The sequence below is a fragment of the Paramormyrops kingsleyae genome, chromosome 11, assembly GCF_048594095.1.
Source record: "Paramormyrops kingsleyae isolate MSU_618 chromosome 11, PKINGS_0.4, whole genome shotgun sequence".
Classification (NCBI taxonomy): Eukaryota; Metazoa; Chordata; class Actinopteri; order Osteoglossiformes; family Mormyridae; genus Paramormyrops; species Paramormyrops kingsleyae.
The window spans coordinates 1,287,757-1,359,845 of NC_132807.1; the positions used below are offsets into that span (position 1 = coordinate 1,287,757).

The window sequence follows — 72,089 nt, forward strand, 5'->3', positions numbered from 1 at the left end:
TCAATGCAAGCATAACCTTCACAAGTAAGACGAAGCATGGCGGCGGAAAAGAACAACATTTTTATTTTACAATTACTTCAAAATTAGGAACAAAAATACGACCAAAAATTCTTTAGTTTGACGTGATCAAAATACAGAGTAAACTAATACATGATAGCATGCATGCAAAAGATCAACGGCAGAACAGGGACTTTTAACGCAGTCTGCATTAAAATGGAATTAACCATCCCTCTCAATATAAAATTGGGATAATTTTTTCTCTTCAGAGGCCTCCATAGAATAGTGCATCCATCCCCTCACTCATCTGTATGAAGACGTATCCTAAGGCTCCGTCAGCAACATTCAGATCAACAACAGCATCAACAATTTCACAGCTAGTTTTAAAACTTGCTTTAACGCACAGTGATTGCAGAAAATGATAAACAAATTAGGTAATATTAATTAAATTATTAAAATGTGCAGATTAATAGTCAGAAATGGTTTTTGAATTTTACATCATGATAAATGAGAACTATACGTGATTACTAATTATTGTTAACTAATTTACTGTATGAATTTTTCCCCCTCGTTGTCACGGTGCCAGTCAGTGGAAGCACACAGACACGTTGGCCAGCTGTCCTATTCATTCAGCACCAGCCCATCTAGTAGAGAATTCAGCACCACGGACAGTGACCTGTGTTACTATGACATCAGGTTCCTTCATTGGCTCTATATGTTTTTCTAGAAATAACTAAATGGCTCTGTTGCAGAAATTTCCAGCCATAGACTTGGTTCCTGTATGAAGAGGATATTTTATTTTTACTCAGACCTACAGAAAACCAGCTCTGCACGCGATCTCCCCTTTACTGCTGGAGCAGGGCACACGCAGATCAACAAGTGACAATGCAGCAAATACAGATGAACAATTTCTCACAGCTTCAGAAGGAGTCAGATTACTTTGTAATTCAGAGTTTGTCTAAGACTTCTGCTAGAACATTTTGTGCACTTGAGCCTACTTTCAAAATGTATGGCACCTGGGTCTACTAAAACAAGGTGATGCTGCCTGAACCACCAACCAAGGCTGGGGAGGAAAGGGAGGAATACTAACCAAAGCAAGGAAGAAAAGCAGCCCACCCTATCTCATGGTCATGAATACAAGAGTTAGGGAGTGTTATGAAGAAGACACCACACTTAAGACCACACAGTGAATTACACCAGAGAGAGATATTGCATTCTAGCTGTGTTACGTAACATTCCTCAGCCTTCGGTTTTTTCCACACTATGAAGGACATAATTCAGGGTGACAAACAAAACAGCGGAACTGTAGGGCAGCCATTTATTTGTTTCAGTAGTTTTAAGAAAACTTGAACATAAAATGTTTGTTTTGCTTAGATATAAGTCCAGTTGTAGCAGACTTATATTGGCTTTAAGTGATGGATGTTGCTTGTGTTAATACTGCTTTGATTTTGAGGATGAAGTCTGAAGTGTAGGTGACATAGAAGCATGTAGTTTGATGTTTGGAGGTTGTAGTTTTTCATGGGACAATTTGAATATGGAGTACTGGTGTTGTACTTTTTAAGAGGACAGCTCACGAAAACTGATACAGAGTATTATAAGTACCTCTCTTTAAAGGAACTGAGCTCTCTTAGTGTATTTTACATCACATACACTCTTGGTTCGCTGGGCGGTCCATCCCACTGTAGTTGGAGAAAGCTGCCATCAGTCGTTCGGTGTAGCACTCGCAGGATTTACTAGGCTCCTGCTTAAACTGATGCATCATCATCCAGTCCATGCGCGGGGCGACCTGTATCAGAAGGGCTGCCACATAGCGAGGTCTGTTCTGCCTGGGATCCAGCAGGTCACTGACAATGTCCTTCAACTCCTTCATCTACAGTGTCAGATGACCAAAGTTATCTCCCTCTTGAGGATTTGTAAATAACAACATAGGGGCAAGAATTTTTTCTGCCTCGTCCTACTGCCTGAGTTTTTGACCGCGGCACGTCGTCACTGATAAGGAGGTGGAGTCGGGCGCTGAATGGTTATGATCCTCATCTGCAGGGGGGAGAGGGGAAGGGGCAGGGGAACCAGTTGCTACTCCTCCCTCGGCGGCATAAGGAGGAGACTGCTGTTTGGGCAGCAATGCTTGGGCAGGGGCCACACAGTTTATTCCTGGGTATCTAATTAGCAGACACCTTTTGGTTCCTTCAGGGGCTCCACAGACAAACTCATTGACAAAATAGAGTCGTCACAGACAAATGCTTTGTCACATGCTCAGCCGACATGGACTGTGTGCTGTTTACATATTTTTGGCAGAAACGGAAAGCTCATATGCATATCAGCATATTTTTGGCACAAGTGGAACTCCATCATTTTAAAGAGGGTAAGCTCTTCAGGAAATTTACAATGTCAGAATAAACGGATTTTTTAACAGGAGTAACTAATGTGCCCTAATAAGGAAATACATACAATCAGAATAAAATACCTGTGGTTTTTAACAGTGGTAACAATCTGATACGGAAAGGTATCAGATCAACATATCTATAGCATGTAACGGAGCTTGCTCCCCTCCAGAACTCATTGTTCCAGTAGTTATCTGAAATTGTCGTTATTTGGAATATTAAAGACTATGAACAAAAATGGACAATGCAAGAAAATAAAACAATGAGTATGACAGAAAACTAGAGTATTGTTGCAACGGTTGGTACTAGCTGGGTTATGTACTAGCTCACATTAGAGAAACATCATAAATGCTACTAATACACAACTGGGGGGGGGGGTGTGGCTCAGTACATGGGCTAAGTCCTTGTGCCTGTAATCAGAAGGTCACCGGTCCAAACCCAACCTCAGCATGTCCTTTAGCAAGGCCCTTAACACCCAGCTTCCTGGGGGCCCACACAGGTGACTGTCTTTCACATAGAGCTTGATTTATAAAGAGCAAATTGAGGGAGGTGTAAAGAAGACAATTTCCCCACAGGGATCAATAAAAGTATCAATTATTATTATAACTGTAACTGCACGTAATAACCGGAAAGCATAATTGCTTACTTTCTGTCGAAAATTCTTGCAGCAATATGCTACATTTATGAGCTAGCGGACATGTAATTCTGTTCTACGCATGCGCTTTAACTGAGAGTGTGCTATTCTGATAGGTATGCTACAATGTCAAAACACCTGTACTAATGAAATGTAATACACAACAGCTTTCAAAAATGCGGTAGCATGGTACCTTTTCAATGGCGGTATAACATGCAGCTAGTCTGCAAAAACTCTTTGGTAAATGTCAATAAATAAAAATCGCTGCATTGCATAGTCAATTAATCTATGTGTGACATCGTGCTGAAAACGACTCCAGATAAGCCGTAAAATAAAGTCATTAATCATGAATTTCAGTCAGTTATGCCACAGCACTTCCCTTCGCTCGTTTTCTTCAACACAAAAAATCGCTCAGGCCAGGATCATTAAGTGCAATGTGGAGAGTGCAGACCAGCCGGGGATAATCGTGCTCGGTTACAGTATAAGGCACACGGGTAAATTGTGAATACGGCCTTAATCTAGCTACAGCTTCTTGAATTGTTGGGCGGTGTGTGTAACATAACGTTTTGACATACCGATATCACTTTATATTTCACGTGTATTTATCACTTCATTTCACGTGTCTCTTTAAGTCATTGTTTGATATTATCCAGAGCTGATCGTGTGATTAATCAAACTTTCAGTGTCATCATTTTTATGCTGTTGTATACTAATCTTTAAAATTCATCTTATAGAATTCTGTTCTTATTATTACATAACAACGCGAATTATTGGTATGTTATTATTTAATCACATTATGGCCGCTTTGCTTGGTTACAGTACGTATTAGGCATCATATGGCATGTGGGACGTACGCTGCCAGTTTGAAACACGCAGCCTCACTTCCATTTCTGGACCAAGATGGCGAGGTACGTTAAGTTTCTGCTCCCATATTATCGTATAAATGATCTTATTATTTAGTATCTGTCAAACTTGCATGTATATTAAAATATGTTTACTGTTTCGGGCTACTGCGTTAATTCTATCAAAATTTTATGTGTAAGTTAGCTATAGTTTCGTATTGATATTTAAGTTTTCTGCATGTGCTTTCCTGCGCTTTCATGTTACATTCAGATGCGGATGGTTCCGGTGTTCTGTCGAGTTGAGCTACAGTACTTTGTCGAGTTAGGCTACCTTAACCTCCTGAGACCCTACGTCCTCATATAAGAACATCATTTTTGTTTAAAACTATTAATTGTTCAAAAAAATGTTTGGTTTTTATGATTATGAGGTCCTACTAATCCTAAATGGCTAAAGGAAATAACACATGCACACCAAACAAAAGCCCGAGAGTCAGGAGGATAGTGCTAATAGATAGCCCTAACGCTAGCCCCAAAAAAACCCCTAAAATCCTTACCCTAACCCCTAAAACAGGGGTGACCAATCTTATCCACAAAGGGCCGGTGTGTATGCAGGTTTTTGGGATAACCTGTAGGTCAGCTGTTCAAACCCAGGTGTGAGGACTCTTCAGCCAATCAGTCCTGACCTGTATTCCATGTGTCAGGAATGACTGACAGCTCCATTGCATTACCTGTATGTTGTTTTTCCTCATTCAGAATCAGACGAATGGCGAAAGCTGTCAGCTGGAGTGATGACCAGTACTGGGCAACATGGGACAAGTGGGGAGAGGTGATTGACCGGGGAGATGAGGAAGAGCTGTGCTCCCCAGCAGAATCACCCTCTGACCAGGCTGACAGTTTGAACGTGTGACACAACCGAAAGACAATTGCCAAGGCTGTTAGCTAGACGGATGATGTGTATTGGGCAGCCTGGGACAAATGGGATGAAATCATCTGCTGGGGTGAAGCAAAAGAGTGCTCCCCAGCAACTCCACCCACCAACCAGCCTGGGGAGGATAAGGGGTTAGACGTGCATGGGTTAGAGGTCTTTGTGTTAAATGAAAGGACAGTCTCCATAAAGCCTGCAGACGACCACCAAGACAGGCTGAAAATAGAAGCCGTATTGGTCGACCTCTGCCAGTTTGAGCTTGATGATGTAAATCAAAGTAATGGTAAATTTGAAATTGTAGGAATAGAAATTGGTGAATTCCAGCTGAATGCTGTTAATTGGGACATTGCTGAAACTAAAGTGGACAAATTATTAGTGGAACACCTCAACATAAATGATCTCGAAGCAGGCAGTGTGAAGGTGTCCACATCAAATGGCAATGTGGTGAAGGTGCCCCTGCAGACAACGCATGGGAAACAGAAGAAAGGCAAAAAATGGCAAAATTAGACCCCACGAGAGCCGATAGCTGAAGCTGAACATCCTTCTCAGCCTCTTACAGTATTTGAATTTGTCAAATTGTTTTAAATCATTGTGGGATTAGCCCCATTGTACCCTTCACATACATACTTACAACATCTCTAAAACACTTTAAATTGTAAACATGTTTCTTCCCTACATCCATTTATGTCTTTCCTATTAGCAATGTAAGGGGAATCTTATTAATGCTAATAATAATGAATAATAATAATAATAATAATGTAACTCTGTTTTGCTTATGTTTGGAAGTCCTGGGTTAAGGACACCTAGCTTAGAACCAGAGTTTTTGTAGAGTTTTTGTGTGCGTGCGTGCCTGTGTGTGTGTGTGTGTGTGCCTCAGTGCGTGCATGCATTCATGCCTGTGTGTGTGCCTGTGTGAGTGCCTGTGGCCGTACCTGCATGCCTGCCTGTGTGCGTGCATACCTGGCTGTCTGCGTGTGTGCCTGCGTTCGCGCCTGTGTCGCTTGTGTGCCTGCCTGTGTGCCTGCATGCCTGCTTGCGTGTGTACGTGCCTGAGTGCATGTGTACGTTCGTGCCCGTGTGTGTGCCTGCATGCGTTCTTGTGTGCATTCATACCCGTGTGTGCCTGTAAATGCCTGTGTGCTTGCCTGTCTGCTTGAAGCATGTCTGTGTGCATGCATGCATGCCTTTGTGCTTGGGTGTCGCTGTGCGCACATGTGTGCATGCCTGCCTGTGTGCGTGCGTGTGTGCCTGTGTGTAAGCGCCTTTCTGTGTGCATGCATGCCTGTGTGAATGCCTTTGTGCTTGAGTGCATTCGTGCCTGTGTGTGTGTGGCTCTGTCGGCGTGCGTGCCTGTGCACATGCTATTGTACGTGCCTGTGTGCTTGCCTTCATGCGTGAGTGCATGTCTGTGCATGCGTGCCTGTGTGCATACCTGCCTGTGAGCTTGCGTGCCTGTGGCGTGCTTGCATGCGTGCGTACCTGTGTGCATGCCTGCCTGCCAGCATGTGTGCATGCGTGTATGCCTGTGTAAGTGCCTACCTGTGTGCGTGCGTGCCTGTGTGTCTGCGTGCCTTTGTGCTTGAGTGCCTTTGTGCCTGTGTATGAGCCTGCATGCGTGCCTGTGTGTTTACATGCATGTGTCCCTATGTGCATGCCTGTGAGCCTGCGTGCATGCCTGTGTGTGTGCCTGCATGCGTGCCTGTGTATGTGCCAATGTGCGTGCGTGCCTGTGTGCATTCCTGCCTGTGAGCTTGTGTGCATGCATGCATGCCTGTGTATGTGCCAATGTGCGTGCATGCCTGTGTGCATTCCTGCCTGTGAGCTTGTGTGCATGCATGCATGCCTGTGTACGTGCATGCGTGCCTGCATGTGTGTGTGCGTGACTGCCTGCATGCGTGCCTGTGTGTTCGTGCCTACGTGCAAGCGTGTGTGCCTTTGTGCATGTGTGCCTTTGTTCGTGCTTGCCTGTGTGCCTGCCTTCGTGCTTGTGTGTGTGCGTGTCTCTGTGCCTGTGTGCTTGCATGCGTGTGTGCGTGCCTGTGTGTGCGCGTGTCTGTGTGCTTGCATGCCTATATGCATAACTGCCTGTGTGTGCGAGTTTGTGGTTTCACGTGTATGTGTGGGCGTCCCTGTATGTGTGCGTGCTTATGTGCATTCGTGTCTGTGCGTGCCTGTGTGAATTCATGCCAGTGTGCATGCCTGCATGAGTGCGTGCCTTTGTGCTTGAGTGCTTTCGTGCCTGTGTATGTGCCTTCACGTGTGCGTGCCTGTGTGTGTGTGACTGCCTGCGTGCCTGCCTGCCTGTGTGCTTATGTGTGTGCGTGTCTCTGTGCCTGTGTGCTGGCATGCGTGCCTGCCTGTGTGCTTGCGTACCTGTGTGCTTGCGTGCATGTGTGCGGGAGTGCCTGTGTGCGTGCGTGCATACCTGTGTGCTTGCGTGGCTACGTGCGTGGCGCGTGCTTGCCTGTGTGCGTGCCTGAGTACGTGTGTGCGTTCGTGCCTGCTTATCTGCACGTGTGCGTGCACGTGTGCTTGCGTGCACGTGTGCTTGCGTGCACGTGTGCTTGCGTGCACGTGTGTGTGCCTCTGTGCTTCCATGCCTGTGTGCATGCATGCCAGTGTGCGTGCATGCGTCCCTGTGTGCTTGCTTGCCTGTGTCCGTCCATGTCTGTGTGCGTTAATGTGTGCGTGCATGCGTTTCTGCCTGCCTGCGCGCATTCATGCCTGTGTACGTGTTTGCATGTGTCTGTGCCTTTGTCTCAGCGTACCTGCCTGTGTGTGTGCCTGCCTATGTTCGTGCGTGCCTGTGTGCATGTCTGCGTGCGTTCGTGCCTTTGTCTCTGCATACCTGCCTGTGTGTGTGCCTGCCTGTGTGCTTGCCTGTGTTCGCACGTGCCTGTGTGTGTGCCTGTCTGTTTGCCTGCCTGCCTGCCTTTGTGCACCATTCACACCTATGGTCAACTTGGTAATTCCAGTTAACCTCAGTTTGTTCCCAGGGGTGGGTGGCACGGTGATGGTGGTTGGCACTGTCACCTCACACCTCTGGGATCTGGGTTTGAGTTTCTGCCAGGGTTCCATGTGTGGAGTTTGCATGTTCTCGCCGTGTCATCGTGGGGTTTCTCCCCCTAGTCCAAAAACATGCTGAGGCTATCTCAAGTTACCAAATTGCCTGTAGGTGTGAGTGAATGGTGAATGTGCTCTGTGATGGGTTGGCGCCCCATCCAGGGTTGTTTCCTGCTTTGTGTCCTGCTCCGGAGCCCCTGCAGCCCTGAACAGGAGAAGCGGTTTCAGAAAATGGATGTATGGATGGATGGATGGTCCCAGAGGCTAACCACTGCACCACTGTGCCATCCCCATGTATGGGATATGTAGAAGAAAACTGTAACAGGTTATCCAGTGTGTGACAGATGTCAAATCACATGAGCCAGTCTGTTCCCAAAGGTGAATCGAGAGATTCTGAGCTTAAGAGCCAGTAAGGCACAGTTTAAGTCTCTGTAGTGTTGTAAAGTATTAATGTATAATTCTTGTCAAATATATGGCCATCAAGGGGTGGAAATGAGCCAGTTTGAAGGCACAGAGAAGTGGATCATCACCATTAGAAGGGAAGTGCTGCAGCTCACATTTTTGCTCCTTTTACAACCGGGGTTATGAATCCCTGCACTAGAACTACTATCCTGCGCAGATTTCCGTAAATTCCATAGAACTCCCTACAGCTCCTCCTAAGCCCGTGCAGGCCTTCAGCCCCATTGTCCTCCTGCTTTTGTTGTGCAAACACGGCAATTACCTGTGAACCCTGGCACATTTGCATTTGTGTACTCAGACTGCTAGCTGAAATTCAAGGCAGCCTGAACCTGTGTGTGACATGGGAACCTTCACTGAAGCTTGTCATATCTATTGTTGGGTGAGTGTGTGTGGGCCTGTGTGTGTGCGCTTGCCTGTGTTCTTGTGCATGCCTATGTACATGCGTGTGTCTGTACCTGTCTGTGTGCCTGCCTGTGTGCGTACCTGTGGGCGTGCGTGCGTGTTTGTGGGCCTGTGTGTGTGCGCTTGCCTGTGTTCTTGTGCATGCCCATGTACATGCGTGTGTCTGTACCTGTCTGTGTGCCTGCGTGTGTGAACATAAGAACATAAGAAATTTACAAACGAGAGGAGGCCATTCGGCCCATCAAGCTCGTTTGGGGAGAACTTAGCTAATAGCTCAGAGTTGTTAAAATCTTATCTAGCTCTGATTTAAAGGAACCCATGGTTTTAGCTTCCACTACAATAGCAGGAAGACTATTCCATACTCTGACTACACGCTGTGTAAAGAAGTGCTTCCTCAAATTTGTTTTAAAATGTTCTCCCGCTAATTTCCACTTATGGCCACGAGTTCTATTATTTAGACTAATATTGAAATAGTCATTTGGCTGAACGGCATCCAGACCCATTAGAATCTTATAGACCTGAATCATATCCCCCCTTAGTCTCCTTTGCTCAAGGCTGAACAGATTCAGTTCCGCTAACCTCTCCTCGTAAGACATTCCTCTAAGACCAGGAATCATTCTCGTAGCTCTTCGTTGCACCTTTTCTAAGGCAGCAATGTCCTTCTTGAGGTATGGTGACCAAACCTGCACACAGTATTCTAGGTGGGGTCTTACCAAGGAATTATATAAGTGTAACATCACCTCCCTTGACTTAAACTCCACACATCTAGAGATATAACCCAACATTCTGTTCGCCTTTTTTATTGCTTCCCCACATTGGCGAGAGTGGGACATGGAAGCATCAACATACATACCGAGATCTTCCTCGTAATCAGCTACCTTTATTTCAGTGGAACCCATAAAATATCTGTACTGTATATTTCTGCTCCCTGCATGGATTACCTTACATTTATCTGTGTTAAATTTCATCTGCCAAGTATCAGCCCATTCGCTAATTAAATCCAGATCCCGTTGGAGCCTCTCTGCTGCTAGATTAGTATCTGCTACCCCGCCCACCTTAGTGTCGTCTGCAAATTTAACCAGTTTACTGTATGTATTCGTGTCAATATCATTAATGTAAATTAGGAACAATAGTGGTCCTAAAATTGAACCCTGTGGTACCCCACTATAAACGGAGGCCCACTGTGACATAGTGCCTCTAATAACTACTCGCTGCTTCCTATCAGTTAGCCAGTTTTTGATCCAAGCTGCCGCAGTTCCTAAAATTCCTGCAGCTTTAAGCTTTAACAAGAGCCGTTTGTGGGGGACAACATCAAAGGCTTTCTGGAAATCTAAGTAAATCACATCATAGGCCTTTTTGTGATCAATTTCACTTGTAGCTTCCTCAAAGAACTCAAGCAGATTCGTTAAGCAGGATCTACCTCTCCTAAATCCATGTTGGCTATCCTTTATAATGTTATTTGCATCTAGGTAATCTACCATTTTCACTTGAATTATAGCTTCCATTATTTTTCCAGTAATGCTAGTTAAACTGATTGGCCTATAGTTTGCCGGATTACTTCTATCCCCTTTTTTGAATATGGGTGTTATATTAGCATGCTTCCAATCTGATGGTACCACACCCGCAGATAACGATTTCTGGAATATTAAAGTCAAAGGTTGGCTAATAATATCCCTCATCTCTTTCAAGACTAAAGGTAAGATGCCATCAGGCCCCTGTGATTTATTTATTTTGAGTTTAGCTAGGCTTAGTATCACATCAACCTCAGTTATACATATATTGGTCATAGACGATGCTGTATTCGTATTAATTGGTGGTAAGTTACTTGTGTTCTCTATTGTGAACACCCTTGAAAAATAATCATTAAACTCATTTACCATATCAATTTCGTTATCAATTATAAGGCCCTTACTATCCTGTAAATTAGTGATTTCAGCTTTTAGTGCTCTCTTGGAGTTAAAATATTGGAAGAAACCTTTACTGTCATGCTTAGCCTCCAATGCAATTTTTCTTTCTACATCCCTCTTTGATAGCCTAGTGTCATTTTTTAACTCTGCCTGTAGACTTAGATACTCCTGCTTGATTTTGAAATCATTAGTTATTTTCCAGTTGTGGAACAGAGCCCTTTTCCTCCTGACTTTATTCTTAATTTCCTTAGTAAACCACCTTGGTTGTCGTTTCCTAGATTTAGTTTTGCTGGAAACAGGTATGAAGTCCTCTTGCACTTGCAACAATGTGCTTTTGAAAAATTCCCATGCCTCTTCTACTGTTTTGCTATTTAACTCTGTCCAGTTTACAGTTTCTAATTTCCGTCTCATACCATTAAAGTTAGCCTTCCTAACATTGTATACTTTTAATTTAGACTTTGCTCTTTGGACACTAAAATTAACCTCGAATTTAACCATGTTATGATCACTACCGTACAATGGGTCTAAAACCTCTAATTTTCCAATCCTATCCTGGTTATTACAAAAAACGAGATCAAGAAGGGCTTCTCCCCTGGTAGGAGTATTAACAAACTGAGTAAAAAAACAATCCTGTACTAATTCCACCATCTCAAGTTCATTTACAGAAGAGCCAGAGACTGTGTCCCACTGTATCCCAGGTAAATTAAAATCACCCATAACCACCACATCATTTTTATTACTCATAATCCTGATATCATCATATAATATTCTGCTTTCCTCTACAGCTACATTAGGTGCCCTATAACAAACCCCGACAATTAGGCCATTTGAATCTTTAGCATCAAGTTTGATCCATACAGCTTCTGAATTTTTATTTTTATCAGTGAGATCCCTTGCCTGCAAGTTTTCTTTTACGTATACTGCAACACCACCTCCCTTCTTGCCTATCCGGTCTCTACGGAACAACGTATAACCATCCATATTATATTCATCACCATCATTGTCACTCATCCATGTTTCAGTTATTCCTATAATGTCGTAATTGTCTGAAGAAATTAAAGCCTCTAAGTCATTAATTTTGTTTCTAATACTCCTAGCATTCAAATACAGACCACTAATGGTAGGCCTTTTACAGTGTCTACTTTAAATTTTTATTTGGGCTTTCCGTCTCTCACCACATAAATTCTTAACTGACCTCCCTGCCCCCCCAGTCCCTAGTTTAAACATTCCTCAACTATTCTGCACATACGCCTCCCCAATACACTGGTTCCCCTATGGTTCAGATGCAACCCGTCCGGCTTGAACAGGTCCCACCTGTTCCAGAAGGTCTTCCAGTGCCCCATAAACCTGAACCCCTCTTTCCTACACCACCATTTTAGCCAAGCAATTAAATCCCCTAATCTCAGCTAATTTTTTCTGACTTGCACGTGGCACGGGAAGTATTCCAGAGAATACCACCGTGGATGTTCTGCTTCTAAGCTTATCCGCGACTTCTATAAATTTATCTTGCCTGTAGGTGTGAGTGAATGGTGAATGTGCTCTGTGATTGCGTGCCTGCCTGCGTGCAATTGTGCGTGCGTGCGTGCCTGTATGTGTCTGCATGCGTGCCAGTATGTGTCTGCATGCGTGCCTGTGTATGCGTGCGTGCCTGTGTGTGTCTGCGTGCGTGCCTGTGTGTGTGTCCGTGCCTTTGTGCATGTGTGTGCATGCCTGTATGTATGCCTGTGTATGTGTGTGCAAGTGTAACTGTGCATGCCTGTGTGCTTGCGTGTGTGCGTCCCTGTCTGCGTGCAATTGTGCGTGCGTGCCTGTGTGTGTCTGTGTGTGTCTGCGTGCGTCCCTGACTGTGTATGTACCTGTATGCATGCCTGTGTGCGTGCATGCGTGCCTGTCGGTGTACCTGTCTGTGTGCCTGTGTGTGTCTTCTCCGGAGAGTCGCCACCTTGTCGTGGTGGGGAGGCTTGCGTGTGCCAAAGATCCCGAGAGCGATACCGTCTGGAGCCACGCTCCTGGTAGGGTCACCCTTGGCGGTAAGGTTGAGGGGGAGGTGCCAGACAAAGCGCGACTCAAGAAAGACCTCAACAGCGGAGCAGGCGGAGGATTGTGTCCAGGCATGCAGGTGGATCACAACAACGGCTGTGAAGGTGGAAGAAGGCTGCAGCAGAGATGGACCTTCAGCTGTCTTGGAGTCCATGCCGTTGATAATAGGTTTGTCTCTGTCAAGGACCGTGTGGTGGCTGTTTATGCCCCAGTCTCCCCACATTAAAAGAAGCCACGCACAGGCGTCCACCTGTTGGGATAAGGTTTGTGGTTTGAGAATTGGCCTCTTCAGCCATCTGAAGATCCACAATAAGGACCCCCCAGGTGGACCATCATACTCGATTGCGAGTGATCGCCGATGATGCCTGTGTGTCTCTGTGTGCATGCATGCCTGTATGCCTGCGTACGTGCGTGCCTGTGTGCATGAGTGCCTGCCTGTGTACATGCGTACCTGTGTGCACCATTCACACCTATGGTCAACTTGGTAACTCCAATTAACCTCAGTATGTTCCCAGAGGCGGGTGGCACGGTGCTGCAGTGCTTAGCACTGTCGCCTCATATCTCTGGGACCTTGATTTGAGTTTCTGCCAGGGTTCCATGTGTGGAGTTTGCATGTTCTCGCCGTGTCATCGTGGGGTTTCTCCCCCTAGTCCAAAAACATGCTGAGGCTATCTCAAGTTACCAAATTGCCTGTAGGTGTGAGTGAATGGTGAGTGTGCTCTGTGATGGGTTGGCGCCCCATCCAGGGTTGTTTCCTGCTTTGTGTCCTGCTCCGGAGCCCCTGCAGCCCTGAACAGGAGAAGCGGTTTCAGAAAATGGATGTATGGATGGATGGATGGTCCCAGAGGCTAACCACTGCACCACTGTGCCATCCCCATGTATGGGATATGTAGAAGAAAACTGTAACAGGTTATCCTGTGTGTGACAGATGTCAAATCACATGACCCAGTCTGTTCCCAAAGGTGAATCGAGAGATTCTGAGCTTAAGAGCCAGTAAGGCACAGTTTAATTCTCTATAGTGTTTTAAAGTATTAATGTATAATTCTTGTCAAATATATGGCCATCAAGGGGTGGAAATGAGCCAGTTTGAAGGCACAGAGAAGTGGATCATCACCAAGTGCTGCAGCTCACATTTTTGCTCCTTTTACAACCGGGGTTATGAATCCCTGCACTAGAACTACTATCCTGCGCAAATTTGCATAAATCCCCTAGAACTCCCTACAGCTCCTCCTAAGTCTGCGCAGACCTTCAGCCCCATTCTCCTCCTCCTTTTGTTGTGCAAACATGCCAATTACCTGTGAACCCTGGCACATTTGCATTTGTGTACTCAGACTGCTAGATGAAATTCAAGGCAGCCTGAACCTGTGTGTGTGACATGGGAACCTTCACTGAAGCTTGTCATATCTATTGTTGGGTGCGGGTGTGTGGGCCTGTGTGTGCGCGCTTGCCTGTGTTCCTGTGCATGCCTATGTACATGCGTGTGTCTGTACCTGTCTGTGTGCCTGCGTGTGTGCGTGCCTGCCTGCGTGCAATTGTGCATGCGTGCGTGTGTCTGCGCGCGTGCCTGTGTGTGTCTGCGTGCGTGCCTGTGTGGCGTGCCTGTATGTATGCGTGCCGGTGGGCGTGTGTGCCTGTGCGTGTGTGTGGGCCTGTGTGTGTGCGCGTGCCTGTGTTCTGTGCATGCCTGTGTACATGCGTGTGTCCGTACCTGTGTGTGTCTGCGTGTGTGCCTGTGTGTTCTCCGTGCCTTCGTGCATGTGTGTGTGTGCCTGTATGTATGCCTGTGTGTGTGTGTATGTGTGTGTGTGCAAGTGTAACTGTGCATGTCTGTGTGCTTGGGTGCGTGCATCCCTGTCTGCGTGCGTGCCTGCCTGTATGCGTACCTGTGGGCATGCGTGCCTGTGCGTGTGTGTGCAAGTGTAACTGTGCATGCCTGTGTGCTTGCGTGCGTGCCTGCCTGTCTGCGTACCTGTGAGCGTGCGTGGGCCTGTATGTGTGTGCCTGCCTGCGTGCAATTGTGCGTGCGTGCCTGTATGTGTCTGCATGCGTGCCTGTGTGTGCGTCTGTAAGTGCCTGTATGTATGCCTGTGTGCTTGCGTGCGTCCCTGTCTGTGTGCCTGTGCGTGTGTGTGGGCCTGTGTGTGTGCGTGCCTGTGTACATGCGTGTGTCCGTACCTGTGTGTGTGCGTGCCTGCCTGTGTGCAATTGTGCGGCCAGTATGTGTCTGCGTGCGTGTCTGTGTGTGTCTGCGTGCGTCCCTGACTGTGTATGTGCCTGTATGCATGCCTGTGTGCGCGCGCATGCGTGCCTGTCGGTGTACCTGTCTGTGTGCCTGTGTGTGTCTTCTCCGGAGAGTCGCCACCTTGTCGTGGTGGGGAGGCTTGCGTGTGCCAAAGATCCCGAGAGCGATACCGTCTGGAGCCACGCTCCTGGTAGGGTCACCCTTGGCGGTAAGGTTGAGGGGGAGGTGCCAGACAAAGCGCGACTCAAGAAAGACCTCAACAGCGGAGCAGGCGGAGGATTGTGTCCAGGCATGCAGGTGGATCACAACAACGGCTGTGAAGGTGGAAGAAGGCTGCAGCAGAGATGGACCTTCAGCTGTCTTGGAGTCCATGCCATTGATAATAGGTTTGTCTCTGTCAAGGACCGTGTGGTGGCTGTTTATGCCCCAGTCTCCCCGTGTCATCATGGGGTTTCCCCCCACAGTCCCAAAACATGCTGTGGCGAACTCAGGTTAGAGGGATGGTGGAGAGGGCAAATCAAACGCTGAAACGGAAATTGGCCAAAATTTCAGAGACGACAGGCCTGCCCTGGGTCGATGCAGGAAGGCCGATGCGTGTTTTGTCTCCCTCACGATATGTTACACTGGAGACCGTGGATGGGGATTTTCGGACTTATCTCACAGGTCTGCGGTGAGCGATAGGTGCAGCCTGGGACCAGGTTCGTGCCAATTGGAGGAATGCGGACGGTAACCCATTACAAGCTGTGACACCGCTCGAACCAGGGAACTGGGTGTTAGTTCGTGACTTGAGAGGGAAGAGATGGACCACGCCGAGATGGAGGGGACCACACCAGGTCCTGATGGTGACCCCTCACGCAGTGAAAGTGGAAGGAATCGACGCCTGGGTCCATCGGGTCCACTGCAGACGCGTGTCCGACCCTGGTGGTTCCTTCAAGACTGGCCCCCGAGAGGGTCACAATTGTGTGGAATCTACGGGATTCCGTACACCAATCATGATATGGCAGTCCTAAATCAAACTTGCTCCGGCTCTTTGTCCGTCATGGCTGCTCTGCTGACTGCGTGCTTATTCACGGAGCAGACGGTCTCTTAGTCGAACTGAGCAATGGTTTGGGGTTTATTCCATCCCTTGGTGTAGCAGACCTTCAGACAGAGGTGGCTGCCCTGCAGACTGCAGTTGAAAAAGTGACCAGTCAGACACTTGACACTGTGAAGGCCGTTAAAGGTGAATTATCCACAGCGAAGCAGGTAGCTCTGCAAAACCGTGAGGCATTGGATCTCCTATTAGCTGAGAAAGGTGGTGTTTGTGCTATAGTGGGGAAAGAATGTTGCACGTACATCCCTGATTCCTCTCAGGCTGTGCAGGATCTAGAGGACGCAGTGCACAAACAGCTGTCTGAGATACATGAAGAGCATGGCCTGTTTGAGTACAGCTGGGACAATTGGTTCTCCTCACTGGTTTATCCGGGGTGATTAAACCATTAGTTTTTAGTATATTGCTTTTGCTTGTAGTGTTGCTACTAATCATATTGCTAGTTCTGTCTTCCCAGGCAAAATCTCTTATGTTCCTGCAGGCTCCCTCTTTTCCATACGTGGATGATCCTCCCATTCCTGCCTGGCTCTATGGACCTCAGCCCCCGGTCGTCATCAATGTCACCAGCAACACCAACACCGCTGGTGACTCGTGTTCCATCCAACCGCCACCGGCCCACTTCTGCCCGTTGCGCTTTCGTCCAGAGGACTACTACACCGTGGACTCTGATTATTTGTGAACAGCGCGGATCTCGCGTGTTCAAAAGGGGGGAGTGTAGAAGAAAAATTGGACATTGGTAGGCCCGGGAGGGGAGGCATATTGGGTCTGTTATGTCTTAGGCTTTAGGCAAGAAGAGATTGTTTTGAACACTGCTCTACGTTTGAGCTCCATTTGTTGGTGTTTTGTGACCAATCAGGACTTAGAAGTCCTTATAGGGAATTGGGAGTTATGCTTTATCAACTGGTGGCTCTGTGTGCTCGGGGTACTTGGTACCGAGCGCCAGAGTGTGACGGGAGCGTTTGTTGGAATTGCTGGAATAAAAGAGATTTTCTTTACTCACCAAACTGAGAGGTCCAGACTTTTATTCTAGGTAACTCTCTGTGTTATCACACTGTAAAAAACATCTGTAAAATAAGTCAAAAGTCTGCCAGACAAAACCTGTTAACGGTGAAAAATATTTTAAGATGGTTAAAATCTGTTAAAATACAGTAACTTTAACTGATAGGAATACAAATTTATGCCATACTTCAACAGGTTTTGTAAGTTTTCTATCACATTAAGTAAGTTTAATAACATTTTTCAAGGTTGAATAATTATCTGTAAAAATAAGTTGTTAAATATCCTGTAAAACATTTAATTTAACCTGTAATTTGAAGGTTTTTAAGCTATAACTAAACAAGCCTTGTCTGGTTTTGGAAGGACCAGTTATCTATATGTACCACATAAAAAGACAAAAAGATCAGGTGGCAAGATAGTTTATTTTGCTTTTTCATTATTTCAGCACATTACCTATTGAAATGGAAAAAATACAGTAAGCAAATTAGTCTCCAACTTGGGACAAATAACCTTAATAACCTTAGGTAACAACTGCACAGCTTCCAAAAAATGTACAGAATTCAACTGGACCTTTTGGAACAAAGACTTAACTAGCCCTAACCCACACGAACACGGGGAGAGCATGCAAGATCCACAAAGAAAGCCTCAACGGGCATTCAACCCGGGGATCAAACCCAGGACCTTCTCACTGTGAGGCGGCAGCAGAAACCGCTGTGCCACCACACTGCCCACATATGAACATAAGAACATAAGAAATTTACAAACGAGAGGAGGCCATTCGGCCCATCAAGCTCATTTGGGGAGAACTTAACTAATAGCTCAGAGTTGTTAAAATCTTATCTAGCTCTGATTTAAAGGAACCCATGGTTTTAGCTTCCACTACACTAGCAGGAAGACTATTCCATACTCTAACTACACGCTGTGTAAAGAAGTGCTTCCTCAAATTTGTTTTAAAATGTTCTCCCGCTAATTTCCACTTATGGCCACGAGTTCTGGTATTTAGACTAATATTGAAATAGTAATTTGGCTGAACAGCATCCAGACCCGTTAGAATCTTATAGACCTGAATCATATCCCCCCTTAGTCTCCTTTGCTCAAGGCTAAACAGATTCAGTTCCGCTAACCTCTCCTCATAAGACATTCCTCTAAGACCAGGAATCATTCTCGTAGCTCTTCGTTGCACCTTTTCTAAAGCAGCAATGTCCTTCTTGAGGTATGGTGACCAAACCTGCACACAGTATTCTAGGTGGGGTCTTACCAAGGAATTATATAAGTGTAACATCACCTCCCTTGACTTATACTCCACACACCTAGAGATATAACCCAACATTCTATTGGCCTTTTTTATTGCTTCCCCACACTGGCGAGAGTGGGACATGGAAGCATCAACATACATACCTAGATCTTTCTCGTAATCAGCTACCTTTATTTCAGTGGAACCCATAAAATATCTGTACTTTATATTTCTGCTCCCTGCATGGATTACCTTACATTTATCTGTGTTAAATTTCATCTGCCAAGTATCAGCCCATTCGCTAATTAAATCCAGATCCCTTTGAAGCCTCTCTGCTGCTAGATCAGTATCTGCTACACCGCCCACCTTGGTGTCGTCTGCAAATTTAACCAATTTACTGTATGTATTTGTGTCAATATCATTAATGTAAATTAGGAACAATAGTGGTCCTAAAATTGAACCCTGCGGTACCCCACTATGAACGGAGGCCCACTGTGACATTGTGCCTCTAATAACTACTCGCTGCTTCCTGTCAGTTAGCCAGTTTTTGATCCAAACTGCCACAGTTCCTAAAATCCCTGCAGCTTTAAGCTTTAGCAAGAGCCGTTTGTGGGGGACAACATCAAAGGCCTTCTGGAAATCTAAGTAAATCACATCATAGGCCTTTTTGTGATCAATTTCACTTGTAGCTTCCTCAAAGAACTCAAGTAGATTCGTTAAGCAGGATCTACCTCTCCTAAATCCATGTTGGCTATCCTTTATAATGTTATTTGCATCTAGGTAATCTACCATTTTCACTTGAATTATAGCTTCCATTATTTTTCCAGTAATGCTAGTTAAACTGATTGGCCTATAGTTTGCTGGATTACTTCTATACTTCTATAGATTCTAACGGGTCTGGATGCTGTTCAGCCAAATGACTATTTCAATATTAGTCTAAATACTAGAACTCGTGGCCATAAATGGAAATTAGCGGGAGAACATTTTAAAACAAATTTGAGGAAGCACTTCTTTACACAGCATGTAGTTAGAGTATGGAATAGTCTTCCTGCTAGTGTAGTGGAAGCTAAAACCCTGGGTTCCTTTAAATCAGAGCTAGATAAGATTTTAACAACTCTGAGTTATTAGTTAAGTTCTCCCCAAACGAGCTTGATGGGCCGAATGGCCTCCTCTCGTTTGTAAATTTCTTATGTTCTTATGTTCTTATCCGTTAACCAGTTATCAATCCAGGTCGCTACAGTTCCTAAAATACCTGTTGCTTTGAGTTTAAATAAGAGCCTCTTGTGGGGGACAACATCAAAAGCCTTTTGGAAATCTAAGTAGATGACATCATAGGCCTTCTTATCATCAACTTCCTGAGTAGCTTCCTCAAAAAACTCCAACAGATTTGTTAAACAGGATCTACCTCTCCTAAATCCATGCTGGCTATCCCTCAAAATGTTATTTGAGTCCAGGTAATCTACCATTTTCTCTTTGATTATAGCCTCCATAATTTTACCAGTTATACAAGTTAGACTGATTGGCCTATAGTTTGACAAATTACTTCTATCCCCTTTTTTGAAAATGGGCGTTATGTTGGCATGCTTCCAATCAGAAGGTACCACACCTTCAGATAAGGATTTTTGAAACAGTAATGTTAAGGGTCGGCAAATAATATCCCTCATCTCTTTTAACACTATAGGTAAGATGCCATCAGGGCCCTGTGATTTATTTATTTTGAGCTTAGCTAGGCTTTGCAAAACATCAGCTTCAATTATATATATATTAGTTATAAACGATGTTGGATTAGTAATAAGAACTGGTAAGTTACTAGTGTCCTCAACAGTTAATACCCGTGCAAAACTATCATTGAACTCATTTACTATGTCAATGTCGTTTTCAATTATAAGACCCTTACTATCCTGCAGATTAGTAATTCCAGCTTTTAGAGCTCTTTTAGAATTAAAATACTGGAAGAAACTTTTAACGTCATCCTTAGCCTCCAATGCGATCTTCCTTTCGACATTCCTTTTAGCTCGTCTAATGTCATTTTTTAATTCAGCCTGTAGATTTAGATACTCTTGCTTTATTATGTCATCATCAGTTATTTTCCATCTCTGGAACAAAGCCCTTTTCCTCCTTACTTTATACTTTATTTCCCTATTAAACCACCTAGGTTGCAATTTCCTAGATTTATTCTTGCTGGAAACAGGTATGAAGTCCTCTTGCACTTGCAATAATGTGCTTTTAAAAAATTCCCATGCCTCTTCAACAGTTTTGTTATTTAACTCCATCCAGTTCACAGTTTCTAGTTTTAATCTCATACAATTGAAGTTAGCCTTCCTAACATTATATATTTTTGATTTGGACTTTGCTCTTCGGGCACTAAACTTAACCTCAAATTTAACCATGTTATGATCGCTACTGTCAAGTGGTTCTAAAACGTCTAATTTACCAATCCTGTCCTGGTTATTAGACAAAACAAGATCAAGAATGGCATCTCCCCTGGTAGGGGTGTTAACAAACTGAGTAAAAAAACAATCCTGTACTAATTCCACCATCTCAAGTTCATTTTCAGAAGAGCCAGCAACAATGTCCCACTGCATCCCCGGTAGATTAAAATCACCCATAACTACCACATCATTTTTATTGCTCATAATCCTAATATCACTGTATAACAATCTGCTTTCCTCAGCAGCTACATTGGGTGCTCTGTAACAAACACCGACAATTAGGCTATTTGAGTTTGTAGCATCTAATTTTACCCATATAGCTTCCGTACTTTTACTTATATCAGTAAGCTCCCTTGCCTGCAAGTTTTCCTTTACATATACTGCAACACCACCTCCCTTCTTACCTATACGGTCTTTACGGAACAATGTGTAACCATCCATATTATATTCTTGTCCATCCTTATCACTCAACCACGTTTCAGTTATTGCTATAATATCATAAGAGTCTGATGAGATAAGAGCCTCTAAATCATGAATTTTATTCCTAATACTCCTGGCGTTTAAATACAGACAACAAAGGGTAGGACTATTACAGTGCCTACTTATAATATAATTTTTTGGGGCTTTCCATTTCCCCCCAGTTACATACTTAACTAACCTCCCTGCCCCCCCAGTCCCTAGTTTAAACATTCCTCAACTACTCTACAAATACGCCTTCCCAGTACACTGGTTCCCCTCCGGTTCAGATGCAACCCATCCGGCTTGAACAGGTCCCACCTGTTCCAGAAGGTCCTCCAGTGCCCCATAAACCTAAACCCCTCTTTCCTACACCATCCTTTTAGCCACGCATTTAATCTCCTTATCTCAGCTAACTTAGCCTGACTTGCGCGTGGCACGGGGAGTATTTCAGAAAATACCACCATGGACGTTCTGCTTCTAAGCTTATTGGCGACTTCTATAAATTTATCCTGCAGAACAGCCCTTCTACCCTTGCCTATGTCGTTGGTGCCAACATGCACCACGACAACTGGATCCACCCCAGCTGGTCGCAAACCTTGACCATGAGTGAGTCCACTAGCTTACATCGCTCGCAGATGAAGTCCGACTGGACACTAACGTCCAGAAGGGCAAACATCTTGCAAACGCAACACTGAGCCGGCCCCATAATTAACTAACTCACTATGGCCCCGTACTCCCAGCCCAGTAAATTTATATAGTGTATTTAACTATAAAGATTAATTTGCGTAACAATAAATGCAGTAACGTGCGGAGTACACTAAAATAAGTTATTACTTGTGTTAAAATGGAACTTAATTATTATTTTATTTAAAATTTTAAACCTGATAAATTTACTACTACTTACCAGAAGAACCTCTGCCTGAACCAAGTATGAACTAAAACCAAGGCGAAATCGAAGTTGCTCTTGGGAGGTCGAAAAACCACAAAAACCCCCTCACAGCAGGCTACTGCCGGAGCGGGAAAAAAGTGGAAAATGTCCTCCCGGCCCCGACTGGCGACCGAGCAAAGCTCAGGAGCAACTGTCCTTTTCCGGCGCCGGGTAGTGATACCGACGTTAGATACTATTAGCTATAATCGCCCTGCGGGTGTTTGTTACGGAGTTTAAACGCGGACAGAAAAAAACGCCGCTCACGCGACACCCGCAGCTCTCTGTCAGTAATAATCGCGCTGTTAATTAACAGACAGGACAGACAAGCACTCACGCCGACCGAAATAAGAACAATAAATAGAAATAAACAGCCACCCACGTAAACAGGTAAAGCACACAAACACTCAAAACACTCCAAAAAACAATCCCAAACAATCCCAAACAATCGCTGCAGCTCAACACCACTCTCTCGCAGCAATCCCAGCAATCCTCGCAGCAATCCCAGCAATCCTTCTTTGTGCCAGTAGCTCTGGTTCTGGGTATCTTACTATAGGTAAGATGCCATCAGGGCCCTGTGATTTATTTATTTTGAGCTTAGCTAGGCTTTGCAAAGCACTGACGTGGAGAATTCCTCCCGCTGTGCAGTGTCCTTTGCAAGTGGAGGAAGTTCATGCCGAACTTTATTCACCGTGCCCAGTAGCGTTGTTTTGCGCTGAAGCAGTCTGTGTGACAGTGCCAGTGAGGTGAAGAAATTGTCCGTTGTGACATTTCTCTCATCATCCAAAAATGGCTCCATCAGATTCATGACCACGTTCTCTGCCAGCCTCTCCCACTTCTGACGACTGGGGTCCTTTCCGAAGTAAGGGGATGCATTGCAGACATATTCGGTCTCCAAATCTGCGGCCATCCAGAACTTGATCCCAAATTTGTCCGGCTTGGATACGATATACTGCTTGAATGGACAAGGAACCTTGGTAGGGAACAGCCGTTCATCTATGGTCATGTGTTCTCCTGGAGTGAAACTCTCAGCACAGTTCTTAGTGAAGCATGTCCAAATGTCAGAGATCGCAGCAAATTTGTCTTTATTAGTCCCACAAGTGGAAAATTGCATCGTCACGGCAGAAAAGTGGACAGTGCAAGACAAGAGTAGCAAAATTAAAAATAATAGAATAAAAACTGTACCAACAGTACAGTATAAAAAGTGCACTATACAAACAATCTGGAAACATAAATTTGGATGAGTATATTGAAAAATATTTATATATATATGTGTGTATATGTAAACAGATAAATATATGTATGTATAAATAGAGTGTATGTATATTATGTACAGAGTGGATATATAAATATATGTACAACACTGGATATATCTATATGGACAGGCACGCAATGGAGTGACAGGGATTGACAAGAACTAATATTGCACATAGAAACTACCATGGTGTATTGGATGTGTGTGTTTGTGTGTGGGGTCAGCTGCAAGGACTTTGTTGCAGAGTCTGACAGCGAACAGCATTTGAGCATAAGTATCTGAGTGAAGGTATTTGTTAACCTGGAGAGGTGCTTCTATGGGGTCACCTGTCTGTGTGGGACCATGTTGTTCATACTGCAGACAGTGAGTACATTACGCCTGCCTGTCCATGTTACATCGCAGGATTGACCTGATCAAACTTAGGCATCTTGAGTGTGAACTGGATCATTAGCACCTAATAGCTGTGCTTTTATTATAGGTGCTCCACATTTTATTTACATTTTAAAAATATTTCTCCTCTTTCCATATTTAGCTGTGAGGTCTTCGGCAATGCCACCCGTTTTGTGTCACACTGTTGGGTGTCAGCAGGAGCCAGCTGACTTTCTATTTACTTGTCTCACCTCGTCTCAGTGACCTCCCATCATCAGCAAGGAACGGGAGAGATATATGTTGTCAGCTGAGCTCTAGTCTCCTTCTTATGTTCCCCTTCTGTTCAGGTAATGACCAGCTCCTTTTTTGAAGCTTACTCCAGCCTGAGATTTGGTTAGTCTGTTGTTTGACTAAAGTGTTTTTAACTTCCACAGAACTCTGGGGGCTGGCCGGGGATGGTCAACTTCCTGTGCAGGGTCACAGGGGGTCTGGAGACTATCCTGAAAGCTATGGGCACAAAGCAGGGAATAACCCAGGACGTGGTGCCAACTAGGGCTGCACGATTTGGGGAAAATATCGAATCGCCATTTTTCTGACAGAAATTGCGATTACGATTTGATTTGCGATTTAATTTTTTTATGTCAAGCTTCAGTTCAATATTCAGTGTGTAGTCATTTTAAAACATATGACACAGGATGAGATACCATCAGTATTAACTGGTCTATATTCTAATGCAAGGATGAGATTTTAAAGATGTGATGTGTCAAGTTAAACAAAGTAATAATGAAAACAATTGCAGCATAAAGAAAAATAGCGATCTTGCAGGTAACGCCTCAGTGGATCTGTTTGGGTGGTAGGCGAACTGTAATGGGTCTATGGAATTTGGGATGGATGAACAGATTAAGTTCTTTACCAGCCTTTCAAACACCTTCATGGCCAGAGATGTTAGGGCTACCGGGCGGTAGTCATTCAGGCTGGAGGGCTTGTTGTGCTTCGGGACGGGAACTGTGGTGGACCGTTTAAAACACGTTGGCACAATAGACAGAGCTAGGGACTCATTGAAGATCTTAGTGAAAACACCAGTCAGCTGATCAGCGCAGCATCGCAGGACTCGTCCTGAAATCCCGTCTGGTCCCGCTGCTTTTCTGATGCTCACCTGCTTCAGAGCCCGGCGCACATCGCGCTCTGCCAGGCTAACCAGAGCCGCGCTGCTGTCCTCGCTCACCGAGATCAGACTGTTGTTGTCTCCGCGGTGAGAGCTGTTTATCTCAAACCGTGCGAAGAACGCGTTCAGCTCGTCGGCGAACATAGCGTAAGTGCTCAACGCAACGGCGTGTTTATTCTTATAGTCCGTGATTGTATATATTCCTTGCCACAGTCGGCGGGAGTCATGAAGATGAAAATATGACTCCACCCGTTTCCGGTTTTAACAGCAGGCGCTGTTAGAACTACTTAAGACTTCCGAGTTGGCGTGTAATCAGCGTGGACGCTGGTAGCTATGACCATGCTGGGACTGATGTATCTCCAAGCTTAACTTCTGGCGTATCCTGCTAATACTGGGACAGGTATGTGTTGTTAATCCTGTACATGTCTTTGTCATGTCAGGATATTATGATTGGCCTGTTTGCATTTTTACCGTGTCCATGTTGTATTGTTTGTTTCAGAACATTACACTGCAGTCTGGGGTAACCTGTTGCATGTATTGTTTGCCCCGGCTGTTTTAAACTGTTTTGTATACTACCCAATTGGGAGTTAAGTGTTGCTTTATTCAGTGTGTGTCAGGGTCAGCCCCTGCTGTGGTCCTACCGAGTCCTGAACTGCAAGACTTTCAATGGTCACTTAAGGTACCTGAGTACTGTGAGGGTTGCAGGGTATTGGATTGAAGTGTATATTAGGATAAGTGGGTTTGCACAGTCACGTGTGGTATAGAAACCCTAGCTTCCCACCAGTGTGTCTACCCGCCCTTGGTTCAATAGGCCTCTGTCCCAATGTCTTGGTGATTTGTTTTCTTTTTTCATCTTCCCCTTTTTGTCTGTTTACTGTCCCTTCCCCAACATCAAGGTAGTGACCTATTTAATTGGTGACCAATCAAGAATATTTGTTGTTAAAGGTTGTACTTTTATATTTCTGTAAAACCTGCATCTGTACTTCTTATTAGAGCATTGTTCCCTTGCTCTGGCACACTCAGTAGGTAGTGAATCGCAAGGGGTGGCGTAGTCAGTGTACAGTAAGGGGCGCCACAACTAATAACACTCAAAATACCGTAATGTTCATCATAACAGAGTGGCTGTTCTGTCCTGAAACCGTAAAGCTGGAATTTTTTTAAACATAATATGCATTTTATAAAAAGAAGTTCTCAGATGACACCGCCATTAAGACTCAAAAAATTGGCCAAAAATGATGTAGAGAAGTGCAAACGTGATGAAAGTCGTACCCCTCTTTGCACAACCTCATAAAGGTTTTGTTTTTTTTAAATGATCATTCTGGTTTTTTTTTTTGCAACCAATTTTTTATTGGGTTTTACTACAATGCACAAAAAAGTGACACATCAAAAACTGTTCAACATACAAAACAAAAAAAACACCAGAACCAAACCCCCCCCCCCCCCACCGGAGCAAGACATTAAAGGAAACAAAAGAATATACATCTATATACATATACAGTAATATACATACAGCAATAATAAATAAAACACATACACCTATAAATGCAAATGCATGCACACCCCCAGACATCCACATAGATACACAACACACACACCAAATATATTGCCATATAGCATATCTACATAACCGTACCAGAACATAAGAACATAAGAAATTAACCAGACACAATAGGTGATGTGCTCTCCTCAATGTACTGTAGTACAAGTGAAGCATTACGCTCCCAATTGTTGATGGTAACGTCTGAGGCACCATTTATTCAAGCAGCAGACAGCTCCAACATGATCAGATTGTAAAGGGAAGCCCTCCAGACTATGAAAGTGCAACGACTCGGGTCTTTCCACCTTGAGACCAACAGAAGCTTTGCAGCGACAGAGGATCAAGAAATCGTCTGTTGCTGAGAAGGGGAAAAAGAAAGGAGAGAGAACTCTAAGAGTAACAGAGATTGAGGAGAACAAGGGACAGTCACATCCAGCAGATCAGAAAGAAAGGAGGAGACCGCATACCAAAGAGCGGCCACAGGTGGACATTCCCAGAACATACCAAGGGCTCTAAGTGGGCACAATTTACAAAGGGTATCAGGATCGAGAGCCATAGCGAAGCGCAATCGTGGAGTACAGTACATCCTGTGCACAAAACTAAACTGAACGTGCTGGTGATTGGGATTTCTAGAAGCCCGCTTAATATTTTTAAAAATGGTGCGCCAGCACAATGGAGAAGGAGAAGAGATATCACCCCATTTACGGGCAACAGGTGGAATAACCTGACCAGCATTACGCAAAAACATGTCCAGCGTGGAGACTGGTCTATTAGATTTGGACAGGGAAGCCACAAATTTGCAAAAGGGGTGAATAGGCAAAGGAGCAGAGAAGGAAATCCCACATGTTCTGAAGACAGATCGCAGTTGTAGAAAGAAAAAGAAGGAAGAAGGAGGGATAGGAAATTTAGAGCTGAGAGCCTGGAACGTGAGGAGGCCAGAGTCATCAAATAGATCACCCAAAACACGGATTCCGGACGAGATCCACCGGGAGTTTGTGATGGGCTGACCACCAATGTTAAGCGCTCTATTAAGAAATACTGGTGTATTTGAGTGCCAGACAGGGACAGAGCCAGTGCGCTTCTCGACCCGATGGAAAATCTGCACAGCATAAGACACAATTGAGCCTAGCACAGGTTTAGCTGCCTTAGCTTTCAGGGAGAGAAAAGGGAGATGTTGCAGCTGATGCGGACGCGCCAGATTCTCCTCTATTGGAAACCAGGAAGGCGGTGATGGGGGAGGCTGAAGCCAGTGCCAGACCGAACGGAGAACAAAGGACCAGTGGTACCATTCATATTCCGGTAGAGCGAGACCCCCATCATCTCTAGAAAGAGTAAGAAAGGAGTACCTTATGCGAGGCTTGCGGGCATTCCAGAGAAAGGACTTTACTGTCGACCGGACATCTTTCAAAAAGTGGTAGAGGGGGCGGCAAAGGAAGCATAGCACTTAAGAAATTTAAGCGGGGCAAAAAAAAAATTTCCCAGAGGAAACTCCAATTAAGCCTGTCAAAGGCCTTCTCGGCATCCAATGAGAAAAGAGCAGTGGGAGAATAATCATTTTTAACAATATGCAGAAGACGACGCATATTGTCGGCTGCGTAGCGAGCTGAAATAAAACCAGTCTGATCGGGATGTACAATCTTAGCTATCATTAACTGAAGGCGGCGAGCCAACACCTTAGCCAATAGCTTAACATCAGAGTTCATTAAAGATAGGGGACGGTAGCTGGAACAATCAGCAGAGTCTTTGCCCTGTTTTAAAAGCAAAGAGATTATCACAGAATTTAAAGCGGGGTGGAGCTGAGAGGAGCGTATGGCGGAGGACAGCATACGAAACAGAGGGGAGGCTAACTGTGCCCAGAAGGTGAGCAGCACCTCAGCTTGAATACCATCCATCCCAGGAGCTTTATTCTTAGAAAATGACTTAAGGGCCTCAGTGAGCTCACAAAATGTAATGGGGGCTTCCAGTAGTAAGGCATCCTGCTGAGCAAGTATAGGGAGAGAAGCCAGGGAAAAAGGCGAGTCCAGGGCTGTCTGAGATGGAGGGCTGTCGGATAAGTAGAGATCCTTATAGAAATCAAGAAAACGGTCATTAATTTCAGAAGGGTTGGTGGTTACAGCTCCATCCTTGAATTTTACACTTGAAAAGTGTCACACTGGCGGAGCCTAAGCGCCAACAACTTACCAGGCTTAGCTCCACTAGTGTAATACCGTGTCCTAGTGCGATGTACATGAAATTCAGCCTTACGCAAAAGTAAACCATTGCGTTCGGCCCGCACCCTGGCGATACGAGCCTCATGCGCTTGGTCCAAATGCACCAATGCACTCCAAATGTGTCTCCTGCAAAAAAGCAATGTCCACCCTATTTCTAAACAAAATGTCTGTGACACTAGAGTGCTTCTGAGGGGTCGAAAGCGTCCTCACGTTCCAGGTAGCCATAACTAAGTTAGCCATCAGCAGCTATAAAAGACATAGATCCACAGCACAATACTGGAGAGAGAGAGACAAAGAGGGAGACGTCAATAGAGTAGCACATCGTTAGAGAAGGAATTAGTGAAAACAGACAACCCATAAACAAATAAGCTCCAGTAATACAAACCCCTAACACCCCATAAGACAGAACACCATCATCCAATGAGCCGAAGGGCGCGAACCCCAAGGCAAAATAACCACAAAACACCCCCCTCCCCCCCATCCCCCCAGAACAGCGCGGGGCCAAAAGCCAGCGCGTGACACGCAGGGGATAAGGCATGCGTGAATACTCAAGCCCGCCGGCCACCCCCGGCGTAAACTACAAAGCAAAATCAACTATAGAACAGACACAAAATCGTTAACAGAAAAGCACCCGATTTATATACTCCACACGCACAGTGTGACCGCAATATTATAACAGGCAAACAACAAAGCAGACCGAATAGGCATATTAAATTGGCCAGGACCCGGTGGAGGTGAAAGCGCCGATTGCCTGAAGAGCTTCTTCTGGGTCGGTAAAAAACCACTGGTTACCCGCAAAAGAAAGGCGAACTTTAGTCGGGTACAACAGAAAAGCAGGAACACCAGCTTCCCGAGCCTTCTTCAGAACGGGGGACATAGCCTTGCGAGCTCGGGCCGTCTGGGCGCTGTAATCGGCGAAAAAAAGGATTTTTCGTCCCTCGAAACGAACCGGCGATCTCCGAGCCTCCTGCAGTATAATCTGCCGTTCGGTGTAGCGTAGGAGATTCAGAACAATGGGGCGCGGGCGCAAACCATCGCCACTGCCGGCAGACACCCGATGAGCCCTCATCACTTCGGGACTGAAGTTGGCAAGACCCGGAAACCACTTCGTCCACTGAAGATCCAAAAACCGCAGTAAGTTGCCCTTCTCCACGTCTTCCGGAACCCCGACGATCCTGATATTATTTCTCCGCTCCCTATCCTCCTGCTCGGCAAGCTTATTACGAAGGAGACCAACTTCGAAATTGAACCCCAGTTCAATTTCGTGTTTCTGGACTTGGCCTTGAAACAACTCAAAAGATTTACTCAAAAGATTTACTCAAAAGATTTACCGAGCTTTTGCTGCTCCACCTTCAGATCGCCGACATCAGCCCTCAGATCTGTAAAATTCCTCTGGAAGGAGGACGGCAGGTTTGTATGGAGAGACTCGATCTGCTCCTTAACAAACTCTTTTAACCTGCAAACCAGAACAGCCAAGCGCTGACGCAACATGCCCGCACATGGTTTTGTGCTTTCTTCGCCGGACTTGCGGTCGAAGATTGAGGAGGTGTTCTGCGCCCAGAGTGATCCATAATAGCAGTAAAGTTATGCGGATGAGTTCAGCAAAGTAAACCAAAATAAAAGTGCCTGATAGACATTCAAAAAAACGGGAAACCGGCGGTAGGACTTGGGGAGCGAGACTAAAACGCCGCCATGCACCACTGAGCGTCACGTGGTCCCTCACCCCATGAAGGTTTTAAAAAAATGAGAGAAAAACAAAAAGCAAAAAAATAAACATTAAAACACGCCAAACAAAACAATAAACAGGACAGAGCTGCTGTAACTCGCTGCTGATGAGAGAAAAAAAACAAAAAACAAAAAAAAACAATAGTCGGTAGTGGCAGCCCTAACGTCAACAGTATAAACAGAGAGCACCAGTGATAAAACAATATAAATAAAATTAAAGTAATGGAAACAACATAGACAGACACAGCAACGGTACAGCATGAGGTAATAGTGGCAGTGTGAGGAAATGTTAGTGTCATGTCAGACAGTGTGTGAAGACGATGTCTTGGAAGCTGTGTGCCCGAGGAACTTGACCCTGTTGATCTGCTCCACACCATCCTCTGCGATGTAGCTAGGACTTTGGAGAGTCACCTGCTTGTCAAAGTCCAGGATCAGCTACTTGGTTTTGCTAACGTTGACGGTGAGGTTGTTATCTCGACAGCATCCTTCAGGATCTCTGACCTCCTCATCATCGTTGCAGATCAGACCAATGACGGTGGTGTCGTCAGCAGCTTCAAGATGGAGTTGGAGCGAAACTTGGTTATGCAGTCGTGGGTGAAGATGGAGTAGAGCAGGGGGCTCAGCACACTGCCCTGCGGGGTTGCCCGTGTTGGTGATGATGGAGGAAGAGTTCTTCCCACCAATGCACACTTGTTGGGAGTCTGCCGGTGAGAAAGTCCAGAATCCAGTTACAGTACATGGTGAAGAGCTGACCCCAAGTTCAGGAGCTTAGCCGTGAGCCAGCATGGAATGATTCTGTTGAAGGCTCAGCTGTAGTCCACAAGCAGCAGCCTGATATAACAGATTTTATTGTCCAGGTGAGCCAGGTTGGTGTAGAGTGCCTGGAAATATTCCTGCAAAACACACAGAATACATTAAGAGTACCCATTTTTCCACAGGCCAACAGAGCAACTAACCCCAGAGGTTGACCAGGATTACACTACAGCTTTGGAGGACTATGTTCAGCCAGATCTGATATGCATACAAGACACATACTGAGGGGGTGTACCTGCGTTAATGTGGCTCTGACTGCTGGACTGCAGCAACACCCTGGCTTCCTCCATCTCTGAACCCTCTCACCCTCGCTGGCAGCACCTCGGGGCCTACAAATCCCAGCATTCAAGAGGTGAAAACACAGACCCAGAGGGAAATTGGGAATAGCCTGTTAAATGAGGCAGAAGCAAAAACATCCTTTGACTGTGCTCTTTATTCGTGTCTGTATAAATCTCACCGAGTGGATCTTTACAGATTAAATACTGGCTGAGAATGTACTGTAAATGTAAACGCTGATAAGGAGTCAGGAACATAAAGTGCTCATGTAGTGCACACCTGGGTCCAGAGGGCACTTGTTCAGGTGGAAAACTGAACAGGCATCCTTCATGCTAAATCACAGCCGGTGCTGCTCAAGATGATGGACACTGTGGGGAAAGAGATTTGAATGAAAAGACACACAAGAGTAACAGTGCAGACTGTGAATGAGTCTTTGGTCACGTCTCCCCAGCTCATGCCTGTGCCAGGCTCCATACTGACCCTAAAACTGTCTTTACACACAGGAAACTCACAAACTCAACACAATATGATCCTTACCTTGCCTGGGGAGTTTCACCTGGTTACTGAGATGCCAGGCAGCACAGACAGTCTTACCAGCAACAGATCCGCTATTAAGGGGTGCGAAGCATCTGCTGCCAGCACATGGCTTTACGTCTGTCAGCTGCATTTGTGCTGCTCCTCCCTCCTATAAAGCAAACGGTATAGAGATTGTGCAGAGTGAGGGACTTAGGGAGTAATACAGAAGAATAAAAGCTGAATCCCGTATCCAGGCGAGATGCGTGGCTGAGAGGCTGATGAACGTTTCAAACTCTTACCTCCACCGTACTGACAGCTGTTGTGCTGCTGTGGCGTCATGGCATCAAAAGTCTGTTTCTCCAGGCAAGAAAACAACCAAGACCAACCTTAATTATCTAAAGACTTTGAAGACTGATATAAATGGTAAATACGAGACGTGAGTACCACCCAACACTACCTGGTACTTACTGAATACTAAGTCATGCAGAAATGTAACCTAAAGTTATAATTATGGGGACACGTGCCCGTCCGCTGCAGGTGTACTAAACTCTTTCATACTTAAAGAACGCTTACAGTTATTACTTTATAAGGACTCATAAAACTGCAGTAAATTTATGGAATATATACTGCAGCAACTACTTTTTGGTCATTTATTAAGTAACTGACTAATATTTTCCTGCGGGATCTTCTAATTATGTTGAAATAAAAATGTAACTTACAGCGTAAAAACATGGAATCCAGTCAGAAGCGCATGGGCCTCTTGTGCGGTGGAGGAGAACTTGAGCCGCTGGTGTCGTCGGGCTCGGCCTTGCGCTTCCTCTGACTGGTGCCAGCGGGCCTCTGAGGAGGCCTCTCCTCCTGCCTCACGCCCCATGTTCGCAGAGAACTGCTCACATGCACGGAGACATGCACGGACATGACCACGGTGTGATCATCACCGTAGTCCGTAATGCCCCAGAGTCCCTCGGGGATGCTGAGCTCATCCAGCTTCCGCAGGTAGTTGCGGCCTTCGATCTCAAGCTGCTGCCACGTGCTGTTAGGGCCCACAGGGATCCAGAAGGTGGAGCTGGAGGGCTCAGCATGTTCTGGCTCAATCTGACTTCCAGGTTGAGTGTCAGAAGCCACAGATAAGGATGGAGATGAGGGCTCATCTTCACCCCAGGCCAAGGGGAGAGCCTCAGGAAGCCCATTAGCATCCTCAGTCGTGGATGCTGGAGCTGCAGGGGAAGCCTCCCTTCTAGAGCTGGGTGATGGCAGCTCCTGTCCGTAATGGTCATCCTCCTCAGCTGGTGATTCTCCATCCCCATGCTGGACACCAGTCTCTGTACCATGATGTACCACTTGCAGCCGTGCAGTTGCTACGTGCAATAGGCTGGGATCCAACTCCTCCCCAGTGAGCCGCCAATAAAATGAAGGGACACTGAGGGCCAGAGACTGCAAGTTCTCCATGGTCAGTGGGCTCCTCTCGAAGTTCACGACCAGAATGGAGATGAACTTGTCCTTCACAAACTCATGAACTGGGACAAAATGGAACACAGAGAGATATATAAGAACATGACAATAACTGGATAAATACTCTACTACAAAATCAGTTTAAAATGAGTCCATGGGCTTCAGATTGTCAGATAAATGAAATAATGTGAATTACCGATAAAGCTAAGAAAGCTAAACCAGAAGACAAGATCCATGCATACGCTTACTCTCACACATATGCAAATGAATAAATATTAAATGAAACACATTTAGTCCTGCACTTTTGTCACTAACAGTGATCTTGCTTTTCATTTTCTTATTATTTAAACAAGATGAGCAAGAATGGGAGACAGAAGGGGAGTACAGTATAACGAATGGCATTTCCTATCACATCGTTACATTTTCTCATTTTAAAACTCTGCTTCCAATGTATCCGTTTGCAGTTCAAAATACATTCGTTTCTGTAGATAAAAGTTGAATTTTTCAACAGGTCGGTTATTTTACCTCGAAAACCAAAGGTGTTACTTATCAGCTTTACCTCAAGACTAACAAGCATTAGGCCAATGCAGACTTGGCCGTTCATTTCGTCTGTCACATACCGGGAGCTACAACTTTATTATCATTTAATCACTATAATCATTAATACCTTCTGGATCCATGTTCTCCACGTTTAAGGAGTGATGGATTCGAAATCTCATCGAGTAACAGTCCTTTATCTCAACTATCTGCACCATTTTGCCAAGAGCGAGAGTTTGCGCATCCAGAAAGTTTAACCGTTTTTGTTTTATTTCAAACTGCCTTCATTGACCGGAAACCGTAAATATTTTAAACTCTGCGCTAAGACACATTCGCATGGCGTTAGTTTTACCGATTCTGACGGGATAAGAAACGTGCGCAATTTCTCAAAATTACCACACAGTGGAGAATTAATGCCGGCAGGATCTTACTGTCTACAAAGCAAGTTCAATGCAAGTATAACCTTCACAAGTAAGACGAAGCATGGCGGCGGAAAAGAACAACATTTTTATTTTACAATTACTTCAAAATTAGGAACAAAAATACGACCAAAAATTCTTTAGTTTGACGTGATCAAAATACAGAGTAAACTAGTACATGATAGCATGCATGCAAAAGATCAACGGCAGAACAGGGACTTTTAACGTTGTCTGCATTAAAAAGGAATTAACCATCCCTCTCAATATAAAATTGGGATAATTTTTTTCTCTTCAGAGGCCTCCATAGAATAGTGCATCCATCCCCTCACTCATGTGTATAGAGACGTATCCTAAGGCTCTGTCAGCAACATTCAGATCAACAACAGCATCAACAATTTCACAGCTAGTTTTAAAACTTGCTTAACCCCCTGGGGCCTGAGGCCTTTTTTCCACTTTCGAAGTAGTCTGACATGCCTTGACATTTTAAAATATTTCACCTATCTAAAAAACACTTATCCCAAAGTGATACATTTGCTTTTATTCAGCACAAACTCAGCACCAATAATCTGAGACCTCTTAGAATGTTATTATTCTATTTTTTGTTAAAATCAACTTTAAACATATACTTTTCAAAAACCTATTTTCAGACATGCTGAGAAATTGTAAAAAATCACATTATAGACATTTCTAGGTAAGACTTTTGAGCTCTGAAACTTATAGACACAGGGGTTGGCTACACATAGGTGAAAGTGACATTCAGAAATTTTGTATGGTTTGATTACTAAAGTGTTAGAACTTTGGAGTGACACTCTTTTTCTCAAAGTCAGTGGTCTTCACAATGAATATTGATGAGATAGGTGTCCTCACACCTGTAGTAGTTTGCATACTGTCAATGGCCCATCAGTCTGGAATGTCACTGCACCCCACACCCATCACTTTGGAAAGGCAGTTTGAAACGCAAGAAAAGTAGCAACAATAAAATCCCTTTCACAGTTTATTGATAGATGGAATGAAAAATGAAAAACTGTGACTATATAAATATAGAAAGCGATAAATATGATGCAGTGACTATAATTGACGCTCTGGGGACGAGGGCATCATCGACCGCGTATCTTTCTCGTGTATTTCAGTTTATATCTCACTGAAATCATTATGTAGAATCATGAAAAAAACACTGACTAAATCCGTTATCTGTCTCCTTTTCAAAACTTCCATTGTCAGAAGTATTAAAGTTTTTAAAATTAGGTTAAATAGGCAAAAAAGCAAATCGTGTCACCTTTCTTTGTTTTACTTGCGTCGGGAGCGTGTAGGACCGCTCTCAGCGGAAGATCGCTATTCACGTTCTAAATACGCTGCGTTTGAATCGGCGACCACGTGATTGCAGGCACACAGGCTTAGCCCACTGAGCTATGAACACAGGTATGAGCTTCGCTGCTGAAAGTGGCAACACTGGCGCAAAGCTTCAGCGGCAGAGACGTATCCGTGTGCTATATTGTAGCCGATCAGTGTAAACACTACCCAGACATGTGCTCTTGTTTATTTCGGTCACAATGGGCGTATTCACATATTTCTTCACCCAATACTAACTGTCGGATTATCATGTTATTATCATGCGAATAGCGCGATTTGCAAGTGGGTGGGTGATCAGAGCCGCTTCGAGACGCAGACGCTTAAGTCAGTCACTCTTGTTCTTTCTATTCGTATCACGAAGCTGTAAAAATATATTTAGTTTCTACCTATATATATTTGAAAAGTAGACCGTCCAAAGTTTCTGAGGGTATTTTTAAAATGTGTATATGACAAAAACTCGCGGAGTTATTTAAACGGTCTCGCGAGAATTCTGTCAGATCCCGCCGGCGGGATCGCCGGTCCCAGGGGGTTAAACGCACAGTGATTGCAGAAAATGATAAACAAATTAGGTAATATTAATTAAATTATTAAATTGTGCAGATTAATAGTCAGAAAAGGTTATTGAATTTTACATTATGATAAATGAGAACTATACTTGATTACTAATTATTGTTAACTAATTTACTGTATGAATTTTTCCCCCTCGTTGTTAAAAATCATTATATGTCAGGGTGCCAGTCAGTGGAAGCACACAGACACGTTGGCCAGCTGTCCTATTCAACTACTTTTTGGTCATTTATTAAGTAACTGACTAATATTTTCCTGCGGGATCTTCTAATTATGTTTAAATAAAAATGTAACTTACAGCGTAAAAACATGGAATCCAGTCAGAAGCGCATGGGCCTCTTGTGCGGTGGAGGAGAACTTGAGCCGCTGGTGTCGTCGGGCTCGGCCTTGCGCTTCCTCTGACTGGTGCCAGCGGGCCTCTGAGGAGGCCTCTGCTCCTGCCTCACGCCCCATGTTCGCAGAGAACTGCTCACATGCACGGAGACATGCACGGACATGACCACGGTGTGATCATCACCGTAGTCCGTAATGCCCCAGAGTCCCTCGGGGATGCTGAGCTCATCCAGCTTCCGCAGGTAGTTGCGGCCTTCGATCTCAAGCTGCTGCCATGTGCTGTTAGGGCCCACAGGGATCCAGAAGGTGGAGCTGGAGGGCTCAGCATGTTCTGGCTCAATCTGACTTCCAGGTTGAGTGTCAGAAGCCACAGATAAGGATGGAGATGAGGGCTCATCTTCACCCCAGGCCAAGGGGAGAGCCTCAGGAAGCCCATTAGCATCCTCAGTCGTGGATGCTGGAGCTGCAGGGGAAGCCTCCCTTCTAGAGCTGGGTGATGGCAGCTCCTGTCCGTAATGGTCATCCTCCTCAGCTGGTGATTCTCCATCCCCATGCTGGACACCAGTCTCTGTACCATGATGTACCACTTGCAGCCGTGCAGTTGCTACGTGCAATAGGCTGGGATCCAACTCCTCCCCAGTGAGCCGCCAATAAAATGAAGGGACACTGAGGGCGAGAGACTGCAAGTTCTCCATGGTCAGTGGGCTCCTCTCGAAGTTCACGACCAGAATGGAGATGAACTTGTCCTCCACAAACTCATGAACTGGGACAAAATGGAACACAGAGAGATATATAAGAACATGACAATAACTGGATAAATACTCTACTACAAAATCAGTTTAAAATGAGTCCATGGGCTTCAGATTGTCAGATAAATTAAATAATGTGAATTACCGATAAAGCTAAGAAAGCTAAACCAGAAGACAAGATCCATGCATACGCTTACTCTCACACATATCCAAATGAATAAATATTAAATGAAACACATTTAGTCCTGCACTTTTGTCACTAACAGTGATCTTGCTTTTCATTTTCTTATTATTTAAACAAGATGAGCAAGAATGGGAGACAGAAGGGGAGTATAACGAATGGCATTTCCTATCACATCGTTACATTTTCTCATTTTAAAACTCTGCTTCCAATGTATCCGTTTGCAGTTCAAAATACATTCGTTTCTGTAGATAAAAGTTGAATTTTTCAACAGGTCGGTTATTTTACCTCGAAAACCAAAGGTGTTACTTATCAGCTTTACCTCAAGACTAACAAGCATTAGGCCAATGCAGACTTGGCCGTTCATTTCGTCTGTCACATACCGGGAGCTACAACTTTATTATCATTTAATCACTATAATCATTAATACCTTCTGGATCCATGTTCTCCACGTTTAAGGAGTGATGGATTCGAAATCTCATCGAGTAACAGTCCTTTATATCAACTATCTGCACCATTTTGCCAAGAGCGAGAGTTTGCGCATCCAGAAAGTTTAACCGTTTTTGTTTTATTTCAAACTGCCTTCATTGACTGGAAACCGTAAATATTTTAAACTCTGCGCTAAGACACATTCGCATGGCGTTAGTTTTACCGATTCTGACGGGATAAGAAACGTGCGCAATTTCTCAAAATTACCACACAGTGGAGAATTAATGCCGGCAGGATCTTACTGTCTACAAAGCAAGTTCAATGCAAGTATAACCTTCACAAGTAAGACGAAGCATGGCGGCGGAAAAGAACAACATTTTTATTTTACAATTACTTCAAAATTAGGAACAAAAATACGACCAAAAATTCTTTAGTTTGACGTGATCAAAATACAGAGTAAACTAATACATGATAGCATGCATGCAAAAGATCAACGGCAGAACAGGGACTTTTAACGTTGTCTGCATTAAAAAGGAATTAACCATCCCTCTCAATATAAAATTGGGATAATTTTTTTCTCTTCAGAGGCCTCCATAGAATAGTGCATCCATCCCCTCACTCATGTGTATAGAGACGTATCCTAAGGCTCTGTCAGCAACATTCAGATCAACAACAGCATCAACAATTTCACAGCTAGTTTTAAAACTTGCTTAAACGCACAGTGATTGCAGAAAATGATAAACAAATTAGGTAATATTAATTAAATTATTAAATTGTGCAGATTAATAGACAGAAAAGGTTATTGAATTTTACATTATGATAAATGAGAACTATACGTGATTACTAATTATTGTTAACTAATTTACTGTATGAATTTTTCCCCCTCGTTGTTAAAAATCATTATATGTCAGGGTGCCAGTCAGTGGAAGCACACAGACACGTTGGCCAGCTGTCCTATTCAACTACTTTTTGGTCATTTATTAAGTAACTGACTAATATTTTCCTGCGGGATCTTCTAATTATGTTGAAATAAAAATGTAACTTACAGCGTAAAAACATGGAACCCAGTCAGAAGCGCATGGGCCTCTTGTGCGGTGGAGGAGAACTTGAGCCGCTGGTGTTGTCGGGCTCGGCCTTGCGCTTCCTCTGTCTGGTGCCAGCGGGCCTCTGAGGAGGCCTCTCCTCCTGCCTCACGCCCCATGTTCGCAGAGAACTGCTCACATGCACGGAGACATGCACGGACATGAGCACGGTGTGGTCATCACCGTAGTCCGTAATGCCCCAGAGTCCCTCGGGGATGCTGAGCTCATCCAGCTTCCGCAGGTAGTTGCGGCCTTCGATCTCAAGCTGCTGCCACGTGCTGTTAGGGCCCACAGGGATCCAGAAGGTGGAGCTGGAGGGCTCAGCATGTTCTGGCTCAATCTGACTTCCAGGTTGAGTGTCAGAAGCCACAGATAAGGATGGAGATGAGGGCTCATCTTCACCCCAGGCCAAGGGGAGAGCCTCAGGAAGCCCATTAGCATCCTCAGTCGTGGATGCTGGAGCTGCAGGGGAAGCCTCCCTTCTAGAGCTGGGTGATGGCAGCTCCTGTCCGTAATGGTCATCCTCCTCAGCTGGTGATTCTCCATCCCCATGCTGGACACCAGTCTCTGTACCATGATGTACCACTTGCAGCCGTGCAGTTGCTACGTGCAATAGGCTGGGATCCAACTCCTCCCCAGTGAGCCGGCAATAAAATGAAGGGACACTGAGGGCCAGAGACAGCAAGTTCTCCATGGTCAGTGGGCTCCTCTCGAAGTTCACGACCAGAATGGAGATGAACTTGTCCTCCACAAACTCATGAACTGGGACAAAATGGAACACAGAGAGATATATAAGAACATGACAATAACTGGATAAATACTCTACTACAAAATCAGTTTAAAATGAGTCCATGGGCTTCAGATTGTCAGATAAATGAAATAATGTGAATTACCGATAAAGCTAAGAAAGCTAAACCAGAAGACAACATCCATGCATACGCTTACTCTCACACATATCCAAATGAATAAATATTAAATGAAACACATTTAGTCCTGCACTTTTGTCACTAACAGTGATCTTGCTTTTCATTTTCTTATTATTTAAACAAGATGAGCAAGAATGGGAGACAGAAGGGGAGTATAACGAATGGCATTTCCTATCACATCGTTACATTTTCTCATTTTAAAACTCTGCTTCCAATGTATCCGTTTGCAGTTCAAAATACATTCGTTTCTATAGATAAAAGTTGAATTTTTCAACAGGTCGGTTATTTTACCTCGAAAACCAAAGGTGTTACTTATCAGCTTTACCTCAAGACTAACAAGCATTAGGCCAATGCAGACTTGGCCGTTCATTTCGTCTGTCACATACCGGGAGCTACAACTTTATTATCATTTAATCACTATAATCATTAATACCTTCTGGATCCATGTTCTCCACGTTTAAGGAGTGATGGATTCGAAATCTCATCGAGTAACAGTCCTTTATCTCAACTATCTGCACCATTTTGCCAAGAGCGAGAGTTTGCGCATCCAGAAAGTTTAACCGTTTTTGTTTTATTTCAAACTGCCTTCATTGACCGGAAACCGTAAATATTTTAAACTCTGCGCTAAGACACATTCGCATGGCGTTAGTTTTACCGATTCTGACGGGATAAGAAACGTGCGCAATTTCTCAAAATTACCACACAGTGGAGAATTAATGCCGGCAGGATCTTACTGTCTACAAAGCAAGTTCAATGCAAGTATAACCTTCACAAGTAAGACGAAGCATGGCGGCGGAAAAGAACAACATTTTTATTTTACAATTACTTCAAAATTAGGAACAAAAATACGACCAAAAATTCTTTAGTTTGACGTGATCAAAATACAGAGTAAACTAATACATGATAGCATGCATGCAAAAGATCAACGGCAGAACAGGGACTTTTAACGTTGTCTGCATTAAAAAGGAATTAACCATCCCTCTCAATATAAAATTGGGATAATTTTTTTCTCTTCAGAGGCCTCCATAGAATAGTGCATCCATCCCCTCACTCATGTGTATAGAGACGTATCCTAAGGCTCTGTCAGCAACATTCAGATCAACAACAGCATCAACAATTTCACAGCTAGTTTTAAAACTTGCTTAAACGCACAGTGATTGCAGAAAATGATAAACAAATTAGGTAATATTAATTAAATTATTAAATTGTGCAGATTAATAGACAGAAAAGGTTATTGAATTTTACATTATGATAAATGAGAACTATACGTGATTACTAATTATTGTTAACTAATTTACTGTATGAATTTTTCCCCCTCGTTGTTAAAAATCATTATATGTCAGGGTGCCAGTCAGTGGAAGCACACAGACACGTTGGCCAGCTGTCCTATTCAACTACTTTTTGGTCATTTATTAAGTAACTGACTAATATTTTCCTGCGGGATCTTCTAATTATGTTGAAATAAAAATGTAACTTACAGCGTAAAAACATGGAATCCAGTCAGAAGCGCATGGGCCTCTTGTGCGGTGGAGGAGAACTTGAGCCGCTGGTGTCGTCGGGCTCGGCCTTGCGCTTCCTCTGTCTGGTGCCAGCGGGCCTCTGAGGAGGCCTCTCCTCCTGCCTCACGCCCCATGTTCGCAGAGAACTGCTCACATGCACGGAGACATGCACGGACATGAGCACGGTGTGGTCATCACCGTAGTCCGTAATGCCCCAGAGTCCCTCGGGGATGCTGAGCTCATCCAGCTTCCGCAGGTAGTTGCGGCCTTCGATCTCAAGCTGCTGCCACGTGCTGTTAGGGCCCACAGGGATCCAGAAGGTGGAGCTGGAGGGCTCAGCATGTTCTGGCTCAATCTGACTTCCAGGTTGAGTGTCAGAAGGCACAGATAAGGATGGAGATGAGGGCTCATCTTCACCCCAGGCCAAGGGGAGAGCCTCAGGAAGCCCATTAGCATCCTCAGTCGTGGATGCTGGAGCTGCAGGGGAAGCCTCCCTTATAGAGCTGGATGATGGCAGCTCCTGTCCGTAATGGTCATCTTCCTCAGCTGGTGATTCTCCATCCCCATGCTGGACACCAGTCTCTGTACCATGATGTACCACTTGCAGTCGTGCAGGTGCTACATGCAATAGGCTGGGATCCAGCTCCTCCCCAGTGAGCCGCCAATAAAATGAAGGGACACTGAGGGCCAGAGACTGCAAGTTCTCCATGGTCAGTGGGCTCCTCTCGAAGTTCACGACCAGAATGGAGATGAACTTGTCCTCCAAAAACTCATGAACTGGGACAAAATGGAACACAGAGAGATATATAAGAACATGACAATAACTGGATAAATACTCTACTACAAAATCCGTTTAAAATGAGTCCATGGGCTTCAGATTGTCAGATAAATGAAATAATGTGAATTACCGATAAAGCTAAGAAAGCTAAACCAGAAGACAACATCCATGCATACGCTTACTCTCACACATATCCAAATGAATAAATATTAAATGAAACACATTTAGTCCTGCACTTTTGTCACTAACAGTGATCTTGCTTTTCATTTTCTTATTATTTAAACAAGATGAGCAAGAATGGGAGACAGAAGGGGAGTATAACGAACGGCATTTCCTATCACATCGTTACATTTTCTCATTTTAAAACTCCGCTTCCAATGTATCCGTTTGCAGTTCTAAATACATTCATTTCTGTAGATAAAAGTTGAATTATTCAACCGGTCGGTTATTTTACCTCGAAAACCAAATGTGTTACTTATCAGCTTTACCTCAAAACTAACAAGCATTAGGCCAATGCAGACTTGGCCGTTCATTTCGTTTGTCACATACCAGGAGCTACAACTTTATTATCATTTAATCATTATAATCATTAATACCTTCTGGATCCATGTTCTCCACGTTTAAGGAGTGATGGATTCGAATTCTCATCGAATAACAGTCCTTTATCTCGACTATCTGCACCATCTTGCCAAGAGCGAGAGTTTGCGCATCCAGAAAGTTTAAACGTTTTTGTTTTATTTCAAACTGCCTTCATTGGCCGGAAACCGTAAATATTCTAAACTCTGCGCTAAGACACATTCGCATGACGTTAGTTTTACCGATTCTGACGGGATAAGAAACGTGCGCAATTTCTCAAAATTACCACACAGTGGAGAATTAATGCCGGCAGGATCTTACTGTCTACAAAGCAAGTTCAATGCAAGCATAACCTTCACAAGTAAGACGAAGCATGGCGGCGGAAAAGAACAACATTTTTATTTTACAATTACTTCAAAATTAGGAACAAAAATACGACCAAAAATTCTTTAGTTTGACATGTGATCAAAATACAGAGTAAACTAATACATGATAGCATGCATGCAAAAGATCAACGGCAGAACAGGGACTTTTAACGCAGTCTGCATTAAAAAGGAATTAACCATCCCTCTCAATATAAAATTGGGATAATTTTTTCTCTTCAGAGGCCTCCATAGAATAGTGCATCCATCCCCTCACTCATCTGTATGAAGACGTATCCTAAGGCTCCGTCAGCAACATTCAGATCAACAACAGCATCAACAATTTCACAGCTAGTTTTAAATCTTGCTTTAACGCACAGTGATTGCAGAAAATGATAAACAAATTAGGTAATATTAATTAAATTATTAAAATGTGCAGATTAATAGTCAGAAATGGTTTTTGAATTTTACATCATGATAAATGAGAACTATACGTGATTACTAATTATTGTTAACTAATTTACTGTATGAATTTTTCCCCCTCATTGTCAGGGTGCCAGTCAGTGGAAGAACACAGACACGTTGGCCAGCTGTCCTATTCATTCAGCACCAGCCCATCTAGTAGAGAATTCAGCACCACGGACAGTGACCTGTGCTACTATGACATCAGGTTCCTTCATTGGCTCTATATGTTTTTCTAGAAATAACTAAATGGCTCTGTTGCAGAAATTTCCAGCCATAGACTTGGTTCCTGTATGAAGAGGATATTTTATTTTTACTCAGACCTACAGAAAACCAGCTCTGCACGCGATCTCCCCTTTACTGCTGGAGCAGGGCACACGCAGATCAACAAGTGACAATGCAGCAAATACAGATGAACTATTTCTCACAGCTTCAGAAGGAGTCAGATTACTTTGTAATTCAGAGTTTGTCTAAGACTTCTGCTAGAACATTTTGTGCACTTGAGCCTACTTTCAAAATGTATGGCACCTGGGTCTACTAAAACAAGGTGATGCTGCCTGAACCACCAACCAAGGCTGGGGAGGAAAGGGAGGAATACTAGCCAAAGCAAGGAAGAAAAGCAGCCCACCCTATCTCATGGTCATGAATACAAGAGTTAGGGAGTGTTATGAAGAAGACACCACACTTAAGACCACACAGTGAATTACACCAGAGAGAGATATTGCATTCTAGCTGTGTTACGTAACATTCCTCAGCCTTCGGTTTTTTCCACACTATGAAGGACATAATTCAGGGTGACAAACAAAACAGCGGAACTGTAGGGCAGCCATTTATTTGTTTCAGTAGTTTTAAGAAAACTTGAACATAAAATGTTTGTTTTGCTTAGATATAAGTCCAGTTGTAGCAGACTTATATTGGCTTTAAGTGATGGATGTTGCTTGTGTTAATACTGCTTTGATTTTGAGGATGAAGTCTGAAGTGTAGGTGACATAGAAGCATGTAGTTTGATGTTTGGAGGTTGTAGTTTTTCATGGGACAATTTGAATATGGAGTACTGGTGTTGTACTTTTTAAGAGGACAGCTCACGAAAACTGATACAGAGTATTATAAGTACCTCTCTTTAAAGGAACTGAGCTCTCTTAGTGTATTTTACATCACATACACTCTTGGTTCGCTGGGCGGTCCATCCCACTGTAGTTGGAGAAAGCTGCCATCAGTCGTTCGGTGTAGCACTCGCAGGATTTACTAGGCTCCTGCTTAAACTGATGCATCATCATCCAGTCCATGCGCGGGGCGACCTGTATCAGAAGGGCTGCCACATAGCGAGGTCTGTTCTGCCTGGGATCCAGCAGGTCACTGACAATGTCCTTCAACTCCTTCATCTACAGTGTCAGATGACCAAAGTTATCTCCCTCTTGAGGATTTGTAAATAACAACATAGGGGCAAGAATTTTTTCTGCCTCGTCCTACTGCCTGAGTTTTTGACCGCGGCACGTCGTCACTGATAAGGAGGTGGAGTCGGGCGCTGAATGGTTATGATCCTCATCTGCAGGGGGGAGAGGGGAAGGGGCAGGGGAACCAGTTGCTACTCCTCCCTCGGCGGCATAAGGAGGAGACTGCTGTTTGGGCAGCAATGCTTGGGCAGGGGCCACACAGTTTATTCCTGGGTATCTAATTAGCAGACACCTTTTGGTTCCTTCAGGGGCTCCACAGACAAACTCATTGACAAAATAGAGTCGTCACAGACAAATGCTTTGTCACATGCTCAGCCGACATGGACTGTGTGCTGTTTACATATTTTTGTCAGAAACGGAAAGCTCATATGCATATCAGCATATTTTTGGCACAAGTGGAACTCCATCATTTTAAAGAGGGTAAACTCTTCAGGAAATTTACAATGTCAGAATAAACTGATTTTTTAACAGGAGTAACTAATGTGCCCTAATAAGGAAATACATACAATCAGAATAAAATACCTGTGGTTTTTAACAGTGGTAACAATCTGATACGGAAAGGTATCAGATCAACATATCTATAGCATGTAACGGAGCTTGCTCCCCTCCAGAACTCATTGTTCCAGTAGTTATCTGAAATTGTCGTTATTTGGAATATTAAAGACTATGAACAAAAATGGACAATGCAAGAAAATAAAACAATGAGTATGACAGAAAACTAGAGTATTGTTGCAACGGTTGGTACTAGCTGGGTTATGTACTAGCTCACATTAGAGAAACATCATAAATGCTACTAATACACAACTGGGGGGGGGGGGGGGTGTGGCTCAGTACATGGGCTAAGTCCTTGTGCCTGTAATCAGAAGGTCACCGGTCCAAACCCAACCTCAGCATGTCCTTTAGCAAGGCCCTTAACACCCAGCTTCCTGGGGGCCCACACAGGTGACTGTCTTTCACATAGAGCTTGATTTATAAAGAGCAAATTGAGGGAGGTGTAAAGAAGACAATTTCCCCACAGGGATCAATAAAAGTATCAATTATTATTATAACTGTAACTGCACGTAATAACCGGAAAGCATAATTGCTTACTTTCTGTCGAAAATTCTTGCAGCAATATGCTACATTTATGAGCTAGCGGACATGTAATTCTGTTCTACGCATGCGCTTTAACTGAGAGTGTGCTATTCTGATAGGTATGCTACAATGTCAAAACACCTGTACTAATGAAATGTAATACACAACAGCTTTCAAAAATGCGGTAGCATGGTACCTTTTCAATGGCGGTATAACATGCAGCTAGTCTGCAAAAACTCTTTGGTAAATGTCAATAAATAAAAATCGCTGCATTGCATAGTCAATTAATCTATGTGTGACATCGTGCTGAAAACGACTCCAGATAAGCCGTAAAATAAAGACATTAATCATGAATTTCAGTCAGTTATGCCACAGCACTTCCCTTCGCTCGTTTTCTTCAACACAAAAAATCGCTCAGGCCAGGATCATTAAGTGCAATGTGGAGAGTGCAGACCAGCCGGGGATAATCGTGCTCGGTTACAGTATAAGGCACACGGGTAAATTGTGAATACGGCCTTAATCTAGCTACGGCTTCTTGAATTGTTGGGCGGTGTGTGTAACATAACGTTTTGACATACCGATATCACTTTATATTTCACGTGTATTTATCACTTCATTTCACGTGTCTCTTTAAGTCATTGTTTGATATTATCCAGAGCTGATCGTGTGATTAATCAAACTTTCAGTGTCATCATTTTTATGCTGTTGTATACTAATCTTTAAAATTCATCTTATAGAATTCTGTTCTTATTATTACATAACAACGCGAATTATTGGTATGTTATTATTTCATCACATTATAGCCGCTTTGCTTGGTTACGTATTAGGCATCATATGGCATGTGGGACGTACGCTGCCAGTTTGAAACACGCAGCCTCACTTCCATTTCTGGACCAAGATGGCGAGGTACGTTAAGTTTCTGCTCCCATATTATCGTATAAATGATCTTATTATTTAGTATCTGTCAAACTTGCATGTATATTAAAATATGTTTACTGTTTCGGGCTACTGCGTTAATTCTATCAAAATTTTATGTGCAAGTTAGCTATAGTTTCGTATTGATATTTAAGTTTTCTGCATGTGCTTTCCTGCGCTTTCATGTTACATTCAGATGCGGATGGTTCCGGTGTTCTGTCGAGTTGAGCTACAGTACTTTGTCGAGTTAGGCTACCTTAACCTCCTGAGACCCTACGTCCTCATATAAGGACATCATTTTTGTTTAAAACTATTAATTGTTCAAAAAAATGTTTGGTTTTTATGATTATGAGGTCCTACTAATCCTAAATGGCTAAAGGAAATAACACATGCACACCAAACAAAAGCCCGAGAGTCAGGAGGATAGTGCTAATAGATAGCCCTAACGCTAGCCCCAAAAAAAACCCTAAAATCCTTACCCTAACCCCTAAAACAGGGGTGACCAATCTTATCCGCAAAGGGCCGGTGTGTATGCAGGTTTTTGGGATAACCTGTAGGTCAGCTGTTCAAACCCAGGTGTGAGGACTCTTCAGCCAATCAGTCCTGACCTGTATTCCATGTGTCAGGAGTGACTGACAGCTCCATTGCATTACCTGTATGTTGTTTTTCCTCATTCAGAATCAGACGAATGGCGAAAGCTGTCAGCTGGAGTGATGACCAGTACTGGGCAACATGGGACAAGTGGGGAGAGGTGATTGACCGGGGAGATGAGGAAGAGCTGTGCTCCCCAGCAGAATCACCCTCTGACCAGGCTGACAGTTTGAACGTGTGACACAACCGAAAGGCAATTGCCAAGGTAGTTAGCTGGACGGATGATGTGTATTGGGCAGCCTGGGACAAATGGGATGAAATCATCTGCTGGGGTGAAGCAAAAGAGTGCTCCCCAGCAACTCCACCCACCAACCAGCCTGGGGAGGATAAGGGGTTAGACGTGCATGGGTTAGAGGTCTTTGTGTTAAATGAAAGGACAGTCTCCATAAAGCCTGCAGACGACCACCAAGACAGGCTGAAAATAGAAGCCGTATTGGTCGACCTCTGCCAGTTTGAGCTTGATGATGTAAATCAAAGTAATGGTAAATTTGAAATTGTAGGAATAGAAATTGGAGAAGTCAAATTGGAGGAGACTGCAGAGAGGGGTTTTAATTCAATATTTGAATTGGAAATGATGGATTTGGAGATAGAAGTTGTAGACAGTGAATTCCAGCTGAATGCTGTTAATTGGGACATTGCTGAAACTAAAGTGGATAAATTATTAGTGGAACACCTCAACATAAATGATCTCGAAGCAGGCAATGTGAAGGTGTCCACATCAAATGGCAATGTGGTGAAGGTGCCCCTGTAGACAACGCATGGGAAACAGAAGAAAGGCAAAAAATGGCAAAATTAGACCCCACGAGAGCCGATTGCTGAAGCTGAACATCCTTCTCAGCCTCTTATTTGAATTTGTCAAATTGTTTTAAATCATTGTGGGATTAGCCCCATTGTACCCTTCACATACATACTTACAACATCTCTAAAACACTTTAAATTGTAAACATGTTTCTTCCCTACATCCATTTATGTCTTTCCTATTAGCAATGTAAGGGGAATCTTATTAATGCTAATAATAATGAATAATAATAATAATAATAATGTAACTCTGTTTTGCTTATGTTTGGAAGTCCTGGGTTAAGGACACCTAGCTTAGAACCAGAGTTTTTGTAGAGTTTTTGTGTGCGTGCGTGCCTGTGTGTGTGTGTGTGTGTGTGCCTCAGTGCGTGCATGCGTTCATGCCTGTGTGTGTGCCTGTGTGAGTGCCTGTGGCCGTACCTGCATGCCTGCCTGTGTGCGTACATACCTGGCTGTCTGCGTGGGTGCCTGCGTTCGCGCCTGTGTCGCTTGTGTGCCTGCCTGTGTGCCTGCATGCCTGCTTGCGTGTGTACGTGCCTGAGTGCATGTGTACGTTCGTGCCCGTGTGTGTGCCTGCATGCGTTCTTGTGTGCATTCATACCCGTGTGTGCCTGTAAATGCCTGTGTGCTTGCCTGTCTGCTTGAAGCATGTCTGTGTGCATGCATGCATGCCTTTGTGCTTGGGTATCGCTGTGCGCACATGTGTGCATGCCTGCCTGTGTGCGTGCCTGTGTGCCTGTGTGTAAGCGCCTTTCTGTGTGCATGCATGCCTGTGTGAATGCCTTTGTGCTTGAGTGCATTCGTGCCTGTGTGTGTGTGGCTCTGTGGGCGTGCGTGCCTGTGCACATGCTATTGTACGTGCCTGTGTGCTTGCCTTCATGCGTGAGTGCGTGTCTGTGCATGCGTGCCTGTGTGCATGCCTGCCTGCCAGCATGTGTGCATGCGTGTATGCCTGTGTAAGTGCCTACCTGTGTGCGTGCGTGCCTGTGTGTCTGCGTGCCTTTGTGCTTGAGTGCCTTTGTGCCTGTGTATGAGCCTGCGTGCGTGCCTGTGTGTTTACATGCATGTTCTCTGTGCCTGTGTGCTTGCATGCGTGTGTGCGTGCCTGTGTGTGCGCGTGTCTGTGTGCTTGCATGCCTATGTGCATAACTGCCTGTGTGTGCGCGTTTGTGGTTTCACGTGTATGTGTGGGCGTCCCTGTATGTGTGCGTGCTTGTGTGCATTCGTGTCTGTGCGTGCCTGTGTGAATTCATGCCAGTGTGCATGCCTGCATGCGTGTGTGCCTTTCTGCTTGAGTGCTTTTGTGCCTGTGTATGTGCCTTCACGTGTGCGTGCCTGTGTGTGTGTGACTGCCTGCCTGCCTGTGTGCTTATGTGTGTGCGTGTCTCTGTGCCTGTGTGCTGGCATGCGTGCCTGCCTGTGTGCTTGCGTACCTGTGTGCTTGCGTGCATGTGTGCGGGAGTGCCTGTGTGCGTGCGTGCATACCTGTGTGCTTGCGTGGCTACGTGCGTGGCGCGTGCTTGCCTGTGTGCGTGCCTGAGTACGTGTGTGCGTTCGTGCCTGCTTATCTGCACGTGTGCGTGCACGTGTGCTTGCGTGCATGTGTGTGTGCCTCTGTGCTTCCATGCCTGTGTGCATGCATGCCAGTGTGCGTGCATGCGTCCCTGTGTGCTTGCTTGCCTGTGTCCGTCCATGTCTGTGTGCGTTAATGTGTGCGTGCATGCGTTTCTGCCTGCCTGCGCGCATTCATGCCTGTGTACGTGTTTGCATGTGTCTGTGCCTTTGTCTCAGCGTACCTGCCTGTGTGTGTGCCTGCCTATGTTCGTGCGTGCCTGTGTGCATGTCTGCGTGCGTTCGTGCCTTTGTCTCTGCATACCTGCCTGTGTGTGTGCCTGCCTGTGTGCTTGCCTGTGTTCGCACGTCCCTGTGTGTGTGCCTGTCTGTTTGCCTGCCTGCCTGCCTTTGTGCACCATTCACACCTATGGTCAACTTGGTAATTCCAGTTAACCTCAGTTTGTTCCCAGGGGTGGGTGGCACGGTGATGGTGGTTGGCACTGTCACCTCACACATCTGGGATCTGGGTTTGAGTTTCTGCCAGGGTTCCATGTGTGCAGTTTGCATGTTCTCGCCGTGTCATCGTGGGGTTTCTCCCCCTAGTCCAAAAACATGCTGAGGCTATCTCAAGTTACCAAATTGCCTGTAGGTGTGAGTGAATGGTGAGTGTGCTCTGTGATGGGTTGGCGCCCCATCCAGGGTTGTTTCCTGCTTTGTGTCCTGCTCCGGAGCCCCTGCAGCCCTGAACAGGAGAAGCGGTTTCAGAAAATGGATGTATGGATGGATGGATGGTCCCAGAGGCTAACCACTGCACCACTGTGCCATCCCCATGTATGGGATATGTAGAAGAAAACTGTAACAGGTTATCCAGTGTGTGACAGATGTCAAATCACATGACCCAGTCTGTTCCCAAAGGTGAATCGAGAGATTCTGAGCTTAAGAGCCAGTAAGGCACAGTTTAATTCTCTATAGTGTTGTAAAGTATTAATGTATAATTCTTGTCAAATATATGGCCATCAAGGGGTGGAAATGAGCCAGTTTGAAGGCACAGAGAAGTGGATCATCACCATTAGAAGGGAAGTGCTGCAGCTCACATTTTTGCTCCTTTTACAACCGGGGTTATGAATCCCTGCACTAGAACTACTATCCTGCGCAGATTTCCGTAAATTCCCTAGAACTCCCTACAGCTCCTCCTAAGCCTGTGCAGGCCTTCAGCCCCATTGTCCTCCTGCTTTTGTTGTGCAAACACGGCAATTACCTGTGAACCCTGGCACATTTGCATTTGTGTACTCAGACTGCTAGCTGAAATTCAAGGCAGCCTGAACCTGTGTGTGTGACATGGGAACCTTCACTGAAGCTTGTCATATCTATTGTTGGGTGAGTGTGTGTGGGCCTGTGTGTGTGCGCTTGCCTGTGTTCTTGTGCATGCCTATGTACATGCGTGTGTCTGTACCTGTCTGTGTGCCTGTGTGTGTGCGTGCCTGCCTGCGTGCAATTGTGCGTGCGTGCGTGCCTGTGTGTGTCTGCGCGCGTGCCTGTGTGTGTCTGCGTGTGTGCCTGTGTGTGTGTGCCTGTATGTATGCGTACCTATGGGCGTGCGTGCCAGTGCGTGTGTGTGGGCCTCTGTGTGTGCGCATGCCTGTGTTCTTCTGTGCATGCCTGTGTACATGCATGTGTCTCTGTACCTGTGTGTGTCTGCGTGCGTGCCTGTGTGTGCGTCCATGCCTTCGTGCATGTGTGTGTGTGCCTGTATGCATGCCTGTGTGTGTGTGAGTGCAAGTGTAACTGTGCATGTCTGTGTGCTTGCGTGCGTGCCTGCCTGTATGCGTACCTGTGAGCGTGCGTGGGCCTGTGTGTGTGTGTGCAAGTGTAACTGTGCATGCCTGTGTGCTTGTGTGCGTGCCTGCCTGTATGCGTACCTGTGAGCGTGCGTGGGCCTGTGTGTGTGTGCGTGCCTGCCTGCGTGCAATTGTGCGTGCGTGCCTGCCTGTCTGTGTCTGCATGCGTGTAAGTATGTGTCTGCATGCGTGCCTGTGTGTGTCTGCGTGCGTGCCTGTGTGTGTCTGCGTGCGTGCCTGTGTGTGTCTGCGTGCGTGCCTGTGTGTGCGTCTGTAAGTGCCTGTATGTATGCCTGTGTGTGTGTGTGGTTGCAACTGTAACTGTGCATGCCTGTGTGCTTGCGTGCGTCCCTGTCTGCGTGCATGTGTGCCTGTGCGTGTGTGTGGGCCTGTGTGTGCGTGACTGTGTACATGCGTGTGTCCGTACCTGTGTGTGTGCGTGCCTGCCTGTGTGCAATTGTGCGTGCCAGTATGTGTCTGCGTGCGTGCCTGTGTGTGTCTGTGTGTGTCTTCTCCGGAGAGTCACCACCTTGTCGTGGTGGGGAGGCTTGCGTGTGCCAAAGATCCCGAGAGCGATACCGTCTGGAGCCACGCTCCTGGTAGGGTCACCCTTGGCGGTAAGGTTGAGGGGGAGGTGCCAGACAAAGCGCGACTCAAGAAAGACCTCAACAGCGGAGCAGGCGGAGGATTGTGTCCAGGCATGCAGGTGGATCACAACAACGGCTGTGAAGGTGGAAGAAGGCTGCAGCAGAGATGGACCTTCAGCTGTCTTGGAGTCCATGCCGTTGATAATAGTTTTGTCTCTGTCAAGGACCGTGTGGTGGCTGTTTATGCCCCAGTCTCCCCACATTAAAAGAAGCCACGCACAGGCGTCCACCTGTTGGGATAAGGTTTGTGGTTCGAGAATTGGCCTCTTCAGCCATCTGAAGATCCACAATAAGGACCCTCCAGGTGGACCATCATACTCGATTGCGAGTGATCGCCGATGATGCCTGTGTGTCTCTGTGTGCATGCATGCCTGTATGCCTGCGTACGTGCGTGCCTGTGTGCATGAGTGCCTGCCTGTGTACGTGCGTACCTGTGTGCACCATTCACACCTATGGTCAACTTGGTAACTCCAATTAACCTCAGTATGTTCCCAGAGGCGGGTAGCACGGTGCTGCAGTGCTTAGCACTGTCGCCTCACATCTCTGGGACCTGGGTTTGAGTTTCTGCCAGGGTTCCATGTGTGCAGTTTGCATATTCTCCCCGTGTCATCATGGGGTTTCCCCCCACAGTCCCAAAACATGCTGTGGCGAACTCAGGTTAGAGGGATGGTGGAGAGGGCAAATCAAACGCTGAAACGGAAATTGGCCAAAATTTCAGAGACGACAGGCCTGCCCTGGGTCGATGCAGGAAGGCCGATGCATGTTTTGTCTCCCTCACGATATGTTACACTGGAGACCGTGGATGGGGATTTTCTGACTTATCTCACAGGTCTGCGGTGAGCGATAGGTGCAGCCTGGGACCAGGTTCGTGCCAATTGGAGGAATGCAGACGGTAAGCCGTTACAAGCTGTGACATCGCTCGAACCAGGGAACTGGGTGTTAGTTCGTGACTTGAGAGGGAAGAGATGGACCACGCCGAGATGGAGGGGACCACACCAGGTCCTGATGGTTACCCCTCACGCAGTGAAAGTGGAGGGAATCGACGCCTGGGTCCATCGGGTCCACTGCAGACGCGTGTCCGACCCTGGTGGTTCCTTCAAGACTGGCCCCCGAGAGGGTCACAATTGTGTGGAATCTACGGGATTCCGTACACCAATCATGATATGGCAGTCCTAAATCAAACTTGCTCCGGCTCTTTGTCCGTCATGGCTGCTCTGCTGACTGCGTGCTTATTCACGGAGCAGACGGTCTCTTAGTCGAACTGAGCAATGGTTTGGGGTTTATTCCATCCCTTGGTGTAGCAGACCTTCAGACAGAGGTGGCTGCCCTGCAGACTGCAGTTGAAAAAGTGACCAGTCAGACACTTGACACTGTGAAGGCCGTTAAAGGTGAATTATCCACAGCGAAGCAGGTAGCTCTACAAAACCGTGAGGCATTGGATCTCCTATTAGCTGAGAAAGGTGGTGTTTGTGCTATAGTGGGGAAAGAATGTTGCACGTACATCCCTGATTCCTCTCAGGCTGTGCAGGATCTAGAGGACGCAGTGCACAAACAGCTGTCTGAGATACATGAAGAGCATGGCCTGTTTGAGTACAGCTGGGACAATTGGTTCTCCTCACTGGTTTATCCGGGGTGATTAAACCATTAGTTTTTAGTATATTGCTTTTGCTTGTAGTGTTGCTACTAATCATATTGCTAGTTCTGTCTTCCCAGGCAAAATCTCTTATGTTCCTGCGGGCTCCCTCTTTTCCATACGTGGATGATCCTCCCATTCCTGCCTGGCTCTATGGACCTCAGCCCCCGGTCGTCATCAATGTCACCAGCAACACCAACACCGCTGGTGACTCGTGTTCCATCCAACCGCCACCGGCCCACTTCTGCCCGTTGCGCTTTCGTCCAGAGGACTACTACACCGTGGACTCTGATTATTTGTGAACAGCGCGGATCTCGCGTGTTCAAAAGGGGGGAGTGTAGAAGAAAAATTGGACATTGGTAGGCCCGGGAGGGGAGGCATATTGGGTCTGTTATGTCTTAGGCTTTAGGCAAGAAGAGATTGTTTTGAACACTGCTCTACGTTTGAGCTCCATTTGTTGGTGTTTTGTGACCAATCAGGACTTAGAAGTCCTTATAGGGAATTGGGAGTTATGCTTTATCAACTGGTGGCTCTGTGTGCTCGGGGTACTTGGTACCGAGCGCCAGAGTGTGACGGGAGCGTTTGTTGGAATTGCTGGAATAAAAGAGATTTTCTTTACTCACCAAACTGAGAGGTCCAGACTTTTATTCTAGGTAACTCTCTGTGTTATCACACTGTAAAAAACATCTGTAAAATAAGTCAAAAGTCTGCCAGACAAAACCTGTTAACGGTGAAAAATATTTTCAGATAAGATGGTTAAAATCTGTTAAAATACAGTAACTTTAACTGTTAGGAATACAAATTTATGCCATACTTCAACAGGTTTTGTAAGTTTTATATCACATTAAGTAAGTTTAATAACATTTTTCAAGGTTGAATGATTATCTGTAAAAATAAGTTGTTAAATCACTAAATATTTTTGTGAAAAAAAATGGAAAACTGTCAATTTTAAATATCCTGTAAAACATTTAATTTAACCTGTAATTTGAAGGTTTTTAAGCTATAACTAAACAAGCCTTGTCTGGTTTTGGAAGGACCAGTTATCTATATGTACCACATAAAAAGACAAAAAGATCAGGTGGCAAGATAGTTTATTTTGCTTTTTCATTATTTCAGCACATTACCTATTGAAATGGAAAAAATACAGTAAGCAAATTAGTCTCCAACTTGGGACAAATAACCTTAATAACCTTAGGTAACAACTGCACAGCTTCCAAAAAATGTACAGAATTCAACTGGACCTTTTGGAACAAAGACTTAACTAGCCCTAACCCACACGAACACGGGGAGAGCATGCAAGATCCACAAAGAAAGCCTCAACGGGCATTCAACCCGGGGATCAAACCCAGGACCTTCTCACTGTGAGGCGGCAGCAGAAACCGCTGTGCCACCACACTGCCCACATATGAACATAAGAACATAAGAAATTTACAAACGAGAGGAGGCCATTCGGCCCATCAAGCTCATTTGGGGAGAACTTAACTAATAGCTCAGAGTTGTTAAAATCTTATCTAGCTCTGATTTAAAGGAACCCATGGTTTTAGCTTCCACTACACTAGCAGGAAGACTATTCCATACTCTAACTACACGCTGTGTAAAGAAGTGCTTCCTCAAATTTGTTTTAAAATGTTCTCCCGCTAATTTCCACTTATGGCCACGAGTTCTAGTATTTAGACTAATATTGAAATAGTCATTTGGCTGAACAGCATCCAGACCCGTTAGAATCTTATAGACCTGAATCATATCCCCCCTTAGTCTCCTTTGCTCAAGGCTAAACAGATTCAGTTCCACTAACCACTCCTCATAAGACATTCCTCTAAGACCAGGAATCATTCTCGTAGCTCTTCGTTGCACCTTTTCTAAAGCAGCAATGTCCTTCTTGAGGTATGGTGACCAAACCTGCACACAGTATTCTAGGTGGGGTCTTACCAAGGAATTATATAAGTGTAACATCACCTCCCTTGACTTAAACTCCACACACCTAGAGATATAACCCAACATTCTATTGGCCTTTTTTATTGCTTCCCCACACTGGCGAGAGTGGGACATGGAAGCATCAACATACATACCTAGATCTTTCTCGTAATCAGCTACCTTTATTTCAGTGGAACCCATAAAATATCTGTACTTTATATTTCTGCTCCCTGCATGGATTACCTTACATTTATCTGTGTTAAATTTCATCTGCCAAGTATCAGCCCATTCGCTAATTAAATCCAGATCCCTTTGAAGCCTCTCTGCTGCTAGATCAGTATCTGCTACACCGCCCACCTTGGTGTCGTCTGCAAATTTAACCAATTTACTGTATGTATTTGTGTCAATATCATTAATGTAAATTAGGAACAATAGTGGTCCTAAAATTGAACCCTGCGGTACCCCACTATGAACGGAGGCCCACTGTGACATTGTGCCTCTAATAACTACTCGCTGCTTCCTGTCAGTTAGCCAGTTTTTGATCCAAACTGCCACAGTTCCTAAAATCCCTGCAGCTTTAAGCTTTAGCAAGAGCCGTTTGTGGGGGACAACATCAAAGGCCTTCTGGAAATCTAAGTAAATCACATCATAGGCCTTTTTGTGATCAATTTCACTTTGAGCTTCCTCAAAGAACTCAAGTAGATTCGTTAAGCAGGATCTACCTCTCCTAAATCCATGTTGGCTATCCTTTATAATGTTATTTGCATCTAGGTAATCTACCATTTTCACTTGAATTATAGCTTCCATTATTTTTCCAGTAATGCTAGTTAAACTGATTGGCCTATAGTTTGCTGGATTACTTCTATACTTCTATAGATTCTAACGGGTCTGGATGCTGTTCAGCCAAATGACTATTTCAATATTAGTCTAAATACTAGAACTCGTGGCCATAAGTGGAAATTAGCGGGAGAACATTTTAAAACAAATTTGAGGAAGCACTTCTTTACACAGCGTGTAGTTAGAGTATGGAATAGTCTTCCTGCTAGTGTAGTGGAAGCTAAAACCCTGGGTTCCTTTAAATCAGAGCTAGATAAGATTTTAACAACTCTGAGTTATTAGTTAAGTTCTCCCCAAACGAGCTTGATGGGCCGAATGGCCTCCTCTCGTTTGTAAATTTCGTATGTTCTTATGTTCTTATGTTCTTATCCGTTAACCAGTTATCAATCCAGGTCGCTACAGTTCCTAAAATACCTGTTGCTTTGAGTTTAAATAAGAGCCTCTTGTGGGGGACAACATCAAAAGCCTTTTGGAAATCTAAGTAGATGACATCATAGGCCTTCTTATCATCAACTTCCTGAGTAGCTTCCTCAAAAAACTCCAACAGATTTGTTAAACAGGATCTACCTCTCCTAAATCCATGCTGGCTATCCCTCAAAATGTTATTTGAGTCCAGGTAATCTACCATTTTCTCTTTGATTATAGCCTCCATAACTTTACCAGTTATACAAGTTAGACTGATTGGCCTATAGTTTGACAAATTACTTCTATCCCCTTTTTTGAAAATGGGCGTTATGTTGGCATGCTTCCAATCAGAAGGTACCACACCTTCAGATAAGGATTTTTGAAACAGTAATGTTAAGGGTCGGCAAATAATATCCCTCATCTCTTTTAACACTATAGGTAAGATGCCATCAGGGCCCTGTGATTTATTTATTTTGAGCTTAGCTAGGCTTTGCAAAACATCAGCTTCAGTTATATATATATTAGTTATAGACGATGTTGGATTAGTAATAAGAACTGGTAAGTTACTAGTGTCCTCAACAGTGAATACCCGTGCAAAACTATCATTGAACTCATTTACTATGTCAATGTCGTTTTCAATTATAAGACCCTTACTATCCTGCAGATTAGTAATTTCAGCTTTTAGAGCTCTTTTAGAATTAAAATACTGGAAGAAACTTTTAACGTCATCCTTAGCCTCCAATGCGATCTTCCTTTCGACATTCCTTTTAGCTCGTCTAATGTCATTTTTTAATTCAGCCTGTAGATTTAGATACTCTTGCTTTATTATGTCATCATCAGTTATTTTCCATCTCTGGAACAAAGCCCTTTTCCTCCTTACTTTATACTTTATTTCCCTATTAAACCACCTAGGTTGCAATTTCCTAGATTTATTCTTGCTGGAAACAGGTATGAAGTCCTCTTGCACTTGCAATAATGTGCTTTTAAAAAATTCCCATGCCTCTTCAACAGTTTTGTTATTTAACTCCATCCAGTTCACAGTTTCTAGTTTTAATCTCATACAATTGAAGTTAGCCTTCCTAACATTATATATTTTTGATTTGGACTTTGCTCTTCGGGCACTAAACTTAACCTCAAATTTAACCATGTTATGATCGCTACTGTCAAGTGGTTCTAAAACGTCTAATTTACCAATCCTGTCCTGGTTATTAGACAAAACAAGATCAAGAATGGCATCTCCCCTGGTAGGGGTGTTAACAAACTGAGTAAAAAAACAATCCTGTACTAATTCCACCATCTCAAGTTCATTTTCAGAAGAGCCAGCAACAATGTCCCACTGCATCCCCGGTAGATTAAAGTCACCCATAACTACCACATCATTTTTATTGCTCATAATCCTAATATCACTGTATAACAATCTGCTTTCCTCAGCAGCTACATTGGGTGCTCTGTAACAAACACCGACAATTAGGCTATTTGAGTTTGTAGCATCTAATTTTACCCATATAGCTTCCGTACTTTTACTTATATCAGTAAGCTCCCTTGCCTGCAAGTTTTCCTTTACATATACTGCAACACCACCTCCCTTCTTACCTATACGGTCTTTACGGAACAATGTGTAACCATCCATATTATATTCTTGTCCATCCTTATCACTCAACCACGTTTCAGTTATTGCTATAATATCATAAGAGTCTGATGAGGTAAGAGCCTCTAAATCATGAATTTTATTCCTAATACTCCTGGCGTTTAAATACAGACAACAAAGGGTAGGACTATTACAGTGCCGACTTATAATATAATTTTTTGGGGCTTTCCATTTCCCCCCAGTTACATACTTAACTAACCTCCCTGCCCCCCCAGTCCCTAGTTTAAACATTCCTCAACTACTCTACAAATACGCCTTCCCAGTACACTGGTTCCCCTCCGGTTCAGATGCAACCCATCCGGCTTGAACAGGTCCCACCTGTTCCAGAAGGTCCTCCAGTGCCCCATAAACCTAAACCCCTCTTTCCTACACCATCCTTTTAGCCACGCATTTAATCTCCTTATCTCAGCTAACTTAGCCTGACTTGCGCGTGGCACGGGGAGTATTTCAGAAAATACCACCATGGACGTTCTGCTTCTAAGCTTATTGGCGACTTCTATAAATTTATCCTGCAGAACAGCCCTTCTACCCTTGCCTATGTCGTTGGTGCCAACATGCACCACGACAACTGGATCCACCCCAGCTGGTCGCAAACCTTGACCATGAGTGAGTCCACTAGCTTACATCGCTCGCAGATGAAGTCCGACTGGACACTAACGTCCAGAAGGGCAAACATCTTGCAAACGCAACACTGAGCCGGCCCCATAATTAACTAACTCACTATGGCCCCGTACTCCCAGCCCAGTAAATTTATATAGTGTATTTAACTATAAAGATTAATTTGCGTAACAATAAATGCAGTAACGTGCGGAGTACACTAAAATAAGTTATTACTTGTGTTAAAATGGAACTTAATTATTATTTTATTTAAAATTTTAAACCTGATAAATTTACTACTACTTACCAGAAGAACCTCTGCCTGAACCAAGTATGAACTAAAAACAAGGCGAAATCGAAGTTGCTCTTGGGAGGTCGAAAAACCACAAAAACCCCCTCACAGCAGGCTACTGCCGGAGCGGGAAAAAAGTGGAAAATGTCCTCCCGGCCCCGACTGGCGACCGAGCAAAGCTCAGGAGCAACTGTCCTTTTCCGGCGCCGGGTAGTGATACCGACGTTAGATACTATTAGTTATAATCGCCCTGCGGGTGTTTGTTACGGAGTTTAAACGCGGACAGAAAAACGCCGCTCACGCGACACCCGCAGCTCTCTGTCGGTAATAATCGCGCTGTTAATTAACAGACAGGACAGACAAGCACTCACGCCGACCGAAATAAGAACAATAAATAGAAATAAACAGCCACCCACGTAAACAGGTAAAGCACACAAACACTCAAAACACTCAAACAATCCCAAACAATCGCTGCAGCTCAACACCACTCTCTCGCAGCAATCCCAGCAATCCTCGCAGCAATCCCAGCAATCCTTCTTTGTGCCAGTAGCTCTGGTTCTGGGTATCTTACTATAGGTAAGATGCCATCAGGGCCCTGTGATTTATTTATTTTGAGCTTAGCTAGGCTTTGCAAAGTGGAGAATTCCTCCCGCTGTGCAGTGTCCTTTGCAAGTGGAGGAAGTTCATGCCGAACTTTATTCACCGTGCCCAGTAGCGTTGTTTTGCGCTGAAGCAGTCTGTGTGACAGTGCCAGTGAGGTGAAGAAATTGTCCGTTGTGACATTTCTCTCATCATCCAAAAATGGCTCCATCAGATTCATGACCACGTTCTCTGCCAGCCTCTCCCACTTCTGACGACTGGGGTCCTTTCCGAAGTAAGGGGATGCATTGCAGACATATTCGGTCTCCAAATCTGCGGCCATCCAGAACTTGATCCCAAATTTGTCCGGCTTGGATACGATATACTGCTTGAATGGACAAGGAACCTTGGTAGGGAACAGCCGTTCATCTATGGTCATGTGTTCTCCTGGAGTGAAACTCTCAGCACAGTTCTTAGTGAAGCATGTCCAAATGTCAGAGATCGCAGCAAATTTGTCTTTATTAGTCCCACAAGTGGAAAATTGCATCGTCACGGCAGAAAAGTGGACAGTGCAAGACAAGAGTAGCAAAATTAAAAATAATAGAATAAAAACTGTACCAACAGTACAGTATAAAAAGTGCACTATACAAACAATCTGGAAACATAAATTTGGATGAGTATATTGAAAAATATTTATATATATATGTGTGTATATGTAAACAGATAAATATATGTATGTATAAATAGAGTGTATGTATATTATGTACAGAGTGGATATATAAATATATGTACAACACTGGATATATCTATATGGACAGGCACGCAATGGAGTGACAGGGATTGACAAGAACTAATATTGCACATAGAAACTACCATGGTGTATTGGATGTGTGTGTTTGTTAGTCTATGTGTGTGGGGTCAGCTGCAAGGACTTTGTTGCAGAGTCTGACAGCGAACAGCATTTGAGCATAAGTATCTGAGTGAAGGTATTTGTTAACCTGGAGAGGCGCTTCTATGGGGTCACCTGTCTGTGTGGGACCATGTTGTTCATACTGCAGACAGTGAGTACATTACGCCTGCCTGTCCATGTTACATCGCAGGATTGACCTGATCAAACTTAGGCATCTTGAGTGTGAACTGGATCATTAGCACCTAATAGCTGTGCTTTTATTATAGGTGCTCCACATTTTATTTACATTTTAAAAATATTTCTCCTCTTTCCATATTTAGCTGTGAGGTCTTCGGCAATGCCACCCGTTTTGTGTCACACTGTTGGGTGTCAGCAGGAGCCAGCTGACTTTCTATTTACTTGTCTCACCTCGTCTCAGTGACCTCCCATCATCAGCAAGGAACGGGAGAGATATATGTTGTCAGCTGAGCTCTAGTCTCCTTCTTATGTTCCCCTTCTGTTCAGGTAATGACCAGCTCCTTTTTTGAAGCTTACTCCAGCCTGAGATTTGGTTAGTCTGTTGTTTGACTAAAGTGTTTTTAACTTCCACAGAACTCTGGGGGCTGGCCGGGGATGGTCAACTTCCTGTGCAGGGTCACAGGGGGTCTGGAGACTATCCTGAAAGCTATGGGCACAAAGCAGGGAATAACCCAGGACGTGGTGCCAACTAGGGCTGCACGATTTGGGGAAAATATCGAATCGCCATTTTTCTGACAGAAATTGCGATTACGATTTGATTTGCGATTTAATTTTTTTACTGTATGTCAAGCTTCAGTTCAATATTCAGTGTGTAGTCATTTTAAAACATATGACACAGGATGAGATACCATCAGTATTAACTGGTCTATATTCTAATGCAAGGATGAGAATTTAAAGATGTGATGTGTCAAGTTAAACAAAGTAATAATGAAAACAATTGCAGCATAAAGAAAAATAGCGATCTTGCAGGTAACGCCTCAGTGGATCTGTTTGGGCGGTAGGCGAACTGTAATGGGTCTATGGAATTTGGGATGGATGAACAGATTAAGTTCTTTACCAGCCTTTCAAACACCTTCATGGCCAGAGATGTTAGGGCTACCGGGCGGTAGTCATTCAGGCTGGAGGGCTTGTTGTGCTTCGGGACGGGAACTATGGTGGACCGTTTAAAACACGTTGGCACAATAGACAGAGCTAGGGACTCATTGAAGATCTTAGTGAAAACACCAGTCAGCTGATCATCGCAGCATCGCAGGACTCGTCCTGAAATCCCGTCTGGTCCCGCTGCTTTTCTGATGCTCACCTGCTTCAGAGCCCGGCGCACATCACGCTCTGCTAGGCTAACCAGAGCCGCGCTGCTGTCCTCGCTCACCGAGATCAGACTGTTGTTGTCTCCGCGGTGAGAGCTGTTTATCTCAAACCGTGCGAAGAACGTGTTCAGCTCGTCGGCAAAAACAGCGTCAGTGCTCAACGCAACGGCGTGTTTATTCTTATAGTCCGTGATTGTATATATTCCTTGCCACAGTCGGCGGGAGTCATGAAGATGAAAATATGACTCCACACGTTTCCGGTTTTAACAGCAGGCGCTGATAGAACTACTTAAGACTTCCGAGTTGGTGTGTAATCAGCGTGGACGCTGGTAGCTATGACCATGCTGGGACTGATGTATCTCCAAGCTTAACTTCTGGCGTATCCTGCTAATACTGGGACAGGTATGTGTTTTTAATCCTGTACATGTCTTTGTCATGTCAGGATATTATGATTGGCCTGTTTGCATTTTTACCGTGTCCATGTTGTATTGTTTGTTTCAGAACATTACACTGCAGTCTGGGGTAACCTGTTGCATGTATTGTTTGCCCCGGCTGTTTTAAACTGTTTTGTATACTACCCAATTGGGAGTTAAGTGTTGCTTTATTCAGTGTGTGTCAGGGTCAGCCCCTGCTGTGGTCCTACCGAGTCCTGAACTGCAAGACTTTCAATGGTCACTTAAGGTACCTGAGTACTGTGAGGGTTGCAGGGTATTGGATTGAAGTGTATATTAGGATAAGTGGGTTTGCACAGTCACGCGTGGTATAGAAACCCTAGCTTCCCACCAGTGTGTCTACCCGCCCTTGGTTCAATAGGCCTCTGTCCCAATGTCTTGGTGATTTGTTTTCTTTTTTCATCTTCCCCTTTTTGTCTGTTTACTGTCCCTTCCCCAACATCAAGGTAGTGACCTATTTAATTGGTGACCAATCAAGAATATTTGTTGTTAAAGGTTGTACTTTTATATTTCTGTAAAACCTGCATCTGTACTTCTTATTAGAGCATTGTTCCCTTGCTCTGGCACAGTCAGTAGGTAGTGAATCGCAAGGGGTGGCGTAGTCAGTGTACAGTAAGGGGCGCCACAACTAATAACACTCAAAATACCGTAATGTTCATCATAACAGAGTGGCTGTTCTGTCCTGAAACCGTAAAGCTGGAATTTTTTTAAACATAATATGCATTTTATAAAAAGAAGTTCTCAGATGACACCGCCATTAAGACTCAAAAAATTGGCCAAAAATGATGTAGAGAAGTGCAAACGTGATGAAAGTCGTACCCCTCGTTGCACAACCTCATAAAGGTTTTGTTTTTTTTAAATGATCATTCTGGTTTTTTTTTTTTGCAACCAATTTTTTATTGGGTTTTACTACAATGCACAAAAAAGTGACACATCAAAAACTGTTCAACATACAAAACAAAAAAAACACCAGAACCAAGAGCAAGACATTAAAGGAAACAAAAGAATATACATCTATATATATATACAGTAATATACATACAGCAATAATAAATAAAACACATACACCTATAAATGCAAATACATGCACACCCCCAGACATCCACATAGATACACAACACACACACCAAATATATTGCCATATAGCATATCTACATAACCGTACCAGAACATAAGAACATAAGAAATTAACCAGACACAATAGGTGATGTGCTCTCCTCAATGTACTGTAGTACAAGTGAAGCATTACGCTCCCAATTGTTGATAGTAACGTCTGAGGCACCATTTATTCAAGCAGCAGACAGCTCCAACATGATCAGATTGTAAAGGGAAGCCCTCCAGACTATGAAAGTGCAACGACTCGGGTCTTTCCACCTTGAGACCAACAGAAGCTTTGCAGCGACAGAGGATAAAGAAATCGTCTGTTGCTGAGAAGGGGAAAAAGAAAGGAGAGAGAACTCTAAGAGTAACAGAGATTGAGGAGAACAAGGGACAGTCACATCCAGCAGATCAGAAAGAAAGGAGGAGACCGCATACCAAAGAGCGGCCACAGGTGGACATTCCCAGAACATACCAAGGGCTCTAAGTGGGCACAATTTACAAAGGGTATCAGGATCGAGAGCCATAGCGAAGCGCAATCGTGGAGTACAGTACATCCTGTGCACAAAACTAAACTGAACGTGCTGGTGATTGGGATTTCTAGAAGCCCGCTTAATATTTTTAAAAATGGTGCGCCAGCACAATGGAGAAGGAGAAGAGATATCACCCCATTTACGGGCAACAGGTGGAATAACCTGACCAGCATTACGCAAAAACATGTCCAGCGTGGAGACTGGTCTATTAGATTTGGACAGGGAAGCCACAAATTTGCAAAAGGGGTGAATAGGCAAAGGAGCAGAGAAGGAAATCCCACATGTTCTGAAGACAGATCGCAGTTGTAGAAAGAAAAAGAAGGAAGAAGGAGGGATAGGAAATTTAGAGCTGAGAGCCTGGAACGTGAGGAGGCCAGAGTCATCAAATAGATCACCCAAAACACGGATTCCGGACGAGATCCACCAGGAGTTTGTGATGGGCTGACCACCAATGTTAAGCGCTCTATTAAGAAATACTGGTGTATTTGAGTGCCAGACAGGGACAGAGCCAGTGCGCTTCTCGACCCGATGGAAAATCTGCACAGCATAAGACACAATTGAGCCTAGCACAGGTTTAGCTGCCTTAGCTTTCAGGGAGAGAAAAGGGAGATGTTGCAGCTGATGCGGACGCGCCAGATTCTCCTCTATTGGAAACCAGGAAGGCGGTGATGGGGGAGGCTGAAGCCAGTGCCAGACCGAACGGAGAACAAAGGACCAGTGGTACCATTCATATTCCGGTAGAGCGAGACCCCCATCATCTCTAGAAAGAGTAAGAAAGGAGTACCTTATGCGAGGCTTGCGGGCATTCCAGAGAAAGGACGTTACTGTCGACCGGACATCTTTCAAAAAGTGGGAAGGGGGCGGCAAAGGAAGCATAGCACTTAAGAAATTTAAGCGGGGCAAAAAAAAAAATTCCCAGAGGAAACTCCAATTAAGCCTGTCAAAGGCCTTCTCGGCATCCAATGAGAAAAGAGCAGTGGGAGGAGAGGAAGAATAATCATTTTTAACAATATGCAGAAGACGACGCATATTGTCGGCTGCGTAGCGAGCTGAAATAAAACCAGTCTGATCGGGATGTACAATCTTAGCTATCATTAACTGAAGGCGGCGAGCCAACACCTTAGCCAATAGCTTAACATCAGAGTTCATTAAAGATAGGGGACGGTAGCTGGAACAATCAGCAGAGTCTTTGCCCTGTTTTAAAAGCAAAGAGATTATCACAGAATTTAAAGCGGGGTGGAGCTGAGAGGAGCGTATGGCGGAGGACAGCATACGAAACAGAGGGGAGGCTAACTGTGCCCAGAAGGTGAGCAGCACCTCAGCTTGAATACCATCCATTTTATTCTTAGAAAATGACTTAAGGGCCTCAGTGAGCTCACAAAATGTAATGGGGGCTTCCAGTAGTAAGGCATCCTGCTGAGCAAGTATAGGGAGAGAAGCCAGGGAAAAAGGCGAGTCCAGGGCTGTCTGAGATGGAGGGCTGTCGGATAAGTAGAGATCCTTATAGAAATCAAGAAAACGGTCATTAATTTCAGAAGGGTTGGTGGTTACAGCTCCATCCTTGAATTTTACACTTGAAAAGTGTCACACTGGCGGAGCCTAAGCGCCAACAACTTACCAGGCCACTAGCGTAATACCGTGTCCTAGTGCGATGTACAAGAAATTCAGCCTTACGCAAAAGTAAACCATTGCGTTCGGCCCGCACCCTGGCGATACGAGCCTCATGCGCTTGGTCCAAATGCACCAATGCACTCCAAATGTGTCTCCTGCAAAAAAGCAATGTCCACCCTATTTCTAAACAAAATGTCTGTGACACTAGAGCGCTTCTGAGGGGTCGAAAGCGTCCTCACGTTCCAGGTAGCCATAACTAAGTTAGCCATCAGCAGCTATAAAAGACATAGATCCACAGCACAATACTGGAGAGAGAGAGACAAAGAGGGAGACGTCAATAGAGTAGCACATCGTTAGAGAAGGAATTAGTGAAAACAGACAACCCATAAACAAATAAGCTCCAGTAATACAAACCCCTAACACCCCATAAGACAGAACACCATCATCCAATGAGCCGAAGGGCGCGAACCCCAAGGCAAAATAACCACAAAACACCCCCCTCCCCCCCATCCCCCCAGAACAGCGCGGGGCCAAAAGCCAGCGCGTGACACGCAGGGGATAAGGCATGCGTGAATACTCAAGCCCGCCGGCCACCCCCGGCGTAAACTACAAAGCAAAATCAACTATAGAACAGACACAAAATCGTTAACAGAAAAGCACTCGATTTATATACTCCACACGCACAGTGTGACCGCAATATAATAACAGGCAAACAACAAAGCAGACCGAATAAGCATATTAAATTGGCCAGAACCCGGTGGAGGTGAAAGCGCCGATTGCCTGAAGAGCTTCTTCTGGGTCGGTAAAAAACCACTGGTTACCCGCAAAAGAAAGGCGAACTTTAGTCGGGTACAACAGAAAAGCAGGAACACCAGCTTCCCGAGCCTTCTTCAGAACGGGGGACATAGCCTTGCGAGCTCGAGCCGTCTGGCCGCTTGGATCCCTGTGGGCCCTAACAGCACGTGGCAGCAGCTTGAGATCGAAGGCCGCAACTACCTGCAGAAGCTGGATGAGCTCAGCATCCCCGAGGGACTCTGGAGCATTACGGACTACGGTGATGATCACACCGTGGTCATGTCCGTGCATGTCTCCGTGCATGTGAGCAGTTCTCTGCGAACATGGGGCACGAGGCAGGAGGAGAGGCCTCCTCAGAGGCCCGCTGGCACCAGTCAGAGGAAGCGCAAGGCCAAGCCCGACGACACCAGCGGCTCAAGTTCTCCTCCACCGCACAAGAGGCCCATGCGCTTCTGACTGGATTCCATGTTTTTACGCTGTAAGTTACATTTTTATTTCAACATAATTAGAAGATCCCGCAGGAAAATATTAGTCAGTTACTTAATAAATGACCAAAAAGTAGTTGAATAGGACAGCTGGCCAACGTGTCTGTGTGCTTCCACTGACTGGCACCCTGACATATACAGTATAGTGATGGATTCGAAATCTCATCGAGTAACAGTCCTTTATCTCAACTATCTGCACCATTTTGCCAAGAGCGAGAGTTTGCGCATCCAGAAAGTTTAACCGTTTTTGTTTTATTTCAAACTGCCTTCATTGACCGGAAACCGTAAATATTTTAAACTCTGCGCTAAGACACATTCGCATGGCGTTAGTTTTACCGATTCTGACGGGATAAGAAACGTGCGCAATTTCTCAAAATTACCACACAGTGGAGAATTAATGCCGGCAGGATCTTACTGTCTACAAAGCAAATTCAATGCAAGTATAACCTTCACAAGTAAGACGAAGCATGGCGGCGGAAAAGAACAACATTTTTATTTTACAATTACTTCAAAATTGGGAACAAAAATACGACCAAAAATTCTTTAGTTTGACATGTGATCAAAATACAGAGTAAACTAATACATGATAGCATGCATGCAAAAGATCAACGGCAGAACAGGGACTTTTAACGTTGTCTGCATTAAAAAGGAATTAACCATCCCTCTCAATATAAAATTGGGATAATTTATTTCTCTTCAGAGGCCTCCATAGAATAGTGCATCCATCCCCTCACTCATGTGTATAGAGACGTATCCTAAGGCCAGGGTGCCAGTCAGTGGAAGCACACAGACACGTTGGCCAGCTGTCCTATTCAACTACTTTTTGGTCATTTATTAAGTAACTGACTTAGGACTGGACGATATGGCAAAAAATTATATCACGATATATTTCTTAATTTTGGTCGATACGGTATAATTCCGATATCGATATGGACAATATTAAAAAGCCTCAGGAAAAAACTGCCGAGGACACACACAATGGATGTCTGCAAACTGAATTTGCAAAGTCTATAATACCTCCAGGCTCCTCCTATTAAAATTATATAATTTTTTTTTTTAATAAAAACAGTACAAAAAAAAATAAGGTTCACTTTTTATTTGTATTTAGCCTGTACAAACAAGAAATGTGAAATAAACTATCAAATAAATAAAACTCTTAGACTCAGCTTATTAACAATAATATATTTCCATTTAAACTAGAACAGGCTGATAATTCATATACAGTCGAACCCAGTTATGTCGCCGGCCTAGGAGGTTGCCAAAAAGCGTCGAGATAACCGATGATCGAGATAACCGAAAACCAATATGGCAGCAATATATTAACATGTGCTTGAAATTTATTTATGTGCATTAATAACTGAGAATGTACATGCACAGGTTTTTGGTGTTTTTGGCATTGCCGCGATTTGTTTGACGTGATCGGCATAATATAAATATGTACATGCATCGGGGCCGGTTCTAGACATGCATATATGAGGGGGCAGACATAAATGTGAAGGGGGCACATGGTGGCGACAGAGGCGGTAAAGGGGTGGGGTGGTGCTCTGGATAACAGTTTTTGTCATGTAATTGGATTGCACTTTGTCAGGCCTCTACCCTAAGACCTGTCCAACTTGGGTGTCCCACCTGAAGGCTAAGCTTCTGCTGGTGTAGCTCTTAGGGTCACTGAGGCACGCAAACCCCCTGACCACATAAGGTGGCAATCCCTCAGGGGGAAAACTGAAAAGTAAAACAACAAAAAATAAAATAAAATATTCCTCATCAGATTAAAACAAGTAAAAACATGACATTTACCTTAATTGGATGGCCTATATCAAACATATTTGAACCCAACAAAACACTTTTCACTATTGCCAATATTACCAAAACTAAAAAGGGTAGGCTAAGTTATGAAAAAGAAAAAATCAATTCACCGAGTCTTGAAATATAAAACTGAAAAATAGGATCGGTCAGGGTTCATTTCACTACATGTTGTACTTGTTATAACTATGTATGTGACGAATAAAGAATCTTGAAATCTTGAAATCACAACGAACAAGTCGCTCAATGAGAATGAATGACGTAACCGACTGGCTAAGCTGCTTCTAGCGCCGAGGTGGTTAAAATGGTACGGTCCACACTAGGGGCGTCTGAAATAGTTTTACATAAAATTTTCCTACAAGGTGAGGTTATCTTTCTTTTAAAAAAAAAAAAAAAAACAAAAGAAAAATGTTAAGACCCCCCCCCCCCAAACTGCTATTTTTGTCTATTTGGGGGGGTCTTGATCGGGGGGGTACTGGAGGGTACAGTACCCCCCGATCAAGACCCCCCCAAATAGACAAAAATAATTCGAACCATGATCTCACGAGTCGTTATGATTTTGACGAGAGAGATTGCTGCTTCCCCTCCCGCAATCGCGCAGCTCATTTCGCTCTGCCCTGCCTACTGAGAAACGGACTCATTTGCATACTAACAGTGATTGGATGTTTAGCTGGGGGGAGGGTGAGTGGGGGATCTCTGCCGAGTGCAGTGTGAGCCCGCGCACAAACAGAAAGAGCGAACAAGAAGTGAAACTTATCATCTCGTTTGTGCCTTTTTCAGTGGATTTTTCAGCTACTGTAGTAAATCTTGTCCATATTCAGTTTGTGGGTAATTATTATTTTCTTCCTCAACTTCTAAAAGTTTGATTTAAGGGGGCAGGACGTTTGCTTAAGGGGGCGTTGCCCCAGCGTAGAGCCGGCCCCGACATACATATTGGCTAACAAAAGGCATATGCACCAACTAACAGCAGAAATTTACTAGTATACAATAAAAACCACCGTCGTTTCTCGATACAAACCTTTAATTATATTCTCCAAAATTGAAAACACAAAGATCGCTCACAAAAAACCTGCGGGGTGTACTGTAGTTCGTTTTTACAAAAAGCTAACCAGTGTCAAAATTAAATTCACGAGTCATTTCGCTCTGACACAGCTCTGATAAGTATCATACACGCGGTTACTATGGTTTCTAAAATGCTTTGTTGCTTTTGCCTTTAACAGTCTGCTTGAAAACAAATGCTTCAATATTATTTATGCTGTCTAAAAAAGTTTTACCTGGATCGCGTTTCACAGCTGCGTTGTTTAGCAAATTACCCTGCGAATGCGATTTGAATACGCGCTGTTTAGCACTTGTGATACATTTTTAAAAGCCGGCGAATCGTCACGGGGATCGAGATAACCAATGTTAAGTGCCGAATTTGGCAGTTCCACTTCAAAAACGTCAACTTAATAGGGTTGGCGAGTTAACCGAGGACGAGATAAGTGGGTTCGACTGTGTGTGTGTGTATATATAAATATATATATACGAATATATATGAATATATATATACACGAATATATATGAATATATATATACACGAATATATATGAATATATATATATTCAAATGTATATCGAAATATAGGAAATGTGTTTAAAAATCGTATCACCGTTATTGAAAAAAATTCTATCGCGATATATATTGATATCGAATTATTGTCCAGCCCTAAACTGACTAATATTTTCCTGCGGGATCTTCTAATTATGTTGAAATAAAAATGTAACTTACAGCGTAAAAACATGGAATCCAGTCAGAAGCGCATGGCCCTCTTGTGCGGTGGAGGAGAACTTGAGCCGCTGGTGTCGTCGGGCTCGGCCTTGCGCTTCCTCTGACTGGTGCCAGCGGGCCTCTGAGGAGGCCTCTCCTCCTGCCTCACGCCCCATGTTCGCAGAGAACTGCTCACATGCACGGAGACATGCACGGACATGACCACGGTGTGATCATCACCGTAGTCCGTAATGCTCCAGAGTCCCTCGGGGATGCTGAGCTCATCCAGCTTCCGCAGGTAGTTGCGGCCTTCGATCTCAAGCTGCTGCCATGTGCTGTTAGGGCCCACAAGGATCCAGAAGGTGGAGCTGGAGGGCTCAGCATGTTCTGGCTCAATCTGACTTCCAGGTTGAGTGTCAGAAGCCACAGATAATGATGGAGATGAGGGCTCATCTTCACCCCAGGCCAAGGGGAGAGCATCAGGAAGCCCATTAGCATCCTCAGTCGTGGATGCTGGAGCTGCAGGGGAAGCCTCCCTTCTAGAGCTGGGTGATGGCAGCTCCTGTCCGTAATGGTCATCCTCCTCAGCTGGTGATTCTCCATCCCCATGCTGGACACCAGTCTCTGTACCATGATGTACCACTTGCAGCCGTGCAGTTGCTACGTGCAATAGGCTGGGATCCAACTAATAAAATGAAGGGACACTGAGGGCCAGAGACTGCAAGTTCTCCATGGTCAGTGGGCTCCTCTCAAAGTTCACGACCAGAATGGAGATGAACTTGTCCTCCACAAACTCATGAACTGGGACAAAATGGAACACAGAGAGATATATAAGAACATGACAATAACTGGATAAATACTCTACTACAAAATCAGTTTAAAATGAGTCCATGGGCTTCAGA

General features: G+C 44.5%; 1 protein-coding gene across 1 annotated transcript; it reads right to left on the reverse strand.

Annotated features, from left to right (window-relative positions):
• Nucleotides 1–32,619: 32,619 nt before the first annotated feature.
• On the reverse strand, nt 32,620–39,749 carry LOC140593377 (uncharacterized). The gene is made up of 3 exons (XM_072717779.1): nt 38,958–39,749; nt 36,518–37,315; nt 32,620–33,411 (listed from the first exon to the last, which is right to left on the reverse strand). The coding sequence occupies exons 2-3, from the start codon at nt 36,528–36,530 to the stop codon at nt 32,636–32,638; spliced, it is 789 nt and encodes a 262-aa protein (XP_072573880.1). The 5' UTR covers nt 36,531–37,315; nt 38,958–39,749; the 3' UTR covers nt 32,620–32,635.
• Between the last annotated feature and the right edge of the window lie 32,340 nt (nt 39,750–72,089).